The sequence below is a fragment of the Myzus persicae genome, unplaced genomic scaffold, assembly GCF_001856785.1.
Source record: "Myzus persicae strain clone G006 unplaced genomic scaffold, MPER_G0061.0, whole genome shotgun sequence".
Taxonomy (NCBI): Eukaryota; Metazoa; Arthropoda; class Insecta; order Hemiptera; family Aphididae; genus Myzus; species Myzus persicae.
In genome coordinates, this window is record NW_019104278.1 from 10,574 (window position 1) to 71,521 (window position 60,948).

General features: G+C 26.2%; 3 protein-coding genes and 1 long non-coding RNA gene across 10 annotated transcripts; 1 reads left to right on the top strand and 3 right to left on the bottom strand.

Moving 5' to 3' along the window:
- Positions 1-15,197: 15,197 nt before the first annotated feature.
- LOC111040814 lies at positions 15,198-20,738 on the bottom strand. Of its 4 annotated transcripts, none has more exons than XR_002605248.1 (6): positions 20,203-20,718; positions 19,974-20,092; positions 16,963-17,094; positions 16,240-16,315; positions 15,876-16,170; positions 15,198-15,785 (listed from the first exon to the last, which is right to left on the bottom strand). It is a non-coding gene; the product is annotated as an uncharacterized LOC111040814 (long non-coding RNA). The 4 variants fall into 4 exon arrangements; XR_002605246.1 differs by having other exon boundaries at positions 15,876-16,175; positions 20,203-20,717; XR_002605247.1 differs by having other exon boundaries at positions 15,876-16,315; positions 19,974-20,103; positions 20,203-20,738.
- A 2,365-nt stretch (positions 20,739-23,103) lies between these two features.
- LOC111040841 lies at positions 23,104-28,686 on the bottom strand. 3 transcript variants are annotated; one of them, XM_022324902.1, is made up of 3 exons: positions 28,443-28,686; positions 26,168-26,229; positions 23,104-23,734 (listed from the first exon to the last, which is right to left on the bottom strand). In XM_022324902.1, exons 1-3 carry the CDS (start codon positions 28,638-28,640, stop codon positions 23,632-23,634), a joined length of 363 nt encoding a protein of 120 aa, XP_022180594.1. In that variant the 5' UTR covers positions 28,641-28,686; the 3' UTR covers positions 23,104-23,631. The 3 variants fall into 3 exon arrangements, with proteins under 3 accessions (XP_022180594.1, XP_022180593.1, XP_022180592.1); XM_022324901.1 differs by having other exon boundaries at positions 26,140-26,229; XM_022324900.1 differs by having other exon boundaries at positions 23,685-23,734; positions 25,960-26,229; positions 28,443-28,677.
- Positions 28,687-40,608: 11,922 nt separating this feature from the next.
- Positions 40,609-46,021, top strand: LOC111040834 (KDEL motif-containing protein 1-like). Its single transcript, XM_022324889.1, has 8 exons — positions 40,609-41,000; positions 41,579-41,778; positions 42,482-42,696; positions 42,791-42,868; positions 43,720-43,883; positions 43,963-44,200; positions 44,263-44,562; positions 45,492-46,021. Exons 1-8 carry the CDS (start codon positions 40,846-40,848, stop codon positions 45,663-45,665), a joined length of 1,524 nt encoding a protein of 507 aa, XP_022180581.1. The 5' UTR covers positions 40,609-40,845; the 3' UTR covers positions 45,666-46,021.
- A 4,406-nt stretch (positions 46,022-50,427) lies between these two features.
- On the bottom strand, positions 50,428-55,714 carry LOC111040816 (aladin-like). 2 transcript variants are annotated; one of them, XM_022324861.1, is made up of 10 exons: positions 55,606-55,714; positions 54,501-54,610; positions 54,256-54,385; positions 53,598-53,800; positions 53,378-53,537; positions 52,970-53,139; positions 52,680-52,913; positions 51,117-51,248; positions 50,968-51,052; positions 50,428-50,901 (listed from the first exon to the last, which is right to left on the bottom strand). In XM_022324861.1, the coding sequence occupies exons 3-10, from the start codon at positions 54,304-54,306 to the stop codon at positions 50,728-50,730; spliced, it is 1,209 nt and encodes a 402-aa protein (XP_022180553.1). In that variant the 5' UTR covers positions 54,307-54,385; positions 54,501-54,610; positions 55,606-55,714; the 3' UTR covers positions 50,428-50,727. The 2 variants fall into 2 exon arrangements, with proteins under 2 accessions (XP_022180553.1, XP_022180552.1); XM_022324860.1 differs by lacking the exon at positions 55,606-55,714 and adding an exon at positions 54,796-55,214 and having other exon boundaries at positions 50,429-50,901.
- Between the last annotated feature and the right edge of the window lie 5,234 nt (positions 55,715-60,948).

A 60,948-nucleotide genomic window follows, 5' to 3' on the forward strand; every position in this document is an offset into this window, starting at 1 on the left:
TGAAGAAACTACAACCCTTAAAAATACTTAAGGTCAACAACCAAATAAATATTTTAAACAATTAAATCAATACTATGGTCGCCCAACAAGAAGTAACAAAACAACAAAGCAAATAATTCCAAAAAAAAAAACGTTAGCAATTCAAGTTAAAGTGCCAAATTTAGAAGTATAAAGGTCAATGCCGAAAAAAAATTAATTCAGTCAAAAGTAAAACCAAACTAAAATAGCCTAAAAATTTTAATTTTAACGTAACGAAGAAAATGTCAATCAACACCCTATCCATAATAAAAAAGCAAAATCCCAGGTCCAAATAGATAGGTATTCTATATTCTTTTAAGCATCAACGCTTGATCCAATGATAAATTAAGTTAACCTTTTTCTATGACACTTAAAATAAAATCTGGAAAAATAACTCTCCCCCTAATTATTGGCAATTTTACAATAATCCCTTTACCGAAACGTCCGAAACCAAATAAAAATTAATTTCAAGTAGATAGCTACAGAAATAATAAATGATATGAGCAAACTACTGGAAAAATAGAAAATTTGAGGCTAATATAATAGATTAAAAAAAAAACCTACATATCAACTTCCCAAAACCATTACCCTAAAAATAAATCTAGTATCAACAACTAAACTTAGGTTCAAACCGAAATTAACAAAACATTTTTCGAAAACTAATCTGGATGTTATACTTCGAAATAGAAAAAAATCTTACGATTGTAAATGGGATATCGAATCACCTCAAAACTAAGCACTCTAATATTATGACAAGAGAACCTATTCAACTATATCATACATTTTCTACAAACCAGATCATTCCAATATTTTTCAAGTTAAATTAGACATCATAACTACCGAGACATTTTACAAGAAAATGGAGTCAGGTTAGGGTGAAAATTATTTATAACACTACTTTTGGTAACCATAAATAATATTTCCGACACAATCGCTAACCCCATAAATTATTCCACTCCTTTTTACGACTTAAATATTTTTATAGATACAAATAATTAAGCATAATGCAAAATATACTTACAGGTACCTACAACAAACAACATCGCAAAATAGTCTCTTCAAATCGACGTTAAATTTTCACCAAATAAAAGGCAAAACATTTGTTTTTTAAAAAAAGCGGATTAACAACACCAAATATTGACTAGATTAAAATGTAAGGCATGACGTTAAAATATTAGACTTTTTAACTATCATGGGTGTTTCATTTAAGACACATAAAAAAATGAACGTTTCAAAGACTATTATTATTATTTTTTTCAATTTTTTTTTTTATTTTTATCTTCATTAATTACCTATATTAGCCCTTTAAACTTGAAGTTCAAAAAGTAAATTACATAAAAACACTAACCAGATAAAAAGTGTAGAAACAGTGCAAAAATATACTCCTCGGCCAAAAACATGGCTTTAAAAAATACAAATCCAGTAGGTAATAGGTGCACAACATCTGCCTACGTCCACAGCTTTTGGCGCGCTATTAAATGTAACATAATTGTAAGCATCTATATTAGGTACCTATAACTAGGGAACCCCTCCTCTCTGCATCCGAAGAATTCAAAATGCTCTACATTTTTACTCGTGATTTATAAGAAATAATATTGAAACATCAAACAGATTATCAGTACCATATACCCAAATTACATTTTTTTCAATATAATAAAATATAAGGCACTTAGACGAATGTTAAAACTCCCCAGTGAAGGTTGATCAAAAGTAACATTAATATTTTAATGTACTGAACATGCTAATGAAATATCGAAACTGTTCTATTTTCGAATTATATTATATGAACTCAAAAGAACTCTTAAAACTAGTATATATATATATATCTATAGAGATGCATCCTAAAGAGAACCATGTGTAGGGTAAGTGTAACAGAAATAACTATAAACAAAATAATTAACACAAACTGTTAAACAAATGCTCAATCAATACGGCTCAATCTACCATCATGACTGCCCTTTAAAACATTGAACAATATCCCAATCAAAATTATAATATACTCACAGAAATCAACACATAGTACTTACCTACCAAGGAACCTCTAAAAAAATAGGTCACTATTGTTAACCAAAAAACGTCATTTAATTTTTATTAGAAGGACCGAAGTAGAGAAATATATTAAATACAAATAGTTATGTTATTATTATTGCTAATTTTTTATATTGTAAAGCATAGTTTATTCAAAACCTATTTATTAATTATTCTCTCTTGTATAACCATGTAAAATAGAATAACAAAAGCTAATGCCCCGTGCAGTCGAAGTTTAAGATTAATAAAAATAAAAACGATTCACGTTTATCACAAAATTATTTCTGTATAAATTATAATCAAATTCCTCATCTGATAATTATTGTCTTTATTATAAATCATAATATAGGTAGGTTAGGTTAGACACCCATGTACTTAAAACTAAGTTACACCGTGAGTCGAGACACTCACAGCTCGTGGCTCAGAATAATTAGTTAGGTAGTTACTAATAAGACAACCAAGGTTTGAATAATATGAGGAAACTATCTACATAACAATTAATAGTGATATGCACGTGAAAAAATCAACTTATAAACTTTGAAAAAACATGAATAATGAGACTATAAATTAACTTATGCGTATGCATATTGAAATATTTTTTGAGGATACTATAACTTATAAGTACCAAATGCAATATGCTTTCAAAATGCAATTATCGAAATGCAATCATTCAATGCAATGAATTGATCAATATAAAATTTTAGATTTATATTGTTGTCGGAAGTAGCAGTCAAAATAATGTTATAACTTTGCCATAATACTACGTCAGTTCCCTAAATGATATTAATTTAACGATCTAACTAAATGTATTGAGATGCTGAAAAGATAAAAATTGTATTTAAGGCTACTTTTAAAAATAACAAAGCAAATGCAAAGTTTAACAATATTTTTAATCGAACGATTTCTAAAGCAAAGGTGTTTAACGACTTAGGCAAATAAGACAGCAGTTATGTTAATAAATCCTATTATAAAAACATTCAAAAATGTTGTGACGAAAATGTTAAGATTTTGAACTGAAATGTTATTATTTTCCAATACATTTTAATGCATCTATGTCCAATACACGCAATACAATTAATTTTGTTTTTGGTTTAAGCACTTTTTATATGGTTCTTCTAAAACTAGAGACCAATTTTATGCTATAGTATATTATATTAAACTAAGAAGTGGTTTGGTTATAATTATTTATTAGATCATGCTACGCAAACGAGTACCTAATAAATTAATGTATTAATCATATGAGCCAAATAACGTTGTAACAAATCACTGGGAACTTATATGTATACTATTTGCACCTAGACGTTTTAGCTACTACCTACCTACTGTATAGGTATAAACCTATTATTAATTTAAAAATATAATTATACTTTCAATATTTATGATTATTAAAAATATATACATCCATAGTCTATGGTCTATACGTACTAGAATACCATTATTAACAACGATTATATTTATCGTGATTTTTTAACGGAAATATTACTAAATAAATTTCATAACATTTATATAATAATAATGGTATAATAACTACCTATATAATAAAATAAAATGGAAGAACGATTTATCAATTACCTACCTAATTAGTTTACTATTCACCAAAGTCCTAACCTACTGAACAGTGAACGGTGAGTTAGTAGTCAATACCGATAAAGATACAGTACATTAGCCTAAACTATCTATAGATAGTAGATATACATAATATATGGGTAAAGACTTATTTTATTTTAGAAGAATATATGTTGGTAAACATTGTGAAAAATAAGTAGGTTCAAGTAAACATTGTATTATATAAAAGACTCCAATTTGGAAAAACGCTAGTATATTATTATCGTCGGTATTTAAAATGTTAAGCTTTGGAAACCGCATTGTACCTACGTCAATAAGCCCCACACCGCCCACGATGCACGCCAGCCATTAAGTGCTGCTTCTATTGCCGACAACAAAAACACATAATGTAGTAATGTGTACCTACATGGCTACATATTATTATATACCGACTAAACTGTGGTAGGAAAGAATACGAGTTCACCACGGGGTCAAATAATTATTTTTACATGCCTCACACATACCTACTCGCATGTCGTATAGGTACTTCTTTTGTCCACCTTACACAACCCTTTCTATCACTACAAAAGACTATTGTGTTGTAAAATATACATCTAACATAGGTGCAATACACAACGAAGGCTATTAAAATATCCGAAGAGATTGGACACGGTCCCGACCCGTGAAAATCCACCAGTGAGAATTAGCCTTCGGGGACACTTGTCTCCGTTTATATAGAGGGTAACCATAGGTAACTATACTTAACGGCTCGAAAAAAAATCAAACAAATTTCGTTTCTAACTAGATAGGTACATTTGAAACGCCTGATGGGTATTTAGGACATAGGTAGATACATATAATAATTGTATTACTTAAGAAACATACCATACTTTAGCGAGTTAGGTACCCGAAGAACGTCAGACAAAACAATAAACCCTACCTACTCTTCCACGTACTCTACGTCTCTACTGTACACGAGTAAAATCGTTCTCAACAATAAAATATTTTTGTCGTAAATAAAATCAAAACAACTTACCAAAAAAATACACCTATACATTAATATTTTAGTATGATAATATAAGCAATGTCAATAATATGTTAAATTACTAAATTAAGTAACAACAATTACCTACATAATTTTGAACGAACACAAAAATAAATAACATTAAGAACTAGGTACTCTGATATAATTTATTATAGATAACCACTACTATACGGTATGTTTGTTAGAAAAGAAAACTTTTAAAAATACAATTCTAAGATTTTTTTTCAAAATAGTTTAAAATATACGTTTTTTTTGAAATATTTACTAGTGAAAATATTGGTGTTTAAACATAGTAAGTACCAACCTACCAATTGAGTTACTACTATTAACTATAGAACTATAGAAGGTATAGTAAAACTATGAATATTTCTTATTTTTGAATAACATTTTGTATTTTCGTTCACTACTTTGTATAATTGCATAAGTAGGTACCAACTTGTATCAACTTTTATGTAGCACCTACCTAATCATTATTTTATATAAATTATAAACTAAAATGAATATCAATCTATGGAAAAACAATTACTATAGAAATTAGTAATTGGTTAGGTTAATTAGGTGGGTGCCTACTATACTTTGAATAAGATAACAAAGTATAAAACGATCCAAAAATATGTGCTAATTACTAGGTATTATAATATATCTATCAATCACACACAACCACAAATACCCAAATGTGAGTAAAAACCGTAATGGAAATTAAAAAGCCACCTGATACCTATAAATAAGCAATAACATAGAATCTAATTTTCTAATACAATTAGGATAATCAAAATAACTATACTTACATATTATTTACTTCAACTCAATGTGCCTATCAATAAGGTCTACAAATCAATAATATAATATATATTACCTACATTTTAAATAGGTACAGTACACACAATTTTTTTTTTTTTTTAATGTTATACTTTCAAAATATTTTAAAATTGTGTTATCATCAATAACCTACACCTACCTATATAATGTGTTTATATCCTCAATCTGCTGAAATTCTAAAATACCTATGAAATGTATACAAATTGTATTCGTTTAACAATAGCCAATAAGCATACAATTAAATTTAGAACTAGGTACCTGCTTAATGTTAAAGAACTAGGTACCTGCTTAATGTTAACTGGCAGGCTACAGAATACTTAGTCACATTTAGTTTACATTACCTATATACTTAAATATCTAAATTAACTAGATGGGTACCTATTAAAATGTTCAAACTAATTTTAAAAACCTAACACATATATTGTATGTAATTTTACCTATGCATTTTGTTTTTATACATAATTTTACATTATAATACATTATATTAACTCAACAATCTAGATTCATCTTATCTTATATGTTTACAGCTTTTATTTTCGAATTAATAGAATAAATAACACAAAATTAAAAGAAAATATAAATAAATTATTGATTACAAATCCAAAATCAATATTAAAATATGTCAAAAAACAAAAATATACTCTCTTAATTTAATAATAGAAGGTAACCTAACCTTATGTCAAGTGATTAGTTGAAAGTTCTAAATCTAAAAGCCAAAAGGAATTGATTTGTATTAATTTAATTAATCAATAAATTGTTAATGTAAATTTCTCTAATACTGTTATAAAATATAAATATTGTATTGAAACTCCATATTAAGAAAAATATAAAATGTCCGGTGACTTATCTACCTCAAGAATAATTAAAGTTGAGATAAATTTCTAAAATCTAAGAAGTATGTGATTGGTATAAAAATAAATACTCTAATCAAGAACAATCAAAGCTATTAAATTACGTATGTACTAAATTTGTTTGGCTCACATTTAATAACTCATTTCAGTCAATAAAAAAAATGAAATAATGATGAACGATCTTCAACAATAAATATGGGTAAAATGAAGCTTGTTTTCAATTTTTCCTTTAGTCTAGAACAATAAAACAATTTATCAATACTATATACAGTGGACGCCGCTTATAAGACTCACGGATATAAGGTTCAGTCGCTTATTAGACTCAAAATTGTCTGAAACAGTCTGGACGTATCCAAATACGTTATAAAAAATTTTGTTATAAGACTCAACAATTCATTTATAAGACTCAAATTTTGTAAAAAAAAAATGGTAAAAAATAAACATTTTTGGTCAAAATTTAGAAATAAATTAATGTTTTTTGCTTTATTACATGTGTATGCACAACAAATTGTATCGTCTTTCACATTTTCCAATATATTTTCGGAATATTAGTTTATAACTAAAAAAAAAAACAAAATCACAATTTTTTTCATAAATAATAAATAGGGACATTATACATATATCTTTTATAATTTTTTATTAATGCGTATAATCATTTTTTTACATGTATTGTAATTTTAATTTTTTTATCAGAATTTTTTTAATTTATTCAATAATACATATGTCATATGTAATATGTATTAGAGTATTAAAATTAAAGAAAAATATGTAGTAAAATAAAATTCATAAATATGTAATTAATTTTTTTTCCCACTTCGCCTATAAGATTCATCCGGTTATAAGACTCACTTTGTGCTGGTTCCAATGTGAGTATTATAAGCGGCGTCCGCTGTATTTTTAAACGACCTATATATCCAGATAATAAAAAAGCAATGTTCTATAACTTCTCTAGATTTATACTGGAGATCCAACTTTAATGGAGGTCAAAACAATTCACACCCTTAAATAAACAGATAACAACCAGATATAAATTACAAAAAAACTTTATGAGTTATACAATACAATAATAATACACATAAGACATTGGCTGAGTTTTATTTAAAAATGGAAAACGCAATTTTAATTTCCAATACTTTTACAGAATATTTCATATTTATTTTTATTTTAAAGTCATGTCTACTATATGCTTTACAACTTCTACTCTTTTTGGCTATAATATTTCTAGCTACCCGATTATGTAAATGTTCTACCTCAGAGTTTCTCAAATAAAACTTACAAATAGGTGTAGGTACATCACAATTATTAATATTATTGTTATTACGTTGTTTTTTTTTTACCTAATAAAATTATTTATTATAAATCTATGTACGTGTAAAATAATAACTATTTAACAATCAAGAAAATAAATAAAATTAGTATATTTATTTGCTTATTTGTAAACAATATTGGTCTTTACCATTTATCACTTATAATTCTTACCCTCTTAGATCCTACCCAAATTCTGTAACTGACAAACCTAAAAAGACTAATCCATTACATCTTGTGTATAATTGTTTATAAAATAAACAATTTAAACGTTCAAGTACATTTAATAAATTAATTATAACTGCAAGTGACCATTCATTTAGCTGAAACAGCTGTATTAAAACTGGTTTGTACCTCACCCCTATTTCTATTATAATAAATAATTTCAATAAATATAACAAATCTACTTGAAAACCTCGAAGGAATATTTAATAGACAATTAAAATGATGAGTACTTGATTATCGGAAGTGTTTTTTTATTTTATCTAATTACATTTCCATATTTTAAGTTATTTTTAGTAGATATTTAGTTGTTTATGTTAATTTCTCATGATAATATTTTACTTTTTAGACAAGCCCAATACACCATACATGTATCACTAATCAAATATAATATAGTATGTTTGAGTTAAAAAGGTTTGAAATCCACGGATACTCGCTTCATACAAATAGCTTGAAATATTTTATTTAACAGTAAAAATACGAGTAGGTACCTGTGTGTATATAAGCCGTTTCATATTATACACATTTTAATAAAGACATTTTTTACTACTTTTAAATTTTAATAGCAATATTATAAATAGATAAGATATAACACGTGTATATGAGTATGCACCTATTTTCTGTACTGTAACATTGTGTATAGTAATAGATTTTAAAATAAGCTGGGGAAGTTAATTTGCCGTATACTACGGTTCATTTTTTTAATTACACATATATTTTAGTTTTTTCTCAATAATTATGAAGAAGACTTTTACACATTTTACCATTAAGTATCAACTGAATCCAATTTCTTATCAGAAACTACACTCAAACTTGAAAATTAAAGCATTTTTACTATTACAAAATGTGATGAGTGACGACCATAGACCAGATTTACGTGCAACTGAATTCTTTTATGATTTATGTTCTAAATCTTATAGAAACAAGCTACATATCCAATTCAAGTTAAGTGTATTAATTTAAAGAAAGATTTTTTCACACAAAATAGGGCGTATTCGATGATTTTTTTTTTAAATGTGTAAATTAGTACTTTTGTCCTCCATAACCTATCATATCACTTATTATAAACAGATATTATTTTGTAATTTATGTTTGGTACTTTGTCATTGCTATATTATATTACAATATGAAGTATTGGACTTTTATATCTAATAATATAATTGCACACATAATTTTATGTTTATTTTTTTATATAATACTTAATAGTTAAATTTTAACTAAATATTTTAAATCAATTTAAATTTTATATTTTGTATAATAGGTACTTAATAGTTAATACCTACTAATAAATAATAGTATTATACAAATTAATAGTAGTAAAAATAAAATTTGAAGTACCCATAATGAAAAATGTGTTATATAATTATAAATTACTAGTAAAAATTAGTTTTTGCACTATTCTGCACATACCATAATTTCAGTCACAAGTTTAATAGGTGTCAGCTGCACAAAAATAAATAAATAAAAATACATTATTGTACAACCAGTACAAAGATCTCTCAGATTAAAAAATCAAAATCAAGACTTCCAAAGATTAACACTAACTTTTTTCAAAGAAATCTACAATGTTCCTAACAAATTATATTAAGTATACTACTTCATCAATAAATTGTTATAATAATTAATATCAATAATTAGTTCTTTAATACAAGATTCAAGTACCTTAATTTTAAGTACCTACCTAGGTTAATCAACCAAAAGTAAATATCTATTTTTATTCATTGTTATTAGATTTATATGTTAATTAATATCTTCTAACGTGTTGCATAATATTTTCTAAAAACAAAACTTAAATTTCCAACTTATGAGAATTGTGATTTTGATATAAATCATACCTGATTTCTCTTAACTATATCCAATATTCATATGTTTATACTTTTATTTGCTTAACACTTATGTATCTAATACCTATATGATATAAAGAGCCTATGCAAAGAATAAGAATCAGTATAATAAATCAACATTAAGTAATATCACAAAATCGCTTGATAAACCTAGGGCTAGATAAATCTATGAATAAAATAAATAAGGATAAATGTAATGAATATAAATTAACATTTTATTTATAAGTACCTTTAATTGTTTATTTTTATTTACCACAAACCTAATTTATTTACCTTATCACACAATAAAATACAATTCAATCTTTTGCAGACACAATTTGTTATTAATGCAACCATTACATTTACCACTTCAATATTAACACAAACTATTATCGAATAAACATAGTAAATCACAAATAAAATTCCAACAAATATTTAGATCTGTAATGTTAATATTTTTCTAAACAAAAATTATAATTATTATACTAATCTCTATATTATTGAACTCTATTTCGGTTTAGAAACATCATAATGAAAAACCATATTTTATCAAACGTATCATAACTTTGATTAATTTAATCCAATAAATGAAACATAACAGTTACATTAAGACAACTTTATTTGCATTTCACATATTGATTTTAATTGACTAATTAATGGTGCAAAATACCTATTAACATTTGAAAATTGAATAGGTGGATAAATTAAATACTTATTATACATTTTTATAATATTATTATAAAATATAATAAATATATTATATTATTATTTCAGTTTCTAATTTACAATTTTAGCATGTTAAGACATTTTATAATGAAACAATCATGTATTTAATAAAAGATAATATTTTCCATCATCAGAAACAATATTTATATATACCTGCCTAACATTATTAATGTGATTTTATATCTAAAAGATATTTATAAATATATTTAACAATATTATTCCTGTTTTTTGTGTTCCATTAATAAACTATTAATTTTAAAAATACATCAATTTTAATTTGAATACGTCTTCAAATGACGTTCATGTAGATAAATTAGTATAGGTACCAATATTTGAAATTGTAATATTTAAAACAAAAGAAATCTGAATGATCTTCAAATTGTTGTGTTATTATATATACATTATTATTATTATTACTAATTTATTTCTCAAGATAAAAATACTGGGACTTACTGAGTATTCTCCTACATGAACCAATATAATTTATTTATGGAAGTAATATTTTACACCTGTATACAACTAATGTTCTGACTTACATTTTAGATATATTATATAAAGTTGAACAAAATCCATTGAAAAACATTATTATAGGTAGTTAATAGTTTATTATACGAAAAATTAATAAGATTGTTTAAAATATTTATTATTAATTATTTAAATAAATAAAACCTGTGACAAATTATGGCTATCTTTTAACAGTTTTTTATCAAAAATAAATTGTTTCAATAAATGGTTAAATTAATTAAAGCTTACTTCTTATTTTGTTTCGTATTACATAATGTATTAAAACATATGATAGCACTTATAAAATGTATGCATTTTTATTGCCTATATAAATATTGACTTGTTAGGACCTACTCGTACATCTTTTAGTCTTGTGTTTTATAAACCAAAAATAATTGTCATTGTTTAATTAGTTCAAGAGTTACTACTTAAATCACCGAAGTCTAACCTTCAAAAAAATATTTAAAAAGACCTTGATAGGTAAGTAAACAAAATGTTTTTAATTATATTGTAGGTATTATTTAATGATTTTTTTCCTAGTGTTAAATTATAACAGATCTCAAATTGATCAATCAAACAAAGAATGTAAATGAAGTGTAATTTTTTCTTAAAGAAATAAATGGTATTATTTTGAAGTGCTAAACAATTTATTATAAAACATATAGAAGAAATGATACCATTAAATTTAAAAAATAACATAATAAAAAAAATAACAGATGAAAAACACCAAGCAGTAACAAATTCCCCAACTACGATTGGATATCACAAAATTATTTCTTTTATATTCCCATGTACATATAGGTTATTTTATGTTTTCTTATCTATTTCAGAACAAAACTTTAGATTATTTTTTTATTTTTTTTTACGAGAGTCCTACACTTTATTTTTTCCACAGACATTATTTTTACTTTGCCCCCATAAGTTACAAATTACTAGTTTCTTTCACACCCCTCACAAAGGTTTAATAGGACCAACTTCTGTAATTAATCTTATTTTTATAGGATTCCAAATATAAATAATATAGTTTATGAGATACTTATAATTTATAACATACACAGACTATTTCCTTTTATTATAACATAAGGTACTTCCTAAATTGTATTATTATATGATCAACATATATTTGAAATGTATTAAAAATCCTTACATTAACTAAATAATTGATATTCATAAGACAATTATAAATTTCAAGCTAGAAGTTAATAAAATTCTGAACATGGGTAGGTTTATTACTGTAGAATAGTATTATAGTATTTGGTAGATAGCTAAATAAAAATATTAGTATTAAATGTTAATAAAATATAATTAAAAAATAAGGATTTAGGGAATACATTTTCATATTTTACCCGAATATTTTAATAATTTAACTGTTTTAAAAAAAATATTGTGGTTTGAAGTCTTTAACTTGAACTTACATTGAATTTGATAAAAAAAAATTGTTTATTTAGTTTTATACTATATTGCTCCCCAATTTAGATTTAGATATAATTAAATTTTTTTGAATTATTTATTTATTTTATAACCTAATATTGTTAAAAACCCTTATATCAAGTCATATAAGTTATAGAAACTATCTTTCAAACAAAACATTCTAAATTCAAATTAAGACGTAAATAAAAGTTATAAGTCAACTATAGAGTTCAAATAGGTTCTTTAATGTTGGGTTCCATTTATAAAATAATCTTAATGATAACTCATAATTTAAATAGATGGATACTAAGTATAAATGGTCACCTTGATCTAAGAAAATTTATTTGCATATAACAAATTAAAAGTAGGTATCTAAATGGCTACATATTTAAAACTATGTGTATGAGGTAGGTTCTAAGGCTAGAAACTACTTTATTTGACTAATATTTAATCCTTAACTTAAACCATATATAATGATTTAAGTTACATATTTCCTGCCTAAAAAAGTCATAAATATAAGAGTTTGTTATAAATCTTTGTCTTAACAACACACTAATCAGTTTTCACTAGATTAGAATGTGTAAAACAATATTCTCTACCTCATAAAAAAAAATGTATTAATACTAAACTATAAACATACAATACAGTATGTCTATTTTCATCTATATTTGAATGAGTCATCTTCAAAAATTATCAAAAGGAACTCTCAACAATTAAATACACCTATTTAAAACTTAATAATCAACCTACAACAATTTACCAGCGAAACATTAAGTTGAATAAAACATAACAAAACAATTTATAAATAATGTAAAAGCTGACAAAAATAGTTTAGTTGTAAATACATATAAATTAATTTCAATTTCAAATAGAACATAAAATATTAATATAAGGTAATAATTATTAAGTTTGATAATATAACATTTAGTATTTAAGTAAAGCTTTAATGTATAAGTTATATTAGGTTTGTCATAATATATTGTTTATTATTATTAAATAAGTCTTAACTATTTCTTTTTAACATTATCCGGGTAAATATTTTCAATTCAAGCAAATTTTATGAAAAAATTCAACCTACTGCAATCATCATAATTTTAAATCGTAGACACCACAATATAAACATCCATTCAAAAGACAACACTTAAAGATCAATTTAATAGGTACCTACAATAAAAAGCCCGTGCAAATAAAATAAACTGTAATAGTACTCTATCCTATTTTTTTTAAATTCTTGTAATTACTTAAAAATATGTTCAATGACCAATTGGCTATTAATTATCATAAATTACTATTTACTATGCCTAAATTACAAATTATTTATACACATTATCAATGAAAAATATGGTATATTATAAACTTAAGTCCAATAACAAATATTTATTTATATATTAAACAATATCCTTTTATTTTTAAATTATATATTTCACTATTAGTCTAAGTGAAACTTCATATTTTTTTACTTCAGATTTAAATGAAATGTACTCGCCATATAAAAAGGAAGCATTTACAAATAATAATACATCTAAGATAATCACTGTTTTAAAATACTTAGTACCTACTAAACAGATTAAACACACAATTTAAGATCACAAATCTTAGCATCAAATCAGAAAATTATCAAGTACTATATGTTTATAAAGATTAATAATTATTTATCTTAAAAACATCGCTTCCCTCAAATAATTGATTGGTAACAAAAACTTCATACGCTGTTATGGTTAAAAACTGTTTAAATGTACTAATAGTATGTAACAACAATTTAAGTTACACAATTAACATGCATGATTGACAAAAGCCCTACACTTATTTACTCTAATTAGTGAACACATTTTTTAGATAAGTTTTTGAATTCATTTATGAATAAGTTTTTGAAAATACAAAGCAATTTATCTCATAACTTAGCCTGACAACTTATAATCGTGTTATACACTATTCATTCTTCTAAATTAGAGCCATTGAACAAAATGTGTTTATAAATACTAGAAATTGTATTTTTATTAACTACATAATATAATGTAGAGTAAATGCCAAGGCAGCATACTGTTAGTAAGAACAGTACCTGTTAGTAAGTTCTAGTAATCACCAATAAAATAAAATAAAATAATATATATATAAACATATATATATATAATAATGTATACACTTAAAATGTTAAATATTTATACTGGGATATAGTTTTTGTTGCAAGCAAAATTCTTCCCAAACATTAATTGAAAACCGATTGTTAATGATTCATATTAAGATTTTACAAAAATTATTAAAATTAATTAATTTAATATTTTTATGATAAATAATTTTCAGTATAAACATTACATTATAATATATTATAATTTTACCAAAAAAGTTAAGCAACAATTCAAACAATTGATACAATTATTAATTTTTAAATTTGGCGTGTATGAATAATAATTTTTACTTAATCAATAAATTGATATTGAAATATATTAATACCAAAAAAAATACCTTGCAATAATTTGTTTTTAGTTTTAATTACCTGATAAAAATAGATACAACTTTGCTTTTTCCATCCAAACTGAACGCTCAAACTTTAAATACTAATACTATTTATAATTAACAGCATGAAATTATGCTTAAAGATATTATTTATATGGTATTCTAAAATAATAAGGAAATAATTTTAAATCGTCTTATCAATAAGAAACATTTAATGTTAAAAAAATATAGACAACCGTTTTTTTGCTCCCCTAGGTTTCTAAAAAATATTAAGATTTATTCAACCCATAAATAATTAATATTCAACATTTATATAAAACAATTGGTTATATTAATGTAAAAAAAAATATAGATGTATTAAAATACAAAGTTACAAACACAACTCCTCACATCAATAACTTCTAACTTCTATTAATACATGTATTTCAACAATGATAATAAGTCAAATATATTAGGTGTAGGTATATTATTTTTTTAGAATTGAAGATAGGTAGTTAACAGAACTAAGATAGTATATTAATTATGCCTTTAGACAACATTATAGATATATTGATACATAATATAGTATAAAGTCAAATAGTTGTGTATTTATTGATTACTATCAAGTTATGTTAGTTTACAATTATTTTCAAATAAATACATTTAGGGTTTGAAAGAAACCGAAGGCACTCATGTTAGATAAACACTAGGCAAACAGATTTAAAATTGTGTTGAAAATAAATTGTTACATAAAAAAAAATTGACAACTTCAAGCCCACAGGGGCTCTAGACTAAAGAGCCAAAATCATAGTTTGTAGTATAGTTTGTTTTTCACTAGTTAACTTCACGTCTGAGTCTACAGCAACTTAGATGGGGTTGATTAGGGGTTGATCATCAGTTACTCCACCAACCTCTTTGCTAATACAAAGTAATAGATACAAAAATATCCAGCTGTGTCTAAATGTTTTAACACATTTCCAATTTTAAACACTTCATCTTAAGGACCATCCATTAGAAATATTAACTCCAACTTCTAATATATGAGGTTTGGAAAATCTAAAACACATTAGATGCACATAGAACTAAAAATAAAATTATTTTATAATTTTGCTTCATTTAAACAAAGTTTTTCGTTGATAAGAATACCTTAGAAACTCTTGACAAGCGAAGATTTAGTCAACATATAAATAGTTAAGCGTTGAAGTAGTATAAATCTTCAACACTGGTCAGGTCATGGCTAATAATTATGGCGATGAATAAACAATAAACTTCTAATAAACCCTAGAATTAACAACCTAACTCAGGGTTTAACTGTGGAGTAAGTTTTCCAACCTTTGTGTAATGACGGTTGAATAATAATAATGACGTGATGTTGGATTCACAATACTATATACCAATCCAATTGGTCAAATAATTGTGTAATGAAAACCCACTCCTCTATCTTTACTGAAAATAGTGTATCTTATAAAATCCAAATTTTGTATAAAAATAAAGTAATGTTTGTACTTACCTTAAATTAAGCATAAGATCCGTACTTACAACATAGATAACCATATTGAGACTGCATGCACATATTCAAATTTCACCTGTGCAACAAAAAAAAACTTAAATTAGCCAATTTATGTATATTTTTCAGCAAAATATCAATGAATAGTGGACAATCAACAATGAATTGATAATGTGATAGTTAATATTAATTAATGTGATACTTATCACATTACTTAAATAAAAAAACCTATAAATTAATCTATTCCTGTTTTTGTACATAATTTAAATGAGAATATTTATAGTAGATAATATTATTATACCTAGTTTTACCTACCAAAAATAACCTCTACCAAGGTATTTTGTAATTTATTTAATTTTTTTAATTGCACCACTCCATCATATAACATAAATTTATGGAGGAATTCATAAGTATCATGGTAAACTAAGTCTTGAAAATATTGGTCAATGATATGTTTTTATGTTGTTTATGATGATATGTTATGAATTTTTACATTTTATTTAATCTACTGTAAATATAACTAAAACACATATCTCCAACATATAATTTCAGTTGAATATTAATCATGTTTTGTGAAAGATATTTCATGAATTACCTAATAAAAAAATGTAATAAGAAATTGAAAGAACATTTTTGATAAGCTATCAAGCTGTTTAATATATTTTAAAATTATATTAATTATGAAAGAAGGTAACCAAATTTATTTTTATTTTTCATAAATATTACCTTGCGGTGCACGTATATTCTCTGACATTTTTATGGTCAAATGATGAACATTTTAGATCTTTGATCACTATTGTCATCTGTTTGATATTTCTTTCTGTTTAAGTGGTTTCAATACCATTTGAAATTATCATACTGAAAGTAAAGAATGACTTTATTAGGTATATTGAGTAACCTATACATTTATTTAATAAAAATAATCATAATTTAATTTAATGCCTGCACTTAATATTGAAATATTGACATGATATAAATCTACAATTTTTGTCATTTTTGTAACTATACTAACACATTCAAATTTTATTAGTTTTACATAAAATTAAGTTTTGATGAATGAAAATGTATACTCAATGTATGGTGGAAGTATGTGAATATTTGTCTACATAACAACTATGGTCACTATGATACCTAAAAACTTTTTTTACTCGTGTAATATTACTATGTGGTCAAAACATATTTTATTAGAATATTATATTATTTCTGCTGTACATATTGTATAATTTTTAGTTGTAAAACGAGTTTCTATTTATTTTTGTTGTTATTTAATGGAATTTATTTTTAATTACTTATTTAACTTTAAAATGGTCAATCTTAAGATGTTGCAGCTATATATCTAGTTCTATGGCGTATATTAAGTAGGTAACGAGGAAATTTATCCCTTACACTAGGACACTTATTCAGATTATATATTTTATATTCACTTTGAACTATATATATATATATATATATATATTATTGTTAATTTTTTGTAAATACATAAATAATTAGTTGATGCCATTAAACATTTAATAAATATGTCACAAAAAAACATTTGTCAACTTTTAGGCTAATTTATTATAGAACCATTTTAAATGTTGTGTTCATCGAGATAAATATTTGAAGAGTTTGAAGTCTCAAATGTATGAAGATTTTAACTACCATAACATAAATACACAATGTGGAAACTATTCAGCAATTTATAATATTATTGGAATTAATCCAAGGTTAAGTTAAAAGTGCTTTAAAATTTGATGTACTTTAAGAAACTGTAGATTTTTCAAAAAAAGTGTTGAAGGTTTGGATAAGCGTACAAAATGGCAAGGGCTATAATTTATCATAGTAAAGGTTGTAATCTACTACTTTCCTCATTAAAAAATACAATAATTAAAATGGTAAAAATACTTTAACAACTAGATAAACAAGTACATTTCTTTCAAAATCAGAAAAATGTACTCATACAATTATAATAGCAATTTTTCAAATTGTCCTATAGATACATTAAAAATGGCCCATATATGTATGGGCCTGAAAATACAATTTAGTATGACCTGTTGCAAGGGTATTGTTGTATAAACACCAATAAATATAGATGCATAGTTTTATTAGTAAAATGCCCATTGTGTGACAATATCATAACAAAATACTTAGCTTAATTTACAGTCTAAAAAAAAGTTAAATGGCATAGGAATTTGAATTTTAGGAGAATGTAAGGACTAATAAGCTAAAATGAATTATTTACTGTTTATTACTATTTATTCAGTAATTAAAATTGTTATCATTTTTAAAATCATTTTAGTATTTTTACAGTCAATAGATAATATAATAAATAAATCATTTTCTTAAATAATTAACTGTATAGTTATATATAGATAGCAAGACATATGCAAATATATAAATTATGAATATTATAATATAATGCATCACATGATGTTAAATTTGTTGTGTGAATGGTAATATTAATAATATTGTTTTATTGTTTAAAAATTTTTTGATGCATGCTTAGTATTTAAATTTAATCATAAGATTAAACACTAATACACTAATCAATCATTACTCTGAGCTAAAGAAATTATAGTAAAACTAATAATAAAAAAAATAAGTAATTTGTGAAATTGTAAGTATTCCTATAATAATTTATTGTTAGTGTTGAACATGATTAGCATATCTAACAATAAGTAATGATTCTATAACTTTGGTAAGTTATGTCCAAAAATAAATATATGATTGACTTTCAAAGCCTTTAGTGATTGTTTAACAAATAATAAAAATAAAGCCAATATGAAATAGGTAGGTAATTAAACAATAACCAAGACATTTGGGCAACATAGTCAAAATTACACATAAACGATAACAGGAGATTATATAATATTTTTTCATTATTGACGATTAAGTTGATTTCATGCTGGCAAATAAAATAAACAAAATACAAGGTCGTTTAAAAATAAACATATTTTTCATGGTTTAACATGAACGGTGCTTTTTACATTATGAGTCGTAGCCTTGTTTTTTATCGATTGACTCGACCTTGCATGTTTAACAAAATTAATATTAAAAACTCCCATTATTACGTTGTGGCTGAAATAGTGTAGGCGAAGACACCAGCGGATTAGTCATGTTCTAATAAAGCATTGGGCGTGTCCAATTTCACCATAAAAAATCGCTATTACGGAGCGTAATGGGTATGGTGAAAAAGGACGTATTCAAATTTCGACGTTCAATTTTGTCGGACCGTTTTGATACACGCTGTATAAACGTAAGAAAAAATCCGAAGGCCATGTAATCGCAATCGTATTATTATTATTATTATACGATCAATGCTCGACCTAGGGGGGGAGAGGAAGGAGAGAGTGGGACTAGTTTCGCGCTAGTGTACCGACGTTGCCAAATCACCTACACCGGTGTAGTAGCGGTGGGGCGGGTCCTTTGTGTGCAGCGCCGCGGTTCGTGCGCAAACTCGAAAGTTCAGCGATCAATATTTGAGAAAACCGCCACGTCATTAGAAAAAAGTAGGGTTACCACACAATTACTCAATAACCTCGGTATTTCAACATTAAGAACAATAAATGTTAGTAATTAATAATAATTTATTACAACGTAAATGTAGGCATACCACGTGTAATATACTAATATCATACGTGCTGAATTATAACATGTTATATGTAAGTAGGTAATTAATTAACGACAAATCAATGTATTATTGTAATATAATTAATATTTTATTCGTATGATTAATGTAATAAATAAATTATACTTACGAAAATCGAGTCCGTCAGTCAGCCGGGCGTGACAAAGCAAAAGCTCCGAGGCCAGTGATCTGCACCCGCACCGAGTGATGGCCGGGCGGATGTCGTTTTCGGTTTTCGGACGTCCATTTCTGTAACAAAACTTTATAAAGCGTGTGCACAATGCGAATAAAATGTATAAAATATATCGTAAAGAGATATTATTACACAATATACGGTTTTAGTTTATAATCACGCTTACCGTCCGCCATATTTGTTCTAGGTGCACCAGCAAGAGAACGGTCAACCACAGTCCAAGAGCTTCAGAGTGCGGACCGCAAATGAACTACGCAGCAGTAGGTATCAGCGATGTTGACGGCGGCGGCGGCGGCGTTTGTGAGTGTGCGCGAAGTGGAAGGGCCGCCGCCGTATAGAACATTCTAGAAGAACGTAGAACGACGAGATCGATAAAAAAACGGCTGCTGCAGCTGCGGTTCCGTTTCGCCAGTTCGCGTAGTCATGGCTATGTATAGTTTAATTAATAATGTGATTCAGCGGCTGCGCACGACATAGTTTTTGCTTGTCGATTTCTAAACTCAATGGGTGTGGCACTGCGCAAAACCTCTGACAATTATTCATACGGCGGCACGTTACTGTTTCTAATACTTGCTATAGATTTGTTATAATTTATTACGTATAACGCCAACATATTTAAATATAAAAATAAAAATATGATCATAGACTCAAACATCGAACTTTTTTTGTTGGAACTGAAGCCAGTACTAAGTGGTAGTCACCCTTATATAATGAATGATGTGGGTTTATAATATGTCATTATGTATAATACCCCCGCGCCAGTAATCAACCATATTCTTCGAAAAAAATATATGTGTTTAATAAATAATAATACTGTATTAGTAACAATTAAAATAAGACGCCTTAAAGTTAGTACAGTCACAGTCGTCTTTGGAAGTTCTCTGAAAATTTTAATGAGCCATAGATCAAGATTATGTTAATTGTCTCCCACAGTCTCACCCATCATTAAAGGATAGTAGGACATTTTAATCACGAATTTTAAACATTTTCACATCTGCATGTATTATAGTAATATAGTACCTAGTAATAATAGAATATATAACTGCCAAAGTGAAAAAGTATATTAGGTATGTATAATTATTAATTTTACAATATATATAAATATATATTATATATATGTATTATACATTTATATGCCTATAACTGCACAAACACAAGTAAGAAGAGTACCTAGGTAAACACGTATAAAATGTTCACATATTTATTTACTTTTAATTTTCTTTGTCTCCCCAAATTTCGACCGAGTCTCCCCTATTCAAAAGTTAGTATACTTAAAACGAAGCATATTATGATAGAGTAGAAAATTTCGTTTACATAAAGTTATGACTAAAAATGGTAGGGGAGAAAATGTCCATCTAGTAACTACCCATAATTAGCATTCTAAAAGAATTTTGTTTTCGAATTACCCAAATTATCGATAATAAAAAATAAAATAGTCTTAACAGCTAATCGTTGCCAGAGTTACTGTTTTTAATATGCATTTTCTGAAAAATGAAGACTAAAGATTATATTAATTTAATTTCAATATATCAAGGCTGAAAACTCGTATCACCATATCAGTAAGTAATAATAATAATTTATTGAAATATGTATAGATACGTCATCTACCTACTATGTAGCTTGTATTATTTTTGTTATACAGCTACACATCGTTGTCTGATCTGTTTCACTGACTAACAAATTAAAATTATTTTTCGATTAGTTAGGTAGGTAGGTAGGTAATTATATAAATTAATCAATAATCATTATTATTATTTATTTTTGTGCTTATTATTTACATAAAAATATAGAACTATTAATATCAAATATTAATATACATTTTATATAAACTCATTCACAAATGTATACAAAGTACCATGGGTGGCAAGAGCTGTTGGAACTTTGAAGTCTTAAAAATTGTGATCGGCTCGAGTAATACGAGTACATTGCAGCTAATACCTAAATGCCTAATAGACACTATTAAGAATGTTATTATAATACAGTAGGTTAAAAAAACTTTATAAAACTTCATAGGTATTAGGTACCTATGCTAAAATGTTGCTAATCTATGGTGTTTTTTATATTATCTAACAATGAATGAGAGCCAAGGGGATCCCCCAAATAGTGCATTAATTTTCACTACAAACAATTACTTAGAAACGGTTTTGTATGCTCTGTTTAACTTTATATAGGTAATTATATCACTTACCTATCATTATATATTATATTATTACACAAAAACAAAATTTAAAAATATGTATTAATACATAACCAATTAAAAAAAAATAATATTTTAAAAACTCTATAAGCACCTGTTGTCGTATTTTTAAATTGCCGATTGGTAATAAAAATATAATAAAATAAGTATCTACCTATATTATACTTGATGAGAACTTGGATTGGGTGACAAAGTCATATTTGATATCTATATACATAAAAATATGATAATATATGTAGGTAGGTAGGTATATGCTTAATATATTTACAAGATACTTTAATATAATATTATATGTTTCTACGCAGTGACTCGCTTAAGACAAATATTGCATAATTATATAATATTATTATCGATTATTTGACTACCTATTGTTGTCACTAGCATACATTACGTAATTACCTATAGGCTATAAGTTATAACCGATATATAGTATAGGTTATCATATCTATAATATATATGCTTGAAATATTATAATACTCATGTTATATGTAAACATAACTCATAAGTCTAAAGTCATCCAAATTTCGCAATAAAATACCTAGTTAATATTACGGAGATCATATATTAGCGATGCGAGGGGAATCAACATTTGCGTAGTGTCACACTCTTAGTGTGTATCTAGCTATACCACTGTATATATAACAATATCTATAGGTATTCGGTACTTACTAATTTCACATTTAATCAACCTATTCCATTTTCTACATATTATTATAATATAATACCGACATTAATATGTTATATCTAACCATATGTATGCAATATATAGGTGTACGGTTACCATTTACAAGAACTTTATCGAAAATACAATTTTATTAAACTCAATTTATCTATTATTGTAAATTGTAATAGCCAATTGCCAATAGGTAGGTTGTAGGTACGTAAAATATAGATTATAGGTAATTATACAGCACTATAATATTGTATATAGTATATAGTATATACCGTTTTGGGTGTCTGCACACCACCCTTGAAAAAATCCTAATAGTCAGTATACAATATACATATAAAATAAAATTGAAATCAGTAATTTCTGAATTATTAAGCTTTATGAACTATAAGCATATATACCTAATAGTCCATTCTCCGTAGAATATATTTTAATAAGTTTAAAGTTGTGGGGGCTAAGACGATTTAGTTAAGTAGATACTGTATATTCTATGATTCCATAGTAAGTACCTACCAATAGATAATTAATATTAACAAATTACTAAATACTCGATATATTTACATTTTACAAAATATTATTACAAAAAAAATACCTACCTAATATGTTTGCTATATAATAAAAAAAACACTTAGGTGGGTACCTAACATATTAAATTGTAGATTATTATTATTTAGTTCGAAATATTGGGTGGTAATTAAGTTCTTGTAGTTCAATATTATTATCGTTATTTATTGCTGTCTTCTGGTTACTTGTTTCCAAATGTACTTGTATAGTTTCATGCTTTTTCCAGCTATTAGCGTAACGGAAATGCCTCGAAAACGATCTAAACATCTGAAAAAAAATGTACTAAATATAGCCAAAAGCAATATAGAACCGTATAGATATAATGCCCTGTATAAAAATATGCATAGATACCCATCATATTCCTTATTAAAAACAAATTAATGACTAATAATTAATACAAATTATTTAGTGCCTACTATACCATATTATATAATATTACGATTCGTTTTTTTAACCAATTTATCATTGCTATTTCTTTGTACGTACCTACTATATAAAGGCCTAAAGTAATTTTAAACGCATACTTCAACCATGGTACCTACATTATAATTTCAACGGCTTATTACAACGGCCATTAATTATAACGGTACCTACCTATATTATGAAACTGTAATTACCTATCTATTTATATGTTTTTTTTTTTAAATGCAGTGCTTGACTTGTGGGGTAGACGAAGGGAGACGGAGTACATCAACTCTTTTACAGAAATTTAAGAGAACCCTACTTTTATTTTTAAGGGGAACTCACTGGACTCTACACTATTCTGCATTTTTATCAAAATTCGAGATATACCATCATAATTTGTCTTATGGATTATTTCATAACCACGGATCTATAAGTTAGTTAATATTAACTAAGTATTACTAAACTATTCATTTATTTACTTTTATTATCATTTTTAGTTTAACTTTAATATAATATGTACAGTAGTTATACTAATTATCTATTATATAAATTTGTATTTGTATTTTTTTTAATTGATTAATATGATTAATATGATTATTAATATGTTCTTAATATGATTTAAATAGGGGTATTAGGGATGTGGGCTCAGTAACGTTTAACAAGTGATGGGGAAGCTATTTTTTAAAAGTATGCACAGTCCCCTATTTTAATTTTTCCAAGTCGAGCAGTGAGTGTATTTGTATGATATACGGTGTATTTTTGTACCCCTCTATATTATACTCTGCTTACATCAAAATTTAATGTTGTGTCTATTTTCGTAAATGTATAGTAACCAATAACTAATAATAATATTAATATAGGTTAACCCAATAGCTGATTACCAAAGGTCATCTTTTATCAATAATAAAAAAAATGTAATAGATAATAGATACTTCACATTAATAAAAAAAAAGTTCTTAAAATCACTATTTAGGTAGGAAAAATTTTAAAAAACATGTCATAGTTTTTCGTATCTTATAAAAATATTCAAATAGTACCTAGCAACAATTCTAATTCGTGTCAGATTTTTCAATTTATATATTATGAGATCTTAATGAAACTTTTGAAGTTAATAAACTTCACCAGGTCAACAAACAAACAATGTGTACATTTTTAAAGGGACTAGGTAAATTGAGTCCGAAGTACCATTTTTGTGGTAAACTGAGTCCCAGGTCTGAAAAGGGTATAGGTAAACTGAGACCCGAATAAGTTTCCAAAAAGCACATTTTGTTTCCCACTTTTACAGAGAAATTTATGTCCGTCAACTATAAAAATTGTATTGTTTCATTCACTTGTCATTAAATCCATTGTTATAAACCACACAGTTTTTTGTAATAAATAATTTTAAGAACTATAATTTTGAAATTGAACATTTGAACTACAACCGGTGACTTGTTGTCATAGTCATCGGTGTAATTGACGTATTATTTGACGATACGTTTTTTTGATAATCGATAAACGGATAATATAGTGTGATCATTTTAGTGCTCGTTAGGTCTTTCCAAACGCTATCGTCAAATCGGTAGGTAATCGATAATCACTAATTGGTGACTATAGTCACTATACAGTACTCATTGAATGTAGAGATTTTTTATTTTTAAGTTATCGTCGGTATTTATAAATTATTTTTTCGAAAAATATTATTACTTGGGACTCAATTTACCTAGCACATTTAAGTTTTCCGGACTCAATTTACCTAGCACTAATATCCACCCAATTATTTGGGACCCAGTTTACCACTCCCGTTTTTAAAAAACCTAAAAAAAATCAATACATAGGTAGAGGTACATGAATTTAAATTATGTAAGCATAAGCATTATGTTTATATGATAACCTTAGTCCTTACACATAGTATGTTTTTCATAAATGTCATAAAAAACATAAATTTATTTTTAATTAGATTTTATATTATATTATCATGATAAAACAGAATACTTAGTAGTACAATAATTTATTTACCAAGATAAAAATGTTAGTTCGATAATATTAAGACATTATTAATTAGGCATCGAATAACAATATCATCATAAATAATTATACCAAATTACCCTTCAATGATTAATGACATTTCCAACTGATTGCGTGTTAACTGTATGTACCTTTGAAGAACAACCAAATGTTGCAAAGCATAAAATTATGATATGTGGAAAAGCTAGCATCATCCAATAAATAAAAAAATTTATCGGTCGTGAAAAATCGCCAAACATGTATTTAAATAAATTGCTAACTGGAAGCAGAAGTATTATAATGGCCAACCCTTGAAAAAGTAAAAATGTAAAACCAATCCATGTAACTTTTTCACAGTGTTCCAGTATTTCCTAAAATAACAATTATAATTAATATTTTACTTTTTTTACTTAAGTATATTTGTGTTGCCACTGTTGTAAATCAAAATAATTCCATAAAAACATAAAATAAAGGGTTTTTTATATGAGATTTGAATTGAATTCTTAGGTACTAATTAATTTAAAAAAAAATTATATAAACAAATTATTTAAAAGTATATTTATTAAATTATTGCTAATACCTAAGTAAGTATAGGTACCTAATAATAGTTTACTATTTAAAATATAATAACCGTTATAGTTTTAATCAGGTATTCATTAAAAATATTTAAGATTATATACGTATTATGTGTAGGGTTTACAGCCTCTAACTCAAGTATTATCAAAGTCTTATCAAACTTATTAACAAATAAAAAACTTTATTAATACTGAATTAGATATTATATTTACCTTTCAAGCAAAGGATTAATTATTTTTTAAACCAAAAAGATAAAAACTAGATGCCTAATAGTTCTAAAAATATTTATTACCTACCTATTTCTTAATAAACCTATTCAATTTATAGTTATCAGCATTTAAATGTAGTTTATGCACATACGACATGGGTATTGGCCATTGGGTATACAAGTTGATAATCGTAGGTACTATACAGTATGTCGACAATAAAAGGAACACGAAATATTTTGAACGCACGACGCTGAATTTTATTTGGGGTTATTTCACTGCATAAAGAGTTTAATATTTAACTTATTTTTGAAAAATTTAAATTCAAATACCAACCATAGATATGCAACAAAAATTTTTTTTAAATTGTAATTCCTCCTTTTGAGTTTGAGTTTCAATAACTTAAATCTTTTTCAGTAACTTTGACTGATAATATTTTTCTCTGTCTTAAAAATTGATGTACTGAAATGAAGGTGAGTTGAAGTTTCAATTTAAGCATGTTGTAATTATCATTTATTATTAACAACACGTATTTGTAATTTTAACAGGAAATCTAGTAGGTATTTACAATTTTACAATGTTGCATGAAATTTTGTATGTTTTTTTTTGAAAACTCAGATGTAGTGTCGTAAGTAAAGCACATTTACATTATTTTTACAAAATTATTTACTAACATTTGTAATGTGTAATTTAATTTACTTAATAACCATAAACAAATACAAAATTCATAAATCGAAATTTTAAACTCATCTCCCAATAAGTCAATTTGAAAAAACCTCAAAAGTCGAAATTGCTTAAAAATTTAAGTAATTTAAATTCAAATTCAAAATCAGGATACAATTCAAAAAAATAAATTGTTATTTTGCCAATTTTAGTTTACCAGTCTTAATAGTCTGCTGTTAGTTTTGATATTAACGTGAATTTACCTATCTATTATAAAATTTAAATGTAAGATTATTATCTAATGTCCCCTTTAGCCTTTTATTGATACCTATTATTATTATTATTTTTTAATTAAGTTATGGTCTTTACGAAACTGTACGTTTTAAAATAAGTATAACTTACTTAAAACTAATAATAACAATAAAAGAGTAAGTGGGACCCTTGATAATAACCTTGTATTCAAATTGTAGAATATCTCAATTCACTATATTATCAAATATCAATACTAACATAATCATACTACGGAAACTGGTGAATTAAAATTTGCTATGTCATACGTGTGTAAGACGTTAACAACACAGCTCCGTCCTCTTAAGCCTTAAATGCAGTAAAAAAATCCCATTTTGAAATTTAGTGACATGGGTCTTGTGATATTTCTTGTTACCTTTCTCGTTAAACACACTGTATGCTCACTAGTTAAGATAATTACTTTAATTTAAACAATTATTTAAAGCTACTATAAAATTATTACAGTCTTAAATCTAAAAAACCATTTTTTAGATTAAGTATTTTTTACCTTATATACAGTTTACATACATGCAGGTCGAATCTTATGATGAGAGTCTTACGTTAAATGGATCACTCCGTATAAATATTTTTGAAGTTGTTAACCTATAACCTAACCTAACCTAATATACACATTATCTGCATTTTATAAAAATAAGTTCTCGTGAAAGATTTACCTTTTTTAAACGAAAATAATAAGAAATTCAAAATATGTTATTATTTAATTTGTGTAATAGGTACCTATATATTATTAGCACATAACTTTTTTATTATATTTACAACCTTGACATAACAAATAAAATGTTTAATATACCGAAATAATTTGAAAACATAAATAAATGTTGCACACTTACCACTTGCACGTACAAACATTTGATCATCGTTATAATCATAATAACGGGGAGCGTAGAAATTACTTCCACTATCCAAGCACACGTGAAATACCATGGGTCTAAGAAACTGTCACCCAAAATGACGATACACACAAAATATTGAAATGTGCCAAGCAACAGCCAACCAAATGGTATGCCAATCAAATACGTCAAAGGCATTGTGGATTGTTTGCTATACCACACGGTAAATTGCTATACAGTAGAAATCCATATAATGTATAATTATTTATTTTTCAGTAATATTATATAGTAAGATAAGATTATACGTGAATATTAAAATAATCAGTAAGCTGCATAATGTATTATATGAACTATTATAAATGTATAAAATGTATACATGTTGCAGTTTTACAGGCAAATTAGGAATTTCGGGCATTCACAATGGTCAATAAATTTGGGAAATATAAAAATGATAATTTTAAAACTCCATTGTTTTGGTGCTCAAATATTGTTTTTTATTAATAAAAAAAGATTTAAAAATTTAATTTTGACGAAATTTAATATTTAGACAGAGAATAACGATCTTAGTTATTTTGCTAGAATTAAAATATATATGTAAAATATATATGTAGAGGACTAGACATTTTTACTTATCTATCTCGTCAAACTCGTCCATATAAAATAACTTGTCCTGGCTGACTGACCTTCCATCATCGCCTAGCCGGAACTACTGAAGGTATGAGTATGAAATTTGGTCAGTGACTAGTTCCGTTTTATAATGTAGAGCCATTAAGAAATAATTTTCTAAAATTTGCATTTTAAAGAGGTCCTCAAATAAGGATTTTGAGATTCAGGGTGGAAATTGAAACTATTTTTTGTTTATAAGTGGCTGCCATTGGTTGCTAGTTCAGATCAGGTTCAAGCATACATCAAGTCATCGAGTTTACATGGTCTTGATTAAAGAAGTTATTTCGCAAAGCTTACTCCTCCCCCCCCCCCATCGTGAATATATTTTTCTATATCAGTATACGTCTATATTTCATAGTCAATTAGGTACATAATTTATGAGTATCGTCAGTACTTATGATAATAATTAATATGAATATTTGATATGTAATAAAATAATATAATGTAGCAATAGAAATATTATACTTATTAAAATGTTTTATTGGCATCCCCTCCTTTTAAAAAATCTATAGCTACGAGCCTACGGTGCTATAACCACTGGGTACAGTGACGCCGATTTTTCCGTGAACTGAAATGCACTAGAACTAAGATACACTCAAACCGAGATACACCTGTGTTGCGTATATACAATATACTATATAGGTCACAGGATGTGCCCCAAAAAAAAACTACACGTGGGTGAAGCTGGATTATTCGGTTATAGTATTATTATATTTTACCCTACGTAATAACATTTTTACAACACAGTTTAGATTAACTCTATGCTATTATCTATTGGCTATTATTACATACCGTATTACTTACTTACTATAGTAACATAAAAGATAAATTACTATATTAGTATAGGTAATAGGTATAATAGCAATATAATATATAGAAACCTAGGTTAATATATTTTTAATTAAACTTAGTAAAATAGGATGACTACAAACAGTCCCTGCCGAAATTTCTGGCTAAAGCCTTGATTTTCATATTTTATTATATAATGTAACATATTTATACTCAACCCCCCCCCCTAAATATTTTTCTGGCTACGGTCTTGACTGTTATAATAGGCCAATTCACTCTAATATCAAAACTAACAGCACACTATTGAAACTAGTGAACGAAAATGTTCTATGTCGTACGTGTGTACCAATACAAATGGGTTAAACACTACTGTGTTATGTTAAGCTTTCATCTAATGTTAGGTTAGGTTAGGTAAAAAGAAAAAATACAATAGTTTGGTAACCAACTTCTCCACATTTTTTTATTCTAAAATCTATTCCTTGAGTTATTGTATTAAAATAAAATAATAATATATACATTATATTTAAAAGAATTTTAATTTAAAAATTGAAAGTTGAAAACTATAGAAAGATTTCTTTGGAATGTTTATAGTTTAAATTATAATTTATAAGTAGGTAACCTGGATGTATTTGAATTAAAGTTACGTACAACATTTATATTATACACAAATATAATATTAATATGTTTGTCATTATAAATTAAAATTCGATCTTAATATTATACCTACATCAGTTAAGGCGCAACTCTCCCCTCCAAAAAAAAATTCCTTAGCCCTCCTAAATGAAAAATAATGAATCTCGGAATTCGTGTTTAGTACTTATAGACTCTGCCCCACATGCAAGATCTAGTTGATCTAGTTGTGCCAATGTACATTATTAGTTATAGGAAAAGTAATTAATGTTTATAATTATGAGACAATTAAAACTAAACATCCACAAAATATCTTAATGACATTGCAATGTGATGTTTCGTATAAAGATATTATGTTAGCCGTTCCCTAACATAAAATGTTTAGTGGGTAGCACATAAATACAGTGGTCAGTGGAGTTATAGAGGGTGGTAAGGGTTATATCCCCACATTGTTCCTCAAATTTTCTTATTTGTGTCTTTTGTTCTTTAGCACCACAATTTTAATTTTAATGCATCACTAGGGTTCTGGGTTAGGATTTCATAGCATTTGCATATTTCTTATAAAATGCTGAAAGATATCAGAGTAAGCTTAACATTTGTTTCATGATTCAGAGAATTGTAATGAAACATTTTATTTTGCATACTTTGAGATTTTTTTAAATTCTAGTGCTTTTTCTGGAATTTTTGAGATTTTTTTTATTCAAAATTTGTCATATTTTATGAAATAACATTTTAATGCAAGCGTTTTTGGTTATTGTCTAATTTTAAAAGTAAACATAGATTAATTAAAAGAGAACGATTATACGGACGTTCTGACATATCATTTTGTATTAGCTAGGTACCTATATTTAGTTTTGATTTTAAACTTTTGTAGTTTTGTTATTTGCTAATTTTGATGAGCTCATTTTTGGTCATTTACATCTGTGATTAAATCGAACTATTGTTGAAAGCATTAGGTGTATTGTGTATTTGTGTATAGTTTATTAATACTTATGACTACTCGATTAATGTACTCATCATACCTACAGACTATAGTATACTTTTGCAATGTTTTCGGTTGAATGTGTTTTGGTTATTTCTTTGTCTCGCCTTAACTGATACTTATAATACCTTGTTTTGAAATTCCAAATGCTGCATATTTTATTGTTTTCAACCTTGTATATTTTTAGCACTTATTAAGAGTTGTTTAAAGTAATACTAGGTATAGCACATATTTTTGAGATTTTAAGTGCTATAAAATCCCAACCCTGATTATTACTTATAACATATATCCCCTCCCCCCATTGAAAATTCCTGAGCATGTCACTGTGCAGATATACATAACATATGTACTAAACTTAATTTTTAAAATGGTTTTATTCATGAGATATATCCATTAAAAATCTAAGTATGATATATTTTATTTCCCTACACTGCATGTTTGTACAACTCTACATAAATTGAATTTTCAGATAATAATTCAGTACCTAACTAACCTAAAAAAAAATTTTACAGTTTAATAATAACACTCACGTGTATCATTCCTCGATTGGGAGCCATGCTTCTCAATAAAATATTTCCTTCTAATCGCAAAGGAACTGATGAACATTGGCACATTTCCACATCTGTAGGTTCGGAATCGTCTTCTCTATAAGTCGCTGTACTGCGACAACGGTTAACATTTATAGTCGAAGATTTTGGTTTCCCGGTCTCCAATGAATCATCTTTAGAGTGAATTTTTGTTGCTGGCATTTTAAACTAAACACATTTTTAGATACAAAATGATTGATTATTTTCAATACCCATCAATACAAATATAATATATTTAAAAGCCCAAATTTAAAAGAATATTTAATATAATATGAATGTAAAATGACAAGTGGTTATTAAAAGTAAAAAATTGAAGACAAATATTATACAATTTAAACTCAAAATCAGTTTTTGATAAAATCAATTTTTGTTTTTAGTTCAACTCTAAAAAAATGACTTTAGATACATAAAATGTTCAGTGAATATCTATATTAACATTTTATGTATACCTATAGGTATACCATGAGATTTTAAAAACATTTTTACTCACGTTGAATGATTTATAGACAAATGAATTTTTCGATTATTATTAGTTTTTTTAAATTAATGTTGATAAAAAAATGTTCGCTAGGTCAAAAAACTTGAAAATGTAAAACAAGGTTCCTTATAAGTTGTTGTTAGAGGAAATTAAAAAAACTAGAAGAACGTAGAAGTTAGACCACGAAAGTTTGTAAATTTTTTTGAGTTAAAAATTTATAAAAGAAGTTATTTTAATAATTTTATCTACGAATTGAAAATTTAAAACAAGGATTATTAAAAATAGTTTATACAACCAAAAAATCTAAATAATATATAAGCACATATTTTGTACAGGCATTTTAAGTTAAAATTTGGAATAAATTACATATTAAGACTAACTAAAACAAGCATAACGACTTCAGTTATTTTGTTGTAATTTAAAAATATTATTTGTGGGTAGATTCTTTAAAAGATAAATTTTTAGAATAGCCAATAGGTACATAATTATATTATATGTATATATATACGCTGTTTAAACACGATAACACATTCAAATGCAATTTTTATAGAATTTAATAGAGTACTATATTGTACTAATGCCTATTAGTAAAATAGTTTAATTTAATCACAGCAATATCATAAAATTTACTTAGTTATTAAATAGGCTGAAAAACAGTCTTCGATCAGAATCGTTTTTCGTACACAGTGGTTTTATATTATCGAATTCAAATTTAAAATTTAATACATCACTACAGTGACTCTCTAGACATCTAATAATGTACAGTCACTCACTTACTCGCTTTTTCCTCCCTTATACCTATAAAGATAATTAATAATGTATTGCTTAACGTTTTTTATTCATGAATAGGTACTATAGGTAGGTACAAAAAAATGTATAGGTATTATTTTACATGATTAAAGAGTTATTATAGGAACAGTTTAAGATGATTTTTTACGAGAATATGAATGCTTATCCTTAATATAATTTAATCCAGTGTAAAATTAAAAACAAGATTTCTAAATGTATCTATGAACGATTTACCTACCTATAATACTATACAGATATACATAATATATTAAATCTATCATACATTTATATACATAATATTAAATTTAACTAAACCCGATGTAGAAACTATAATATAATCTAATAACATACAAAACGTAATTATATTTATATTCTATAATATGGGCCCCTAGGTACGTTACATAATTAATCAGTTTAAGTTATTATAGTTGATAAATGATAACTGTACCCAGGTATTTAGGTGTTCAGTAATTACCTCTGAATTTTCTGACACTGCTATTATGCGGTTTGAGGGTTGTGTACAAAACAGATAACGGACCATCTGACTATTGAAATAATAGCTAGAGTGACTGGACGGTATTTGACGTCTGCATCAACTACTAGGTATATCTGCATATTATAGTGATAGCATATAGTCCATAGAGCTATAATGTGACACCAAAATGTCAAAATACCTTTATTATTATTATTATGCAATTTTGAACAATCTGTTTATTGTTGTTATGTATACATTAGCAATCTTTTAAAAACTTGATTACATAATTATGAATTTTTGTATCAACATAAACAATACGAGAACTAACAATATATTTATGTTTAACTAGTAGGTACTTACCTAAATGTTAACTTTATTGAACTATTACAATACAATAGCACTTATGCACACAATACAAAGGTCACTTAAAATGTATTTACATTTTACATGATACTTAAATAAAAAATAATAATAATTTCTTAATTAACTTTAGACAGTGCTCGAAATATTAATTTTTAATTACAGAAGCTCAATCCAACTATTTAATATCTGCGTTCCAATATCAAAATTATCTAACACAGACCCGTTGGAGGCTTTTTTTCATTTCCTAAATGCTGAATACTACATTTCTGCTTAGTTATTGCATTTTAGGTTTATTTTATTCGAATTGTGCGAAATATATGTAACTATAAACTAGGTGCCTATGTAACATGTAAGTAAATGTAGATTTCTATTTACCATATTTTTCGATATTTTTAAAAATTACATAAATACATTCAGTTACTTAAAAATTCCTTTTTGTAATATTATTATAATTTGTATTTACTTACCTACATGTTTCAGTAGGAAATAAAACATTAAAAATTATCAGTGATAATATCTTAATTCCTGGTTCAGGCGTGCGTATATTATGTCAATATTGTCAACACTATAGTCACTAGTCCACAGATAGTTGATAATACAATAATAAAATAGTAAAATATACCTAATTTATTGTACATATATATTCACTACGACTACTGCACTAGGCAAAGAACTATGCTTGATAAAGGTAGATAATATAAACACACTAGTCCCTAGGTATAACAAAAATAGCAAAGTGTCAGGTAGGTAGTTTAAACCATAAAAAAATATTTTTGATATTAAAAATTTAATATTCATTAGGTTTTTTTTTTTATTATTGATCGTTACAGCTTCGGCAGCATAGGCCATTAGCTTATGAGTTTTATACAATTATATACTTATAAAATATATATGCTTAGAATAGGAGAGAAAAAAAAGAACAGTTTATACAAAATTAATAACTTATTCTATTTAATTATTATATGCTTTATCTAGTTTTAATGCCTTGGGGAACGATATGATGTTTTCTGGTAGGCAGTCGGGACCGATAATCTCGTACAGGTTCAATGGTATGTTATACTTTTTTCGTTCTTCCTCGTTGGATCTGCACTCTGTCAGCAAGTGTTTAACAGTGAGGGTCATTCCGCACAAGGAGCATCCGTTGGTGTTTGGTTGTTCATAAGGTGTCCATGAGTGAGGAGGGTGTGACCGATTCTTAGTCGGGTTATTATTATTTCTGTTTTTCTGGTTGTTTTTGTTCGTGACCAGGGATTTATATTTTATTTTATTTCTCGTAGTTTGTTTTTTTGCTTTACCCAGTGGTTTTGCCATATGTTCTGTGTTAAAATATTTATATGATTTTTTGTGTCTATTATTTAGTTGTATTTTTGTTTGGGTCATTAGGTTTATCATTGGCAATAATTTAAATTTACTTGATTTTGAAATATATCTAAGGGAGAGCTTCAATTAGATACCTAATCAATTGAAGCCCAAACATCATCTAATCAGGCTATACGCAACTGTTGTTTTATAGGTATACACCTATTAATATACATCATGTAATGAACAAGATATGTCTAAAAAGTTAGTGTACATACACATACTAAACTTATTGTGAACGTAATGTTATTTTAGAACTATAAAAAAGTCAGTGTTTAGAACATTCACTAAAAATGAATTCGTTCACTAGATCGTTCATTTAATTTTAATTTTTCATAATAGGAATTATAATAAGAAAATATTATCATATAGTACAATTAATCAATGTGAAAACGTTCACATTTAATCTAATAAAAACGAGTGATGTAAGCGTATCGTTCACTAAATATGAACGTGAACATGTGAACGACGTTCTTTCTAAACATTAAGTCACTCGATAATTCGAAATTTAGGGGACTGAGTTACAAATTCGATTTATAGAGGTTTTCGATTTACCGAGTGTTCGAATAATCGAAGGAAAAAAAAATTAATTCGAATTAAAGAGAGGTAAAAAATTATATATGTATTACGTTTATTTTGACATTTACTTATAAATAAAATTATGTTTTAAAATTATTAATTGATATTTATTTACTATTCATATTATTATATTTTACATATTATTAAAGAAATCTGTTATTTTTTTTGTGAAAAATTGTTGAACCCAGGCCCCGAGACCCCCATTTGATTCAGTTAATAAGGGGCCCCCACAAAATAATTACCTTTTTTTTTTTAATTTTTCTAGTAATTTTCAAAAAAATATTCTATTTTTTTTTTAAGTAAACGAATCACTATATTGGGATTGGTAATTTTCTTCTATTACTACTTAATTATAAATAGAATTACTCAACTACAGTGTTGAGTGATGTGTCGTGTACTCGTATATAATAGTAATTTGAATTTCAAAACTAGTATTATTTCGTGAGTGTTGTATTAATTATTATACATTTATACACAACGTTCGAAGTTTGGTTTTCATTTATTGGCAAAAACATTGCTTGAACTAACTTACTAAATATTATTTAACGAATCAAATTTTTTGTTGATAATAATTTGAAGGGTTTATTTTAGTTTTCAATAGCATCAAATATATTTTAATATTAACTTTTTCAATGGTTTTAACTTTTAATGTACTAAATGTCTAGTGTCTACATGTCTAAATGAAAAAATAAAAAGACATAACTTTAAAGGTTACTTCTATTTACTTATTAATTGCATTAAAATTTTATAAATCTATATTAATTATGTTCAATAATCAAAGCAATATAATTTTGAAGCTTAAGTTTTAAAGCATGTAGATCAACTAAAAATTCTTATATTTCAATATTATGTGAGCCCTGGGGCCCCCCCAACCCTAAATCCGGGGCTCCCTGACTGATAGCATTGAAAATCGTATCGCATCTTTTTTCGTCCATTTCATATTGCTTATAAAATTGACGGAATAATGTCATATAAATAGATTGGCATAATCTTTATACGTATGAACTTACACATAACCACGTTTAAAGAAATTCGAATTATATAGGTTCGTGAAAAAAAATTCGAATTGTAGAGTGTCTGAGTGTGCCTTACCGACAGACATTTCGAATTATAGAGAAGATCGAAATACATAAATTTTTTCTAATTATAGAGGTTTTCTTAGGGGACTTAGCGTTTAGTTCAATTCATGGAGTTTTTCGAATTATCGAGGTTCGAATTATCGAGTGACTATACTGTACATTACTTACCTATATCAAAAAATAGTTAAAAACTTCATATACGATGTACAAGCTATTAGCTAACACAAGTATACATTCGAATATTCGAATATTCATATTCCCGAACATTATTTCGAATAATTTGTTTTTGAAAAAGGTAAGTTCCATATTTACATGCATATTTAGTTCCATATTTCCATATTTATATTATATACAATAATATAATTCTATATTGCCCTCTTTATTTAGATACATAATAAATAGATTTTATGGTCAAGTTGATAGCCATTTTCTGGATCAGCAAAAATGATTGACTAATTTTGAAGTTGGATTCTGGTAGCAAATCAGATCTAGGTAGTTGTTATTTAGTAGGGGTAGGGGGAGAAGAAAAACCTAAATAATATTTTTTAAATAATTGGGAAAAAAATTAGAGAAATCCCTGAATTTTTATGTAAAACTAGTAGTAGATAAAATACATTTTGTTTTTGATATGAAACATCTATATTGGCGCATCTTAATGGTAAGACCAAATCGTATGTGGTGACAGAAACAGCAAAAAAAAAAAAAATAATGAAAAAATGTGTGACTAATGGCGAAAATGTATAATAATATAAATAATTTGTAGTTGTACAACACATGATTCAATCCCTAGACAACATTCATAGATTCTATATATTCTGTTCAAAAAATAAACCTAGGTAAGTACCAAAACTATTTATTTGCCTCTTATTTATATTCTGAATATATTATTATTAGAAGAATATTAAGAACAATATATATATTTATTTCATTAACAAAACTCTATGTTTTTATTTATTTTACTCATAATTATTTATTTATGGGTTTTCTTTAATAATTATAAATTCTTTTAATGAACATGTATTTCGATATTTCACATCTATCCAGGCCTGAATTTACATTGGTGTAAAAAGAGCTTTTGTTCGAGGGCGGTATCTTTAACTTTGGGGTGTATTTGATCCTTAATCAGGCTCTGCATCTGCAAGGGTCCTAGGACGGACTACTTTTGTTGTTGTTCTATATAACGTTACATAAAAAAAAATTACAGCATAAAACTTGAATTTATCATGAAATTGACTTTGATATTTTCTAAGTATAAATTTCTTTTATTTTGATTCTTTTTGGTTTATTTATTAACATTTAAGATTTTCGAATTCATTTTTTTAATTTATAAATCATATCATTTTCGTTTGAGAGTAAATAAATTTGATAATGTAGTATAAGATATATTGTCGATTGCAAGATAATATTCAACGAACAGATTCTTAGTTAATAGGTACTTATGAAGGTATATTTAATTTTGAAGTTTCATCGGGCGACGTATGTGCTCTGCAATTTCATTTTGTTGCTCAAATATAGCATTCTTTAAATGCAATATAGATAATTTATGTAAATAAATAAGACAATAAAAATTATGAAAAAAACTTTAAAATATATGTTTTGATTATCGGATTAAAGCATTAAAAATCAAAAACTTCAGTTTACGAAATTATATAGGTACTTCGATAGAATTTGTATGATGAAATGTCTAGCCATTTTTTAATATTAAAATCTAAATGATTTAATATTACAACAATTTTTAAAAGATATATTTATACACCTATTTATAATTTGTCGTAAACATATAACTCATTATTTATATTGCTATTATAATTATATTTAATACTAAGTAATTTTAGTTGTACCTATCAATGTTATGGTCACAAATAACGTATTACACATTAAATAAATACAAATATGTTATTCATTTTAAGTAAATCTACCACAATACAAGGTTCCTCATAGGTAAGTTGAATTGCAGGAATAAAAAAAAATATATCAGGTGTATTTTCACAAATATTTTGTATGACAGCAGCTGAAGTTTAAATTTCGACGAAATCGGACATTCATATTTCATGCGTAACATGACAATTTTATTTCTCATCAAACGATTTTTTTCACATTTTGTTATAATTAAAAAACGAATAACAGTAGACAGGAATTTTTCAATTTTCACCAAACCTTTATGTATTATCATTTCTCAGTTCTCACACATGGCCTCGATAAATTTATAATTTTCTAAATATTTTGACTCCTTTTTTTTGTTAGCAATTTCTTAAAGACATTTTACATTTTTTTCAGCTCCATCTTTAATAACTCGTCGAATTACATGTTTCAACAAAAAAAAAAAAATCAAAAAATCGCGTGTTAGCTAAAGTACAATTATACCTTGGTATCTTTTCAAACATACTTTTACAGTCAATATTGCCTGTGCGGCTGTGCCGCCTATACACAATTTACTAGTTTAGGCATATGTTGTAAAAGTACACTGTATAGGCCATATATACTTTAAGACAGTTTGTTTAACTTCTTTTAATATAGTATAAATGTATAATCAATATACATTATGAATTAAAATTAAAAATTATATTCAAGTAGTAAGTATATATATATATTTATCAAGTGTACATGGAGCCCCCTCCACTCAACTGCCATTATATAAAAATGAAGAATAAAGTTGTTTTGTTGTAGGTTCCAACCTATTGTGTTAATTTTTCCATAATTTTAATTCATTTCTTATTGAACTTTCTAAATCTATCATTGATTATAAATACTAGTATAGTATTTATTTTATAATCAATGTTATTATCTAGTACTTTAGCTAACTATCATACTACCAAACACTGTATTCAAGATAACTTTATAAAACTGTGTGGCAGATACCTTTAAAATTTTAGTTCAATGCCCTAGTAAATTGTGTATCTTCTATTTTATAATTACCTTTCCATTTGAAAACATATATAAACTAAATAAGTTTAGTAAGATAAATTATTTATAAGTGTTTTTACGAGACCTGGAGTTTTTTTGTAAACTATAAAAACTGGCCTTTATCACCTATAGAACCATTTCCTTTATTTTCTTGATGTGAATCAAATTATTCTGTTAATATCGTGATGCCTACTTATGATATTACAGAATCAGCACTTGAAAACATGGGGTGGTGAGCGTTTTTGTTTTTACTAATTTATTTGTCAATATTTAAATTTATGATATGTTCTTTCTAGGATGATCATAGATATGTTGTAGATATGTTGTGAAAAAGTTTTTGGATGGGCCGTGACTCCAGCAAACATCAGTTGAATCTAGTGGAACTTCGTGAAATAAATCCAGACATTCTCAATGCTTCGATAACAAATTGCCCCATTTTGGCCATAGATAAAATGATTTTTCTTTGATTTTAGCCCGATCCCGCGGCTATCGGGACCGGCTGATAGTGTTATCATTTTAATCACATCAAATAAAATTGATAAAAACAGTTTGAAAAAAAAAAATATAATATATCTGAACGACAAGCAAGCAATAGCCTAAATTGTAGTACGTAGAACGTGGGTACTACATTATAATATTACACAATTAACAGTGCCTCGATCGATTTTTTATCGATCCACTATGTGTGAGAGGTGGTCGATTAAGTTCCTCTAAAATATCACTATGGGTATCGTCAATGGCATTCCGTTGATTCTTTTATTTGCTGTTTTAAAATTCGATGGATTACATTCCGTCGGCACAACAATTTGGGGACCTGGTCTCGATCCATTAATCGTTTTACCCGCTCGATATTTTTACGTTCAGTATGACCAAGATAAGTAAGTCACTTTACACAAAATCTTACATAAGTTAAATACCTAAGTACTTACATGTAATCATAACTCAACAAACTCAACATTCATTATGTTCTTAATTTAGTAAATTAATTATATTGGCTATACAATATAATAACAGGAATATTATTTACACAATTTGGAGTAGGGGGGGCATTAGGAAAACTGCTTCCTCTCAAAACTCTGCCTAGTCATCTCAAATCATAGTGTCTTGCCATGTACTTACAGTATTTTTCTATCTTGTCTGCATCTTAGATAGTAAACATAAAACCTAATATACAAAACTGGTTAATATCGTAAATTAATTTGCAAAAAAAATATACTTTAAAAATATATTAGGAGATCATCAAGATTATATTCTCACAAAAAAAGTTGGTCCATTTCTGTGTATTAAGTAGATCATAATTCAATTCAATTCTTAGTAGGTATTGAAGTATGTGAAGGGATACTAGAAGGCATTTATATTATAGGATATTCTGTTTGTAAGTTATAAATAATATTTCATGCTAAGATTACAGTAAGTACTTACATAATATAATATTATTGCTATTAAAATGTTTCAGATTTAATATTGCAGACTTTAATGTGTTAATAAGTGGTAAAACAAAAAATGGTAATACTTGTCGTATTTGGACGAATATCTTGGATAGAAAAGATGCATCATTTATAGTACGATACAAATTGTATGAAGTTTGCTATGAATTCAAGATATTAGTTGAAAATAAAAAATCATTAAAAAATTACTGGGATCATTTTGACAGAGGTAATTTAAATTGAAAATAGTTAACCAATATCTAACATAAATTTTTTTACATTAAATATGCATTAACAGATTTATTAGTTAAGTTATGTAACTATTGGCATCAAGTAAATGAATAAAATAAAATGTAAAATGTAAAATAACTTATTTCCTTGAAGGTTAAGACACCAAAAAATTATAACTATGTAAAAGTGATCATTAAAGAGGTCAAGCATATTTATAAAGGTATTATTGGACTTCTTCATTTTGTCATCCAGTTTTTACTTTAGTCCCACGTCCCACACCAAACTTACCCATTGTTTTTAATTGTATAGATTATTAATTTTCTTTTAAATAAAATCATCACTTTATAGGAAATCAAACACTAATATTCAAGTATAAGACTGTAGCTAGAAAAATATTTAGGGGGGGGGGGGTATAAATATGTTATATTATAATAATATGAAAATCATAGCCGTAGCCAGAAGTATGTTGAAGGGGGGTTAGAGTATAAATATGTTATATAATAAAATATAAAAATATAAAAATATAATTTAAATTAAATTAATCTTTATTTAAAAAATAATTAAATCTTATTTCAAAAAAAATTTTGAGGGCGGTTTGAACCCTGACCCCCTCCCCCCTGGCTACAGCCTTGTTCAAGTATCTTTAATGTTTTAAATTTTGAAAATAACTATGTTTCTAATAATCTTGTGATATAATATAGGGCCAATTTATCCAGACGAATGTGACTGTTCAAAAGTATCAATTGATACATGGCTATCAAATACTAAATGTAGAACTAATATCGAACAAATCAATAATGATCTCAATCAATTTAAGAACATAAATTTTAAAACGGTATTTGGAAAAATGGCTAAATTTTATAGTCAACACCCACACAGCACAAGCGTTTGTCATTATGTTGTCAAAAATAATTTAGTAAGTAATTATCAAAATGAAGAATTAGCATGATTAAAATTATAACTGTTGAGATAAATGTATTCGGTACTACCTTTATAAATTGCATTTTCAGATATTCCGAAAATGCTATGGAGAATATACAGGATTTAAGATGTTTATGGATAATCTATTACTGTCATTAAATCGAAAGGTAAAATTGTTTCTACTCTCTATTTGAATAAATATGTTTTACTGTTCAAATAGATGTTGGGAATAGATTTTTTTTTTAAACTAAATTGTTGCTTTTAAAAAATAATAAGTGATGCTACTAGTTATAAAACTTTATGAAATTAAAAGTTGACTATATTACTTTTTTGTTACCAAAATTGTGTAACATTACTTTTAACTCAAAAGTAATTATTTTATGTTCCAAAAAAATATTTGAATATGTAAAACTAAAAATAACATAAAATTACAAAATTTAAAACTGTTAAAATTGTTCTTCAATTAATTTTAATTTTATATATTAATGTGTCTTCAAAATGATTGTATTTAATTATAGTGATCAATTTTTGTGCGATTAATACTCGTATTGAAAAGCATTCTATAGAAATGCTTGAAGGGAGGAGTGAACTATACATTAATATAATTATTGGTAGATCATTTAATATATTAAAACTGTTTAAATAAAGATTATTACAAAAATATTCAATTTTAGCTCGTTTACACATTATCTACCATTTTTGGTTTTAAAAAATTTAATTAAAAAGGATTTTTCTTCACAAAATTTATAAAAACTAAACGGAGTTTAAATTAAATTAATGAACGTAGTTTCTATCATTTAATTTCAATAAATAAATAATTAAGTTGCCTTAATGTATGTTACTCCATAAAGTAACCATGTTTCTACCAAACACTGTATTCAAGATAACTTTGTATTACTGTGTGGCAGATGCCTTCAAAATTATAATACCCTAGTAAACTGTATATCTTCTATTTTATTATTGCCTTTCCAATTGAAATCAATTGTCTCATAAGTTTAGTAAAATCAATTATTTTTAGGTGTTTTTACCAGATCTGGAGTTTTTTGTAAACTTGGGAGACTGGCCTTTATCATCACCTAAAGAACTATTTCCTTTATTTTCTTGGTGTGGATCAAATTATTCTGTTGATATTGTGATGCCTACCTATGATATTACAGAATCAGCGCTTGAAAATATGGGAAGGTAAGTGTCCTTGTTTTTAATTTTTTTTCTTTTTATTAATTAATTAATTAATTTTAAGTTGATGATTTGTTTTTTGTAGGGTGACCTTAGATATGTTGTCAGTTCAAGGTAACATTGAAAAAACATGGTCACAAAAAATTGAAAAAGGTTTTTGGATGGGCCGTGACTCCAGCAAACATCGGTTGAATCTAGTGGAACTTAGTAAAATGAATCCAGATATTCTCAATGCTTCAATAACAAACTTTTTTTTTTATAAAGAATTAAAAGAAAAATATGGTCCAGGGAAAAAGCCCATTTCTTTCTTTAAATTCTTTGATGTATGATTACAATGACTGTGATTACAATGAGATTCTAGTTATTACATATTTTTTTTTTTTAGTACAAATACCAATTAAACATTGATGGTACTGTAGCTGCTTATCGGTTTCCATATCTATTAGTGGGTGATTCATTGGTTTTCAAACAAGACTCAGAGTACTATGAACACTTTTATAATGAACTGATACCATGGGTTCATTATGTCCCAGTAAAAAGACATTTAGATGATTTGCTAGATTTGATAGATATTATGATGAGCGATGACAAGACAGCTAGAAAAATATCACTGAACGGCCAAAAATATGCAAGAGAACATTTAGCACCTCATAACATATTGGGATATTACTTACTATTATTTCAAGTAAGTTTAAACAGAGATCACAACCACGTGTATTTTCTCCATCTTACAAACGAGCATAATGTGACAGCAAATCGGCTTTTTACAGAAGCAATAATGTAATGTTAGTTTAAATATTAGTGTCCCAATGCCATGACTTATCAAACTTAAAGGTATGAATATTATCTGCGTCTGTTCATCAGTTGTTTATAATATTTTAATTTTAAAGCAAGTATTGTGGTTCTATAAAATATTGCAATATAAAAAATTAAAATGGATATTTAAAAAAAGATGTCAATCAATTGTTTTTCAATGTTCTTACTTTAATCTTTAATAATAACTTTATTCACTTAAATGTTTAAGCTATCAATACACAAATGGTTCTGTTGAATTTCAATTTGCCATGTCATAAAATGTTTTTAAAAAGGAAACAAAAGTTAATTAAAAAATAAATAAATTAAATAACCTTACATAACCTAGCAACCTACCAACACCTTACCAAAAACCAAACTGGTGGCCCTGGACCCAAATGTTTTTCTAAACACTTTTTGCTACATAAGGTCTTTTCTAAATAATATCCCGTACAAATATAACAAAGAGTTTATACTACTGTATTGTGTTATGAAAGTTCCCGACATTTTTTAAAAGTTGTATTTAATAGCCCAAAATTGCCGCTGCCCACCGAGTCTTACTTGGTAACTCGCCTGGCCAATCCGGCCCTCAAGAGATAATTAACACATATATAACATAACTTTCCTAATATCCTATGTATATTTTGTTATTCAAGTTAAGGCTGTTCGTTGTTTAACTTTATTATGATATTAGTATATTACTAATAAGTGATTAGACATGATATCGCTATTTTGTTAGTTATAATTATATTTTGCATGGATGTTTTTAGAAATATTAAATATTTTACTAATCGTATTGAAAATATATTTTTTACTTTCTAGAATTATAGCAAATTTTTGAACTCAGTAGAAGTCCGTCCCAATATGGATGCAGTGATAAGTACTCCCAACAGTCCTAACAAAATAGCTTGTGAATGTGAATCTGAACCTGAACCTGAACCTGAACCTGAACCTGAACCTGAACTGTATTTGACAAATATTAAGATGGAGCTTTAAATTTAAATCATAATTAATGATTAATTCCCTTACTGTAAAAAATGATTGATGTACAATTTTTTTCTATCTGTGTTAAAAAAAATGTGTGGAAATGGATTATATTTGTAATTAAATATTCGATGATTGATTCTGTGTGATGTAGCTTATAGTTTTATTATGTATCTCAATTTAAATAACCAATCTCCTACTTTTTATTATATTGAATCTCATTAACTATTTATTCTTGCCTACTTATTGAAAGAGTTTATTATGGTTTGTAAGTAATTAATATTGGTTATTTTTTTTTTAATTTTATATTGTGTATCATATTATAATATGCTGAATTATTTATGATGTTTGATAATACTTAGTATAAAAACTAAAATTTTAGTCTCATTATTTAAATTGAATGATTTAATTTTGTATTCTTGCCTACTTAATTATTTAATTTATAGTGATAATATTTTACTTGTAATTATATGTTTTTTGTGTACCATATTATGCTATATGACTTTTATGCCATACCATAATAACATACTGTACTATACTACTACCAAGGCTGGGCATTATTAAGTTAAAAAATTTAACTTGATTTACTTTTAACTTAGTTACCTACCCTTTTTTAAATAACTACCAACTTAACAAGTTATTTTTTTTTCTCATGATATATAGTTAATAATCATTTTATAGTAATGTTAAGTTATTACTTTCTCAAAATGACCCTTATGTATTTAAAATATATTTTATACAAATTTTAATATTTTTTTTTATATAAAAAAAGAAATGTAGAGTTAGAAATAATTATAAATTCTAATGTTATATTATTATGTATTGTAATACAAAACTACAATTGACTATAAATACAATATAATTTAAACTTCCATAGAAATGTATAATGTCTTACTCAAACGTATTAATTTAAAATCTTTCAGCAATTATATTACTAGATAACCCAGTTCGACGTTTGATTATTTAAATTTAAATTAACATTCTTAAATCTTAATGAACCTGTTGGAAATACTGTGTTTAATTTTAACAGTGTTATCATAAATTATCTTGTGATGATATGAGCAACTTATCCGTTGTTTTGCATAGCTTTGAAATTGTGAATGTGAATGGTTAATTAATGTATTGTTATAATATTTGTTTGTTCTAATATCAAAAAATAATAAATAAAGCTACACTTGCTATATTTTGATATGTGTTCAATAATTTAATATAATACGTATAACAAACCATTTCAATATTATCATAACTCAAAAACTAAAAACAATTATTAAAAATTCTGTTTCAAAAATTAAAAGTCACCGAATTTTTTGCTTGCGTCTTACAACGTAAGTCCATAAGTGGAAATTTTGTTTTAGGTGATCTTGATTATTTTTAAATGATATTTTTGTCATAATTCCAACGAAAGCTGAATTATAGATGGCGTAATGAAGCTTACAAAAATGTCCTCTTTTCGACCAGTGGACAGTACGTAAATCTTTTGTTTACAAACAGAAGCAATGAACTTAGAATCCCGTTTGTAGACAACAAAGTCTCTACAATATATCAAAATGTACAAACGACAACTACATCCCTTTGGGGGCTTTTTACACTGTTTAGAGAATTTATTTTTTCTGGTAAATATGTCTAAGTATGGTAGGTAAAATGTCTCAAAAAAGATAGAATTGTCTCCAGTATAACAAAATGTCCCTATAACAGATCAAAAGGTCCTCGGATCGATATGTATATCAACCGTCATAAAGAGGACGCAACATCTGTCCATTTGTGTACAAAATTGAGTGTTTGTACTTCAAGTGCTACGAAGTCATTAATAATTGTAGACCAATAAGTAATACACTGTTTGAAAGTTGATCATTTTTGTTATGTTTTATTGGAATCAGATATTTTAAATTGTAATTTTTTTTTAAAAACTGTACTATTTAAATTTATAAAACACTCGTTTGTTAAGTCATAATGCTCATTTGTTAATACAATCTTCAGAAATCTGTTTCCTACAAATCATAGAAAAAATGATCACCTTTCCAACAATGTTATTGTTATGTGTATACAATAAATAATGACATCGGTGCAAAAGTTTTACAAAATGTGAATAATTCAGTACGCCGTGACCTAGTATCATTTTTCTGTGATTTCTATCGTTTTCGCCGACGCACTTCTACAACTCAACCACATATGACGTTCGTCTTGCGATAGTAAAAATAGCACTGCAGAGATGACGTAGGCTTCCGTTATCCAGTATAACGTAGAAGGTAGCACATAATAGGTATTTATAATATAATATAATGTAGTTGTCTATTTACTGAGTGGCTTCTAGCTTGTAAAAGTTGTTTTATAAAAACTAATGAGGTACACTATATGCACAAAAAGTCCTCAAAATAGACTTCTAAAAATGCAGTTACAAAATATGCATTTATTTTTAAATAGGTATGCACTTAAAACTCAATCTAAAACATTTAATTTAAAATTATGTAAAAAATATGTATTAAAAAAAAGGGTAAGTGGATGTCGCTTTGCTGTACATAAGGTGTCTAGAAGTTCGCTGTAATGGATTGTATTTAATTTGAATTTAATGATATCATATCATTGTATACGAAAAACGATTCTAAACAGATGCGGTATGTCAGCCTAGGTTATTTTATAATGTTATTACATATTATTAATACGGTCGCCATAAGTTAAATTAATATTAATCTTAAATAATCATTGATGTTGAAAAAATATTATACATACTTATGTGAAATTGGGCTGTTTTGGAACCTAATTACAACAAAATTACTAAAATTGTTTTTCTTTGTGTTAATATGTAATTTCATCTAAATCGTCAAAAATTCTTTGAATAACTATAAAAAGCTGTTTTTGTTTATTTTTAGATTTTTTGGTTACAGAATTAACTACTTACGTAGAATGTTGTTTTCAATTTTCAATCCTTAGCTATGCAAATTGAAAATTTTTATAAATTTTTAACTGCAAAATTATTTTTCAATTTCATAAATATTGTCATAATTTGAACTTAAAATGATAATAAAACAAAAACGTGCCTATGTATTATTAATATTTCTCAACTGCTATTGTAACAAGAGTCTTGTATAAATTGTCATGCTTTTTGAACCAACCAATAAAATATTATTGACTTAAAAGAAAAAAAAATGAAAATTGAAAATGTCTGTCAACGGCTTAAAACAAGTCAATATATTTTATAATTTTATCAAGTATATGAATTGATGAAATAAACAAATGGTGTAAATTTCAAGTGTCTACATTTTCGAATTGCAAGGAAATAATAAAAAAGCTACATGAGAAATCGAGTGAATAACCAATGTAGTAAAAATTTTAACTTCAAACGCTCATACAAATTTTATTAGACTTATATGGAATCTTGTATTAAAATTTTAAACTTTAGATATAAAAAGAAAATTTTTTTATCAATTTCTAACTCAAAATAATTCGCTAATTTTCGTGTTTGTTATGAATTTTGTAATGAATCCCAAATTCAAAAGCTCATAAAAAATTACAGTGGATTAACACTCAACTTTTGTTTTAATTTCCACTAACAACAACTTGTTCACATAAACATTCAGTGAAAATGTCATGTATCTATAGTAAACATATATTATTATTCCTTAGGAATTGTACTGGATGTCAAATTGTGGGTATAATATATGTTTTTGAACAAATTCAAAATAGTAACCACAAAGGGAGTTTTAGAACGGAAAAATGACACGCGCCTGTCAAATCTAAACCAAAAATAAGGTATGAGATATAGATATGCCGATATGGGTGTGTACCATGTACATCGTTAAATAGTAATAGACAAAGAAGATAAAATTGTTCTATAGGCACATATTCGTACAATATATTATGTACACTGTACGTACAATGCATTATCGCATTATCGCATAATTATTATGTATTATCGCATCGTAAACGATACGACATTTCTTCTTTGTAACTGTGAAACAGTCTTACACCAACAGTCGCACGTACACTTTTAATTTTATTTTATCTCCTATTAAATATAAAAATGCCAAAATATAAGTGTCTTTCATTAAATAAAAAATATCAACTGATCAATATGTGTACAAAAGGACATTCGGTAAAACAATTACAAAATATATTTAACTGTGGAAAAACTCAGATACTCTTAAAAATCAAAATAGAATTAAAGAAGAATGGTTAAAAGTTTATTTTAGTTTAAATTTAATGGATTATAAAACCTATATTTTAGTTTAATTTTAATGAATTACATTATTTAAAACAATAATTTGAAAAAAATTCTTTGGTATTTATTTGAATTGAATAATCCGGTATTTATCCGGTTTATTGAATAAAGCGGAAAACTGCTTAAAGCGGAATTTTTTGTTGGTCCCATGCAATTCCGCTTTAGGCATTGATTACAAATCATATTTTAAACTTTATAAACTTAAAAACAATATTTTCATAAAAAATTATAATTTATACTAAGCTAATAATTAATAGTATTAAATATTGAATGCTTATAAATATGCAACTATTGATTTAATATTCAATATTTATGGATGTATGGAATTTATGGATCAATTTGAAGGATTGGAATTTAAAAAAAGTAATATACCAGGATTAAAAATAATTATATATTATTGTGAATAATAGTCTCAAATATAAAACTTTTTTTTTTCAAATCACAAAACTCAATTAATAACTTGAGAATATAATTCAAAATCTGACATAAATAATTTTATTAAAGGGAAAGTAAAATGTTTTTATTAAAAAATAATTTAATACATTTTCAAATGTATTAAAAGATATACACAAACAGGTAAAACATTTTTTCCTAACCAGTATGTCTTGAAATGAATATTAAGTTTTAATTCTTATTTAAGATAATGAATAGGTTTGCATAATCTCATTAAATAAAATTGATACATAGATTTCGTTAAAATAAATTTCAATATAAATATTTTTTTTTTTTTGCATAGTTACAATTAAAATATTTTATCAGCATTGAAATTGTGTTATAATGGTTAATTTACTATTAAACTTGAGATTAAAATTACAAAAATTGTAGAAACATTAAGAAAAAGAAACCACACATTTCTAATTAGTTTAACAAATATTCAATTAGTGAATTAGTAGTAGTTGACATACTAGGTAGGCCAGATATACTTTTATTGTTGTTTACACCAAACAAATTTGTTCCAAATATTTCAGGTTCATGTTTTGGCTTAGAAGTGTATTCAAATGGTACATATTCAATATTACCGTTAGACCAACCCTAAAAAAAGAATGAATTTAAAAATTATTGTTGGCTTCAAACGTGATATTTTATGTTTATACGTACAATTGTTAATAAAGACCCCTTTTCATAAGTTGGTTGGAATGCAATTGCAGAAGGTTCTTCGTCAAGCCGTCCTTGAATAATACAACTAAAACCGACATAGTCAAAGATTTATTGACAATACTTTAAGAACTCCAAGATTAGATGCTTACAATGGAATACAATCAACAACGGCATCACTTATAGCAGTTTGAAATACAACTAAAGATCCACTATTTTTGAAAGTTATAGCTAAACGTTGAGCGTTTTGATCCCAGCACATGTCAGAAAGTGTTCCACCAATTCTAAATAATAAACAGTTGTAAGAAGTAAAGTTAAGCCACATTATTAAGTATCAGAGATCTAATATAATGTCTCTATTACTTAATTTTTTTAATAAATAACATATACTTACAATTTATACAATAATTTGTTGTATAAAATCTACCTATCTAGGATTGTTTAGTTATTAAACTTATGTATCAGAATAAAAAAAAAATCATTGCATATGAAAACCAATGCACCCTGTTGTAACCTACCTCTATTTCTAAGAACATTTTATAATTTATTTACATTCATATATATTATTTTTCTATTAGTAATGCGGTATGTTGAACTAATATTGTATACATTATATCATCACATAGTATTATTATTAATTTATAATTCAATACTAACATACAATAGAACAGAATAAATAGGTTAAAATAAATCTAAATATTTTGAAAAATTAATTATTTAGCAAAAAATAATATTCAATAATAGGTATAATGCCGAAAACTTTTTAGATTAACCAAACCTTCAAAAAGTCTTAAACATTAATATGTTTTGAATTTCAAGAAAATAATTTTAATTGTCAAAGGAAATATTGTTACAATTCGTTTGAATTTCTAATTTTATCAAATATTGAGCTTCAAGTATCCATAAAAAAAAATAGTTCAAGATATGTATTTTAAGGTATTTTTTAAAACACTGTTTCAAAAATGTATGAAGAATGTTATACATATTGTATTAAAATTACTTGATTTTTAGCAAGGAAAAAAGGTTATTGTTACAATTAAAAAAAAAACTAAAAAAAGTACAAGAATAAATGTCAAATGTTTATAAATAACCAAAATATTTTGAAAATTGTAACATATCAAATAATTATGTCTGGAAAATAGTAATATATATAATTGGTGTACATTTAAACTATAAATGGTGTGGCTGCAGTAATCAAAATGTTGATGAGTTATTTCTTTAATACTGGTAATAACAGTATTACTGTTATATAGTTACTGTTATACTAGTTATACTGTTATTACCAGTATTAAAGAAATAACTCATTAACATTTTGATTACTGCAGCCACACCATTTATAGTTTAAATGTACACCAATTATATATATTACTATTTTGGCAAATCTATGTCTTACCTACTCAAGAAAACCTTATATTTCAAAAATTATGTTTGTGATTATTGTTTTAATAAATGATCATAAAATATAACTGTTTACTAACAAAAATATCAGCAACTTTTTTTTAGGGTAGTATTTTTGATTTAAAATTTAAAAGTGCGCTCTCTATCTAAATGGACAAAATTGTTATTGTTGGTAAGGTTATTTCATAATTTAATTGAGTTCTAGAAATCCGAAAAAATTACATACACATATGCCGTCCAGATTATCGTGTACACCAGACTATCGAAACTCTAAAGTTTATATAAGACATAACACAATTTATTAATTTACCACTTACACTTTATCATTTATACATTCACTTTTGATGTCAATTATAGGCCATGCAACTTTTTTGTAATTCCTTGATCCATTGAACACATCTGATTTTCGGAAGTCAATAGCATTTATAACCGAACAAGAATCAGTTGCAAATAATAAAACTAAACTGCAAGGTGACCAACATGCACATTGCACTCTAGACCGGTTATTCAAAGACCACTTATCTGAGGTCCAGTTATCAGTGGACCAAATTCTGTAAAAAAATTAATTAAATAGCAAAAAAAAAATAAAAAAATTAACCAGCATTACCTAAATGTTTCATTAGTTGAACAAGAAAACACTTTTGTATTATCAGGCGACCAATGTACAAAGTTTAAAGTATCAGAACTAATGCTGCGCAATGGAACACAGGTTTCTAAAGGATAATTCCAAATATACATTGTTTTAGATGTCACTGCACTGGATATTAAAAGATCACCCTGAATAAATAATAAAAAGTATAAAATTTCATGTTTAGCTATCACTTTTCTATAATAACTATAATGATCATAATTTGAATAAACTTTAAAATAATTATAAAAATGATTTAATGCAGAAAATAAATTTTAATTTGTTGATTCATCAAAAAAATTTGACAATTCAAAACACATTATTAAATATTTATTAATACATAGTTGGTTACCTAATGGTATATATTAGAGTTTATAAAGAAGTTACCATTTTATTCCATGATAATCCAGTAATATATCTATGATCATCTCTGACAAATTTGCAAACATTATTTACAGTTGGTCTTACATGTATGTTACTAAACTCAATCGTCCAGATGAAAATTCCTTTTTCACATCCCACTGCTAAAGTACCAATACTTAATGGCCTAAAATGTGAAAAGTTAAATATTACATGGTAATAAACAAAAAATGTGCATTATAAGTACCTCCAAGCTAATGATAAAATGGCACTTTGAGATTTCCTTTTTATTTTTGCTTCAGAACCTTTTCGATTGTACACATAAACAATGTCATGGGAAGAAACAATAGCAAGTTTAGTTACCTGCGGATGCCATGCCATACAACGCACTACACTTGATGACCATAATTTTGTTCTACTTATATCTGTCAGCACCAAATTTTCAGAGCCCTGAAATGATAAAAAATAATCTTAAATTAATGTTTTGGTTACAAAATTATTACATTTCACATTTTTTTTAAAAAAAATTTGAAAACAAAGAAACGAGAATTTTATTGAAGTAAAAAAAAAGTATTTATTCCAAAATGTAGGTATTATGTATTTATTGCATTAAAATATTTATTATTAAGAGCATATTTATGTTATACTCGGCAATGATTGCAATTATGTTGAAAAAATGCATTTATACTTGCATACCTATTTATTTCACTGAAAGTTCCTATTAAACTAGTGAAGCATTAGATGCCACTTATTTGCAAATTTATGTCAATTAATTATATGAATTTATTATTTTCATTTTATTAATAATGATAATAAATCAAATAAATTTAAAAATGTGTTAACATTTTAAAGATAATCTTGCAGTATTAGTGGATATTAAGTTAAGTATTTATGTAATATGTTACCTTCAAACTTGCACGAGGAGAAAATTTCATAATTAATCCTAATGGATACATAAGAACTGATAGGTTACACGGATTTCTTTTAAAATATTTTGATAGTTCATCACAAGCAGTCCAGAAGTTTTCCTCCGAACTGTACAAACATAATAAATCAGATGTGAAAAAATGTATATTATTTTCAATTACTTATTTAAATGGCTAATAAAATACTTATAATACATACTTAAATATTTTAAAAATGTACTTACAATTTACTTAAAATTTGTTGAAATGTTGTTAGTCCTGAAGTTGGTAAAAATAAAGGTTCAGGATTTTGATCTCCTTTCAACTGGATTACAATATTTGGGTAATTAATTGCCTATAAATATAAATTGGTTAATGTTTTTCATGTGTAGGTAAGCTGGATAAATAATAACTGATTCCATTTTTTTTTAATTATACCAATGGGTACACCAATAGAATTTAAAAAAAAATCCACATCAACTGTCATCAGAAACTGTAGAACACTTAAAACAGTCAAAACTGTTCAAAAAAATTACCAACCTCAGGTTTCACTCTTTTAATGACTAATGCCATGGATGCGTTCTTATCCGTGAGACTGCAATCCCGTAGTTCAGGAAAATCTCTCAAAGAACACATATTAAATCCTATATTTTCGGTACAGGAAATTAATAAAACAAGGATATTAAATCCACAAATTAAAATACCGGCGTTTATCCTTAAACAATTCGCACAACAAACTCGCAGTACAGATAACTGTACTATATGAACACGACTCACGAGTTTCCTTATCAAAATTTAAAACAACGGAGAAATATTCTATACACCGAACACTATACAACAATAAAAACATAAATAAAAAAATAACTTTATTCACGAAACGTTTAGATTTAACTGTACAGTAGTTTCGGAGACTACAGGATTCTAATTGTGGTTATATTGTAATAAAATTTTCACTAAGCTGTTTAAACTCGTGAAGTCGTAACGACTAACGACCATGATACAACAAGTCATCAGCTTATCATAATAATACGAGTTTTGGTACTAGTGGTCATAGCCTGCCGAGTGCCGTTTTCGTTATCATAACTAATTTCTACAAAGTACAAACCATGCTACTAGCCTACTACGCCAGTACGCCGCTATGGCTAAACAATTTTGTGAGATGCATTAATTATTATTTTATTAATTATTTTATTCAGTTTATGAAGTCGTGCTAAAAAGTAAAAACAGTAATGAATGACAGTACGAGTGTGAGTGACGTATTGACGTACCACCAACTTACAAACTCCAAATAATGAGGTACTCATTGTCTTATTGTAGATAATTGTTTTTCCCAACATAAATAATTTTTACCTGGCTCTTTTGGATATTTTTTGAACAAACATTTCAGTATTCCTACATTAGCACTTAACAGTCCTCTATACTCCTCTATATACCGCGTTAATCATGAAGAAAGTGAGAAAGTGATATATTGTTATCAGTTTGTACTTTATTACCATCTTCATTTCTAATATGACATCCTAGATACATTTCAAAGATTATCCAGTATCATATTTTTTACAAATTATTGTATTAAGTGATATTAACTATTTAGACATGGTGTTTGCGGTATCTCAGCTTAACTTATTATTTAATTAACAGTAAACATGATACTTAGTTATTTGCATTTACAATTGATTGAGGGCTGTTCTTACAACGTCTGGTTAATTGTCTAGTAACACTAACCGGCGGCTAGTCTAATATGTTTCTTGCCGAATGATTAACAACAGAATTCTACCAGTAATAAAAGTTAGTAAGAACTGACTGTCGGTTAAATATTACTCTAACCGCCAGTGGCTTTAACGGACACTCAAGTAAAATAAACTACTTAAACAGCAACAATATCCTAAAATATACTTATAGTAGTATGGATGATAGCCTTCATTCAGAAATGTTTTTTTTTGTATAATTCTTTACAATAATTTAATATAATTTAATTTAAATTTAATGTACCCATTACAGTAACCCATTTGACATCTACTGTACATCAAAGAGGTATCCACTATTTTAATATTAAATGAATGGGACATCATCAGAACAGCATCACAACACATCCACATGGAATCCACATTGACCATGCAGAGAATATATATTGTATTTTAATTTTTAGTAGAGGGAAGTTTTTTTAAATACATTATATGTATAAAACCATAATAAACATTAAAATATACTGATGCAAATATAAGTTAATGGTATTCTTATATCTGTTACAATAACTTTGAAATAATATTTTTTTATGTCAAAATATAATATTAGATAGTGTAAAAATGACAAAAACAAAATAATTTAATGAGTGCTAAATTAATAAAAATATTTGAAAATTTTTTTATACATCATAGTGAATATCAATTACCGTATATTTTAAAATGAATTCTTGTCAAAAATTGAAATCACATTTTTGCTATGGAGCGTTTAATTCTGGTTGAGTATGAACCATGAACACCCAAAAAGTACATCCGTGTATATGCCATGGAATGTGAATTATCAACCAAATTTAACAGTGGCTATGTAAATATAAATTAACCAATATTATATTGCATTTTAATTTTCACACATTTAAACCTTTTTAGATGACCTCAAAATTGAACCAGGAATTGGGTGTGCTGAAAGCTGGTTAATGAAACATATTTCTGTCCTACACACGTCAAAACCAACATTTACTATGAAGATACAAGAAAAATAATCAACTTAATTTTAAATAAAGCAAGTAATAATAAATAAATATATAGCTATGTACTTATATCATATTATTAATTATCCTAAGTATTATAATATTTATTAAACTGCGAAATTGTTGTCAAAAAAAAAAAAATATTTTTTTTAAAACTTAACAATTTTTAAGTTTTTACATTTTTGTACATTTTAAACAATTCTATCATAATATTTTTATCAGAGTATTTTGAAATATAAAAATTAAATTTTGAACGAATAGTCAACTGGTTATATCTTATATAAATTCAAAGTTTTAATGAGCAAAATAACATAGTATTCCTGGAATGTTCATTAATCCATTCACCTTAACTTAAAATAGGTACTTATATAAGCTATAATTAACTACATGATTGAAATTAAATTCTTATATTTCAAAAAATTCTAAAAAAATATTCTGCTTTAAATTATGACATTAAAACTATGTTTCAATAATTTAAAACATTAAAAAACTTAAACCATAACTATGACCAAAACCAAAAGCTTTAATACCTATTGAAAAATAATCGAAATCAGAACTATGAACATTAATGTTGGTTTCAACCAGTGTTAACAATTTTTACATTATATCACTCAATTTTGGTTATTGGAGAGTTAACCAGTTTTAAACTCTTAGTTCAGCACGGTTGAGGTGCTGGAAAATGAAAAATCAAATTTCGAGGTCAGACCCATATATAGAAATCTGAATTTTAAAGTATGTATTTGAAGACATATGAACTATCTATTACATAAATACATATATCAAGTTGATTATAACTAAAAATTCGTTGGGGAAAAATATTGCTGGATATGTGTACCATGTCATTTACATAGTTCATTATTTTACAACTGAATAATGTGGGGATAATTTTACTCCAAGTTCGACTGATAAATTCTTATGTGTCTAATTTAAACCAAAACTGATTTTTCATGTAATAAATTATACTTATGCATTATTTATTTTCTCTGTTTTAAAGTAATTGTTGAAGGATCCAGAATATGGTTTGCTACATACAATTTCCAGATAGAACTATAAAGTATACCATTGCTACAACTAGACACATACAATAGTAGAATTACATGTAATAGGTATTTTATTTCATACATGTATACACCATGCAGTTTGATATATTTTCTAACACATTGAAAAGTGACTAATTTAATATTATTATTATTATTATTATTATTTAAAAATTTAACCTAACAAATATTATATCGCGTTATAATTTTCATACACTTAAACCTTTTAGATAGCCGTAAGATCACACCAGCAATCGGGATTATTGCAGTTAGAAAATGAAACAATTTTCTATTTTACACACAAAAAAATCAATATTTATGAAGATTCAAGGAAAATATAATTTTCGACTTATTTTAGACAAAACAAGTAATATATATATATATATACCTAATTTTATCATTTAAAATGCCCTAAGGATTATGATCCTAAAGTTTTCCTAAACTATGTATCCCTAGCCATCTTTTAATTTATAAATATTGTTCAAAGTGTATTAAGTGTATTAACTATAAAGTAGGTATTATAAATATTGTGATATTATAGTGGTACATCGACCAAATATTCTAAACTTCCAACAACCCGTTTTCCTATCACCAAGTCCAACTCAAACCCAACAAAAATAAATATAGAAAATATCATTGTATAGAATTTTTTTTTTGTTGTCCAGTAAAACCATATGGGTCACAATAGATGTTCTAGGCCCCTTTAAAATAAAAAATGACCACATGGAGGCACACTGTTCTAAGAAATATTTGGGTTGCGGTGTTTCAAATACAGAGAAGCACTGTTTTGGACCAAAAAATTTAAATATAAGGTATCAATTCCTATTTTAAGCTGAACATCTATAAACCCTAACCGAAAGGTTAAAATGTACCTATAGTCTGTCTCAAATAAGAGTAACCTGAGTCAGCAACCGAATTTTATCTGGTTCAGTCCATGAGCTAAGATAGAATACATTGGAAATGAGAGCCAAATCATGAGGCTGTTTATGGATTGGAGTGGACATGTGCTAGGGGAAAGTCAGTTTTCATTTCCAAAATTTGGCCGCTGACCAAAAATTGTGTTACTGTATAATTAACAGGTTTTGCTAGGTGGTTATTAGAAAAATCAAGTGACATTCCTTGGAGCAAGGCTCTGAGAGCTTGCTAATCATATCCAGTTCCTCGAGATTACTCTTATTTGAGACAAAGTATATATTACATTATTACCTATCTACATTTTTCTATTTATATAATATTAATTTTAATAAAAAACATATTTATTTGTTTACAGTTATGAGAAATCTATAGCCAGTTGCCAAAATCACAACATTGAAAAAAATAAAAGTTCTATTGATATACAAATTTTGAAATTCATAATTCTGGAAGTATCTTCTTGTTAGACTTACTCCAACAACATTTTATTTACAAAACTTGAGTTTGTAATGATCATAAATTGCTTCTCAACAATCCAGTGTTAATACTGTTACCAGTGTTAAATTAAACTACTGCAATTGCAATGGATACAATGAATCATCTAACTTATATCAATAATACTGTGTATCACAAAACTAAAAATAAAATGATGAAATTGACATATTATTGGACTTATTAAAATAGAAAATCTTAAAAAAAATCCTCATTTTACACGTCATTTGAAAAGTTGTATCATGTATTGTTCACCACCAGACACATTGATTGTTTTATATTTCAATAATGCTAGAAACATTTAAGTATGGTGGAAGTCATCTTACAGAATAATTAAGTTTTTAAGCGCACATTCAGTCTTAAACTCGGGAGTGCTAAAATGTTCTACCCCAATATGACCCCTGGAGGGCTTACCCCATTGCCCACTATACCACTATACGGTAGTACACACCAGACATGATTTAATATCATTTCAAATAAAATTATGAATTGAAGTGGTGAAAAGTAAGTAAAAAAATTGAAGTATTAAATCTGACTTTCAATAGAGAATTTTTTTTTGTCAATATTTTATAACCAATTATTACAATGACTTACATTCTTCGATTCACAAGGGATGCAATCAATGCATTTTCACTACTTTCATAATTTTTGTTTTTTCATTTCTTTAATTCAATTTAAAATATACTAAACATATTCAAACAGAAAATATATGTCTGTGGCATTTTTGTACTACCAATACAAACTGGAATAAACGCAAAATTACACTTGAAACAATATTTTTAACTCAAAATCATCTGGGGGTGATAATTAAGGTTTTGGGTGTGCTGAGCACCCCCTGGTACCCAACCTTGAATGCAGAGAACACTTAATAAATTGATGGTTAGGTAAAAAAATATTATATTTAATTTTAAAAAGAATTTGTGTAAATGTTTTTATTCATTAATAAAAAAAACATTAACATTGAATATATTAATACGGTCGATTTTTTTCTTTTATCAAATATCAAGGATATTTAGGTCCTTAATTACTAATTTGTTTACTTTTCCACATTGTATATTATGACCTTTTGGTTAAAGCCGATTGATTCATGGGAAATTATTTTTTTGAATTGGTGCCCGAATCCCTCCTTGGAATAAAAAACAAGTCTATTGGTACAACAACAAGCTTGCATAAACCATAATTATTTTAGTATTAGTAAAACAGTTACTTACACTGTTAAATAGTTTGTTTTAAAAACACCCAGAGCGTTAGTCATTCTTTTTTCTATGTACTGGCTAATGGACTGTGACTGCGAATCCACTGAATCCAGCATTTTAGCCTGAAACTAATTTTTGACAACCACCTACATCTACAAAGTTCAAACGCTAATATATCTATATTCTTGAATTGTAATGGTATATTTAAACATATTATTATACTAGTATTAAAGGCCCAGAATACATTTACTAGAAAACGTTTTTTAAATTATCATTACAATATTAAGCTATTAAACGTGTTATTTTTAATACTTTTGATATAATTAATATAGTCGGAACTCCGACAGTC

Bases quoted from the DNA above. Each gene is read 5' to 3' on its own strand.
- LOC111040841 (XM_022324900.1), bottom strand. From the start codon at position 28,640: ATGCCTTTGACGTATTTGATTGGCATACCATTTGGTTGGCTGTTGCTT. The intron at 26,230-28,442 runs GTAAGTGTGCAA...TTGTTATTTTAG, and splicing joins AATGTTTGTACGTGCAAGTG to GAAATACTGGAACACTGTGA.
- LOC111040816 (XM_022324860.1), bottom strand. From the start codon at position 54,891: ATGTGTTCTTTGAGAGATTTTCCTGAACTACGGGATTGCAGTCTCACG. The intron at 54,611-54,795 runs GTTGGTAATTTT...TTATATTTATAG, and splicing joins TTAAAAGAGTGAAACCTGAG to GCAATTAATTACCCAAATAT. The intron at 51,249-52,679 runs GTAAGTGGTAAA...TTTATTATTTAG, and splicing joins GAATGTATAAATGATAAAGT to AATTGGTGGAACACTTTCTG.
- LOC111040834 (XM_022324889.1), top strand. From the start codon at position 40,846: ATGGGTATCGTCAATGGCATTCCGTTGATTCTTTTATTTGCTGTTTTA. The intron at 42,869-43,719 runs GTAAAATTGTTT...AATTATTTTTAG, and splicing joins TACTGTCATTAAATCGAAAG to GTGTTTTTACCAGATCTGGA. The intron at 44,563-45,491 runs GTAAGTTTAAAC...TTTACTTTCTAG, and splicing joins ATTACTTACTATTATTTCAA to AATTATAGCAAATTTTTGAA.